Source organism: Meles meles, chromosome 1 (genome assembly GCF_922984935.1).
Source record: "Meles meles chromosome 1, mMelMel3.1 paternal haplotype, whole genome shotgun sequence".
In the NCBI taxonomy this organism is placed as follows: Eukaryota; Metazoa; Chordata; class Mammalia; order Carnivora; family Mustelidae; genus Meles; species Meles meles.
In genome coordinates this window covers 14526860-14598948 of record NC_060066.1, presented here as the reverse complement: position 1 = coordinate 14598948, position 72089 = coordinate 14526860, and the positions used below count along the sequence as shown (strand labels likewise).

The 72089-nt window shown below is 44.7% G+C and overlaps 1 protein-coding gene and 1 long non-coding RNA gene across 3 annotated transcripts; one reads left to right on the top strand and one right to left on the bottom strand.

The window, feature by feature from the left end:
- Positions 1-21680: 21680 nt before the first annotated feature.
- Positions 21681-27166, bottom strand: LRATD2 (LRAT domain containing 2). 2 transcript variants are annotated; one of them, XR_006820239.1, is made up of 3 exons: positions 27036-27166; positions 25256-26498; positions 21681-24491 (listed from the first exon to the last, which is right to left on the bottom strand). XR_006820239.1 is itself a non-coding variant. In XM_046018308.1 (2 exons), exon 2 carries the CDS (start codon positions 26400-26402, stop codon positions 25458-25460), a length of 945 nt encoding a protein of 314 aa, XP_045874264.1. In that variant the 5' UTR covers positions 26403-26498; positions 27036-27166; the 3' UTR covers positions 21681-25457. The 2 variants fall into 2 exon arrangements, 1 of the variants encoding a protein (XP_045874264.1); XM_046018308.1 differs by having other exon boundaries at positions 21681-26498.
- On the top strand, positions 26967-55211 carry LOC123950501. The gene is made up of 4 exons (XR_006820241.1): positions 26967-27101; positions 43245-43499; positions 45644-45753; positions 55105-55211. It is a non-coding gene; the product is annotated as an uncharacterized LOC123950501 (long non-coding RNA).
- Positions 55212-72089: the final 16878 nt, after the last annotated feature.

Below are 72089 nucleotides of genomic sequence, written 5' to 3'. Positions count from 1 at the left end.
CACTGCTCGCTGTGCTCAGTGCCTCTGTACACAGGTCTTTCAATAACCTCTGGGTAAGGAGTGAGACTCCTATAAGCCAAGGAGAAAGAGAGTCCCCCACACCCAACTGATTTTTGCCTAAAATATATTGTGTAAAATTTACAGCTGTTTCAGCTAACCCTCCAGGTTAGAAGTTCTTAATGTTTTGGAGGACGTGCGTAGCCATGGGACTCTCCCTGAAAGACCCGGAAATTCTTCTCAGAAAAAGAAAGCCACAGAAGACATAGAAACAAAATATCAGAAGGTTCATGAACACTCTTTATAGACCTTTGCAGATCAGTGAACTCCAGGCTCCGAGTCCCATCCTTGTGGAAGTAAAGGAGAACCTCCTTGTCAGGTGCCCTCCAAGGATCAGTAAGAACCAGAGCATCAATGAATCCAAAGTGGTTCCTCTTCCAAGGAGTGCAGGAGGAGAGGGCACAGGGTCAGTTGGGTGAATGCTCCTGAAGGGTGGTATGGGATGTCCTCAACTGAGTCCTCCTCCTGCAATTTTCCTGCAACAGAAAGCAATGCTCACAAAAGCTGCACATTTGAGGTAAATTTGCTCGAAGTCCAGCTTGGATTCATGACTGTGATTCATGTTATATGGGTCATCATAATGCTCACGGACCAAGTACCTTTCTCAGCTGATGAACTTTATGAAAAAAAATTTTTTTTTTAATGTTTCACTAACTTCTTGATGGGAAGCTGCTAGGCACCTTATGTTTCATGGCCCCTGATTCCAGAATCCTGTCTCCTCCTCTACCACCCAGGCTGCAGAGGAGACTGATGAGCACATGTTACAAAGACAGTGATCATAAGTTAGGGAGAGCCCCTGCCTGCACCCTCCCTGTCAGACCACAGGCAGGTGTCCAGGAGGGAATAGAGGCAGAGCGCCCGGGGGAGTCAGTCTGCCATCTTTTATGTTAAATGCCATCTGAACTCATTTTACCACTAAACATAATGCCTTTGGTGGAATGAGGGGTGGGAGGTATGGAAACGAGAACAAAGGTATGGAATTTTGTGAGAATCATGAAGGCAAAGAGAGTCTAACTTTTATAGACTGAGAAAGGTGGACTGGGGAAAAAAAAAAAGATAAAAGAAGAAAAACCAACAAACACAACTAACCCAAAGAACCCCCGGAGCACCCATCTCATGGCCCAGTGTTGCCCTGGCACGGGAAGGCTCAGCAAGCCCCTGACGTGAGAGCTTTTACCTCAGGGAGGATGAGGAGGGGTGGCTCTTACACCTCCCTTCCTAACAGCTACCCGCAGGGTGAGGACCATGTACTATTGTGTTGATTTGATAGTAGAGGTCACCTTGCTATCTGCGTAGCTTTCTCTTCTACTTTTTTCTCAAGTGGGAAGCTTAAGACATGTTTGTTGTTTAGATGGAACTGTCTAGAAGCAAATTTGTTCAAATAATGAAGGTAGCAGAGCAATAGAGGAACCCCAGGGGAAGCTGCCCCTCATTATCATGGTGACCTTGCTAGAGGCAGGAGTGGTGTTGAGGTGTGAGTGCGTGAGTGCATGAGTGTGTGCGTGTGTACAACTTCCCAGCAACCCTGCAAGTGTAGGAATTTGGAGTTGTCATTTCATACAGCAGCACACTAAGGCTCCCAAAGACTAGACGGCCTCCGCTTGGACTCCCACTTCACTGAAAATCAACTGCACCTGAATTTTGTTCCTCATGTTATTGGCTCCCAGATACCTCAGGGTTCCACTATTTACTCTGTTTCCAATCACTCGTTCAGCAAATGGATTTGCAGATATTGGCTACCATGTGCTGGGCTCCGGGCTGGGTTGGAGTAGGTTGTAGGGATACCAAAATGAGGAGGACCAACCTCAGGAAGCTCACGGTCTGGTCAACTATGGTCTACTGAAATATCTGGGAATTTGCCTTAGCCACTAAAACTGTGCAAACACTGGGTAATCTGATCGGGCTAAAGCAACGTCACCGTCATCTCTCACCCATTTCTTTTTTTTTTTTTTTTTAAAGATGTTATTTATTTATTTGACAGACAGAGATCACAGGTAGGCAGAGAGGCAGGCACAGAGAGAGGAGGAAGCAGGCTCCCTGCTAAGCAGAGAGCCCGATGCGGGGCTCGATCCCAGGACCCTGAGATCATGACCTGAGCTGAAGGCAGAGGCTTTAACCCACTGAGCCACCCAGGCGCCCCTCTCACCCATTTCTTAAGGAGCTGAGCCAACCTCACTTACAACATTTGCATTCCTTATCTCTTTTCCTCTGGGGCTAACCTCCAGGCTCCAGGTGAAAGTCTGCATCTGTTCTCTGTCACTTTCTGCCAGTTCCCTGGCTCTGTCTGTCTGCTACATGCCCTGCTCCGCTGCAGGCCTTCCCCCTGGCCTGGTCCTGCCTGTCGGTTCCTGGACTCAATCAATTTCTTAATGCCATGACCAGTGACACAGTCCATTTGGGGAGAGGAAGGGAAGGCATGGAACCAGTTCAGAAAGACTCCTCAGGGGGCTGAGGGAGAAGAGTCTGGCTCTGAGGGAGTGCCCCAGGAGAGGGAAGAATAAATTTGTAGAGTGTAGGTAGGATAACCAAGGACTCTGGAGTCTTATAAACTTTTTCTCACCATTCTATCTAGCTATGTGACTTGGAGGAAATAATTAATTATTCTCCGCCTTGGTTTGTGGGGAAGTATAAACTCCTTAGAGGGTGACTTGAAGTAGTGACTGAATTATCAGAGCAAAATAATTGTCATTATAGAGCTTTTGGCACTTAATTCAAGGATTCTTCGATTGCTGTATGAACACTCAGTGAAACGTGGTCCCCATGGTCTTTGTGCCAGAGGAGTTCCCCTGACCCGCCCAGATCCACTCTCCATCCTTCTCTGTGCCCCAGGAAGCTGACCTGGATGAATGCATCGACGGGCTCCCTTGCCATTTGGTTTCTCATAGGCTTTGGCAAGTTATAAAGGGAGGGTGGAGAGTGAGGTGGGTTGTTTATTCTCAGAGTCATACCTGGAGCAGGGGGCCTCCTCCCTCACTGGGTCTTGCTTAAGTCAGGCAGCTTTCTCCATACTGGCCAGACCCTCTCTGTTTCTGTTCCCATATACCACTCTGTCTCTCTTTCCCTTGGACCTGGCGGGAGATAAAGGGACCTTGTTCTTATCAGCCCTGGTACTGCTTCTTTCCTCAGGGTTTCCTTATACCCACAGACGACCTCTGTAGTCTTCTGATTAAACTGTCCTTGAATGTCACTAACCTGAAGATGTCTTCTTTCTGGACCCTGACCAAAGGACTAGTGAAAATGAGTTACCCTGGGGAGGACAGGTCGTGGAGGAATAAAGGGGAATGTTGAGAGGAGATTTGAGCCCCAGAGAAGAGCAAACCCTACGGAAAGAGCTGATAACTGGAATGAGGGACCATCTATCTCAATTCTCCTATCTCCCGAGATCACCCTACCACAGCTTCCTCCCTGTCCAGCACCCCCAGCACCTTCCTCCCCAGGACTCCTGAGAGCGGATCTAGCAACACGCTGGCTCTGGAGCAGGGGTGGGGGCTAGGGGTGACTGATGAGCAGAACAAATGTTCAACTACACTAGTGACCGAGAAAAGGAAATCAAACAACATTAATGGTTCTAAACAAAAGAGGAATGCTTTCTAAATCAGGGAACATTTTTAGATTCACAATTTTAATGCAGAGACTTCTGGTTTCAGCTCGGAGATGTAGAGAACTGGAAAGAACATGGCTCTTGCCATCACAACAACATCCAAAACAGCTGGACAAACTACAAGTTAACAGCTTTTCTTGCACCTCTCGGAGAACACAGGCCACAGGGCTATCCTGGAACCTGGGAGAAGCAGGCATTTGCGAAGGAGGCACAGGATTCTTGCTCATTTACTGACCGGAGGCAGATGCCTGGTAAGAAGATGCCATCAAAACCATGTGTGATTATATGTGTTATTTGAAAAATACATGGAGATATATACATGTATGCATATAAATTGACTCACACAATCGTATGGTGGGCGTGCATTAATTCGAGTTAAGGATAGTGTAAATCATGACATACTTAGTTCATTTCAAAGTGGGTGTTTAATCATTCTCATTTAGTCCCTTGTTACCTTTACTCTTCTTTTATATTTTATTTTTAAATATTTCAAACTTACATAAAATTACAGAGAGTAAGACATATATCCACAGAGCCCTTGCTCCCCAGATGCAACCAATGCTGAGATACGCCACCTCCCACACTGGCCATCCCCCCGCCTCATTTAAGTAAGGCTGACCCAACTCCTTGAGCTCAGCAGACTTGCAGGAGCCCGGGACAGTGCCTGCCCCATCTTACCACCCGTGCCCACCTCACCACACCTGCACAGCTGGACCTCGTATTTTCCCCCAGCTTAGCAATCCATCCTCTTCCTCTCCAAATGGGACTCAGTGTGGTGAGAAATATCGAAGTTCATTTTTGTTTTGCTTGGAGCTGGTGAGCTTTTGTTTTTTTTTTTTTGTAAGAAAAAGGATCTGCTCTCAGCCTCAGCTTTGAAACAGAAATTGGCCTATACCCCAGACGAAAATAGCATATTTCCTGTCACACAAAGACCTTAATGATAGAACCTCTGTTTTTTGGAAGCCCTGATATACACTAACTCATGTAATGCATTGTTCCATTTGTCTTTCCAGCAGCACTGAGAAGTATGTGGGCTGAGCCCTGCCTTCCAGACAGGGGACAGAACTGGAGAGGTCAAGGCTGACCCAGCCTTGTGTATCTGTCAGGCACCAAAACTGCACTTTCATTTTAACAACAAAGGTACGGGTCGCCTCTTATTTTACCATATCTAGATTGATTACTCAAATGCCTTTTTATATCTGTGGCTTTATTCCAGAAAACTGAGGTTGGGAGGTAAATGACCTCCATATTAGTGAGGACAAGTGGACTATCCAATATTTCTTTATACCAAGGCCTTTAATTCCTGGATATGATATTATTTTGAACTTAGAGCAAGGGTACAGCAGAACTTCATTCTATCTATCTTATCTGTCCATCGGACATCAAAGCAGCACCTGAGACAGTGATTTGGGTAAAGGCAGGTTCAATGACTGGAGAGGGCCCTCAAGAGAGAGGGAATGCAGGAAGCAGGATGGGCAGGGGAGGAGGCCAAGCAAGGATGTGGTCTTGGCAGAATCTGGTTGCAGGGTGATCGCATATGGAGTTCTGAAGCACGAAATACACCTGTGAGTCATTGCCACTTTGGGGCCGTGGGGATAGCCTTTGTGGAAAGGTGAACTATTCTCTCACAGTAGCTGCGGAATTTGTGTGGGAACCAAGTAAAGGGAATCTGGAAAGGGAACCACCACCCCAGCAGACATTTGAAGGATTAACTGATGAGGGCCACACGTAGCTATTTGCATTACAATAGAAAGACACAGAAGAATTAAAAGGTTTGAATTGGAACTAAAGAAAACCTGCTGCCTTTTAGATGGTTGGGCACACTGGAAAAGGAGATTAAGTAGGGAGGTGGGAAAGCTGGTCTTTAATGGTTAATTTCCTCTACCACTTGCAAAACCATTCAATTGAAGTGAGAATGAGTTTGGTCCATGGCTGACTACTTCAGAACCTTCTGCTATTCTTTCTGATGATGTCTTCACAGAAGGCCCATTGCCAGCCTTGAGATTGCTGATTTCAAGGCACTTCTAAGACAAAAATAAAAATTCCATTACTTTCTGTGGAAGATGACTGTCTGCTCCTTTTGAGCTGGGCCAGAGGGAGCATTCAGAATACATTGCTGGAAGTAAATAGAATTTTTCAGCTATTTAAATTGCAATTCACCCCCTGAAAACTCCATTTTATCAAAACTCCTGGTTAATACTATTTTCCATGCTCGGGTATTCTCCCCAGATACACATGCAAGAGACGCAGGAGCCCTGGGGAGACTGTTCCAGAGACAAAATCCCTTAACGGGGCCTCAGGTACTAACATCTTCATAGCCAGGTAACAACAAAACCCAGAAAGGACTGACCTTTAACTTAGACAGGTGTGTGGTAAGACAGAAGGCAGGCACTCTACAGGAATCCGAGGACTTAATCTGCCTCTCATTTCCTGTGTCCTCATGAGAAAATTATACAATCTCTCTCAGCCTTTTAAGTTCACATCTCTGAAATGAGTTTTGGAACACCTTCCTCACTTATCTCAATATTAGGTTAATTTATATGAAAGTGCTATACAAAAACCTACAATTAAGCCTATGGTAGACAAAACTCTAAGACAGCCCCCAAGAATCCTACCCCAGTGTATATACCTTATATAATCTCTTCTCCCTGAGTGTGAGTATATCCTGTAAATGTGATAGGCTAGTCCCTCTCGTGATTAGACTATATAACTTCAGTCTCTACCTTAACAGACCGGAGAGAGACTTTTCCTGCTGGCTTTGAAGAAAGTAAGTTTCCAGGGCACGGTTAGGACCTAGGGATGGCCTTGAGATGAGGAGATAGACTGCCTGCCAGTGTAAAAGCAGGGACGTCAATCCTGCAACAAAAATTTAAATTCTCCCAACAACCTAAATGAGGGTGAGAGAAGAGTGTGGCTCCAAAAGAGAACTCAGTCCAAGCCTCGTAAGACCCTGAACAGAAAAGTTACTCTGTGCCAGGATTTCTGACTTACAAAAAACTATGACATAATAAATAGGTGTGGGTTTAGCCTCTAAGTTTGTGGTAATCTGTTATGTAACTGTAGAAAACGGATATACAATTGATTGGTCTGAAATGGTTGATTAAGGAACTCTCAAACCCATTCCTCTAAAAGCAATGAAACACTTGCAAAAATTGTCAAAATTAACTGTTTCTTAACTCTGAAAAATCACCAGTGGCTTACAGCAATCCAAGCAGCATTTATTCAAGAAAAATGGCTGAATCTCAGAAAGGACAGTGAGCCTTGTGGCACTATCACTGGACTCCTGCCCGTCACCCTTTCCCCAGCTCTTCAGTAGCACTGAGAACCAACAGCCTCACAGCTACGGTAGCTGTGAAAAACAGCAGCTTAACAGCTACCGAAGAAGGCAAAATGGGTTTGCAGCTTCCAGGAAGTCCCATTCCTAGAAATTGTCAGCATGGGATCGGTCTGGCAGTTCACGAAAAAAAGCTCACTTTTAAGGATGTCTTTATTTGATCTAATCAGAGCTTGCTCTCTGTGAGAAGCCCCACCCACAGAGTATTTGTCAAATACAATCAGTGGCAATTGTTTAATACCACAGCTGCCCAGAGGTATATTAACAGCTGGAGCTAACAAGGAGCAGACCAAAAATATTAAAAAGAAAAGCAGGGTAATGAGATATCCATAGGCATCTTTGAAAAGCTCCAGCATATTCCTGGGAATCTCGAAGCCCATGTGCATTTTCAGGACTGTGTGTATGCCCCAGAAAGCCCTGAGAATGGCACACCCTCTCACCTCTGGTTATGCTAAGTCTCTTCATGAGCAAGGAGTTAAGTATAAGTTAGCCTTGTAAATTGCCTGACAGAGCACTGAAAACATAACTCTACACACACAAACACACACACACACAAGCACACGCACACACAGCCCTTAAAAAGGTTGGAAGATTATTAGTTCAAATAGTTTTATGGAAATCTCTTGTTCAGCCATTAGCTAGCCGCTAAGCTGAATGAAGAGAAACTTCAGTAGCCACACATGACAAAGAATACAGATTTTATAGAAATAGCCCAAGAAAGTTACTAAACTAGCAAATAGCTGCAATAATAACAAAGCCTGGAGAAGATAATCCTATTTTCAGAGTTGACACATCATACTATTTAAAATGTCCAGTTTTTCAGTAACAACAGCAAAAAAATACAACACATACAATGAAATAGGAAAGTGTGGCTCATACAAAGAAAAAAAATATAGAGAGAAACTGTCCTTGAGAAAGCCCAGATACTGGACTCACTAGGCAAAGACTTAAATCAGCTATCATAAATATATTCAATTTCACTTGGTCATGATGAATTATCTTATTTATTTATGCATGGATTTGATTTGCTTATATCTTGTTAAGGATTTTTGCATTTATGTTCATAAGGGGCATTAGTCTAAATGTTTTTGATATTTGTGAGTCATTTCAAAATAAAAGAAACCCACGTTTTTTTTTTTCACAGAGCCTCTACTCTGCCCCCAACCTCTATGAGCCAAGAAGCAATAGAACATACACTGGCTTAATCACTATGTGACCTTGGACAAGTTGTGTGAACTCTCAGAGCCTTGATATCTTTATCTATAAAATGGGAATAATATTAATACCTGCTTCTTTGGATTGCTGTGGAGATCGAATGAGAAAATATGTATTGTGATAGGACTTATTCTCTCCAAAAAAGATACACTGGAGTTCTAACCCTCATTATCTCAGGATGGAACTTTATTTGGAAATAGAGTCATTGTAGATGTAATTAGTTAAGATGAGGTTCAACTAGAGTAAGGCAGACCCTTCCTCTAATATGACTGGTGTCCTTAGAAGAAGATAACTAAGTGGCAACAGAGACACAGGGAGGGAAATGCCATGTCACAAAAGAAGTGGAGATTGGAGTTATGCCATCACAAGCCAAGGAATGCCTGGGGCTACCAGAAACTACAGAAGAACATCCCTCAGAGAATTTTAAGAGAGTCTGTCCCTGTGAAGATCTTGACTTCTGACCGTCTAGCCCTCAAAACTGTGGAAGAATAGATTTCTATTATTTTAAGGCACCTAGTGTGTGGTATTTTGTTATGGCAGCTCTAGGAAACTAATGCACATGTGAAGCTCTTAGAACAACACCTGGCATATGGTAACTCCATAATTCATGTTATAATTAGTCTAGATGTTTATCCTTCTTGTTTGTATTAATTTTAAAACAATTTTATAAGTTAGGTAATTAGTCTGTTTGGGCTATCATATCAAAATACCACAGTCTGGGTGGCTTTAGCAACAGAAACTTATTTCTCACAGTTCTAGAAGCTAGAAGTCTAAGATCAGGGTGTAGTATGGTCAGGTTCTGGTGAGGACCCTCCTCTTGGCTTCCAGACATCTACCTTCTTACTGTGTGCTCACATCGTAGAGAGAGAAAGCAAGCTCTCTGGTGTCTCTTTCTTTTTTTAACAAATTTAATTCTTTGAGAAAGAGCAAGCTAGAGAGAGAGAAGGTGCACACAAACCAGAGGGAGGGGGTTGGGGGGAAGGGAAGAAGGAGAAGAAGGCTCCCCAATGAGCAGGGCTCCCCCACCCCAACCCTGGGCTCAATCTCAGGAGCCTGGGATCATAACATGAGCCGAAGGTAGACCCTTAACTGACTGAGTCACACACGCATCTCTCTGGTGTCTCTTCTTATAAGGATGCTAATCTCATCATGGGGGCTTTACCCCTGTGACATCATTTAAGCCTAAGTACCCCTCAAAGGCCCACCCTCCAGATACCATCACATTGGGGTTTAGGTCTTCAACATATGAATTTTGGGGAACACAATTCAGTCCATAGCAGTAGGTTTTATTATCTCTGCTTTCTGGGTTTGGAAATGGAGTCTCAGTGAAATTGTAAAACAAGAAAAAATATAAAAGAATAATGGTATTAAAGGAGAAGATTCTTATAGACATGTAACTTCCTTAGGGGCATTTTCACACACAACCATGTAGTTCCATAGCATCAATGCTGTTACAGGCCCTGGACTCAGAGGGCCTAAGTTCAACTCCCCCTTTTGCCACTCATGAACTCTGGGACCTTTTGCCATTCATGAACTCCATGCTCAGAGTCTCAATATCCTTACTTGTATAAGGAATAATTCCTGATGTCATGGAGTATGTCTGAGTATGACAATATATTAAAGAGTGTCCCAGAGTGCCTGGCACAAAGCAGACATCAAATAAAAGTTCAGACTTCAAAGATAAAGATGCAAAGATGGGTGATGTAGCTGTGATTGTTAGAGCAGATGTGGGCAAGCTCAATATCCAACAGTAAGTTCAATAACTACAATTCAGTCCCATAAAGAGATACTATTCAGGCATCAAGCAGAGTAAGAGAGATTTATGTTGACGTCCTAGGTTCTTTTCCTGTGCCTATCTGTTGTGTGACTTTAGGGAAGTGATTTAACCCCTCTGGGCTTCTTAGTTTTCCATTCTAAACTATGAAAATAAAAGAAGTACCTATTTCACAGAGGGTTACACAGTATACAGTCCAGACAAGATACTGATAATCTTCCCAGGCACATAGCAAGCACATGATAAATATTAGCCATTACTATATTATGATTCCATTTATATGGAAGGAAGGAAGGCTAATTGGTTAATATCTGGAAAAAGATATACGAATCTGCTATTAACTTATTTCTGGGGAGTATGAGGGAGAAGGTCTTCCCTCTACTCTTTACCCTTTGGGTACCATTGGAAGCAAACCCGTTCCAAATTATTAACTCTACTCCTTCTGTCTTCCTCATGTAATGAAGAGTAGACTGAATGGTAGCTGGGCACTTTCTTCTCCTGCCAGGCAGGGCTGTTCCTCAGCCAGGAGATTCAAGTACAACAGCTCAAAGACGACATTCTGGTGGGTGTATAACCTCCTTCCCCCCTATGATCCAATAAGGAAGTATTAACTCCTTGCCTCCTGGGGCCCTCTGAGCCTCTGGGATGCTGATTCTCCATGACTCTGGTTTCTTTAGGTTCTTGTAGTCCAAGTTAGTAAATACCTTAACTCACTCTTGGTGCTAGGCACTGAGCTCAGTGCTGCACACTCATTGTATCTACTCTAAGTAAGTCTTCAAGGTACTTATTCTCATTTTTCCTGTAATGGAACACAGATTACTTATATATAACTGGCCCAACAGCACACAGCTCACTGGAGAGTCTCTCTAGCTCCCAAGGCCATGTTCCTTTCATTGTGTCTTTACTTTCATTGGCTCATATCCTTTCTCTAAAAATATTCCTACGTCCTAACTCAATGAGTTATTTTCAAAAAGTCAGTTTTACCAGCTTTGTAGTTCTGGCTTGTCCCAACTGGTTCAGCAGTTTCAAGAGCAGAGCAGAATTATCAACTCTGTGAATAATTAACAAGCAGAGTTTGAACTCTGGCCTAAAACTGACCACTTAACTTAATTATTTGCAGTGAACAAAAAGACAAGGAAAACTTCTGGAGATCGGCACTTTTTCCGTGCCTGAAGAGGTAGGGAAGACGGAAGGATCATTTTCATTCTGTTCCCCCTCTAGGAGATGAAATCCACTGCCCAAGGTCACAGTTGCTGGGGACGGGGACTCTGTTCTTCAGGGAGTAGGCAAGGCTTTGGAAATTAAAAAGTCTCAGATTTAAGTCATAATCGGTTGTGTGACATTGGACAAAGTTACTCCCTCCATCCCTCAACTTCCTTCATCATTTGTAAATGGGGGTGATAGTATTTATAGGCACTTAAGCTAATATTCTGCAGAGATGTTAACATTTTTCACCAGTCATCAACCCATCGGAGTGCTGGAGACCTCAGCTGTGCAGGCGCGTACCTATTAGTCTGTGGGGATATTATGGGGGCCCCAGGAGTGTGTCCAGGAAGGTGGGGGTGCTGTGGTGGTGAGGGGTGGGTTTTGGGGAAGCAGCTACTTACCAACTTCTATGGAAGTGTTTCACCATTTTAACTTTTGCCATGGGCTGTTCCAGTGGCTACAGGATGGATAGGGATCCTTTGCAAGGCGAGTCTGCATTTCTAGGGGAATTTACTCTGTGCTTCATACTCTGACTGAACTTTTTTCTCTCAAATGATTCCACATAATCTTCACAGTGACTCTGGAAGGTGCTACCTCAGGCCCATTCCTTCAATGAGGAAAATGCCTCTCTGAAAGTTACAACGGCGAGTCGGTGGAAGACCAGAGATCTGAATTGACACTGACCCATGGCAGAGCCGTCTCCTACCTGCAAGGGGAGAATGGGGGACGTCCTGGGCAAGGGTGCAAAACTGAAGTTGAGAACATGGGGAGAAAGGACAAGTAAGAGAGCTGGGATGGAGGACACTTCAAGTGAGAAATAACAAACCTGCTAGACACAGAGTCCATGGACAAGAGTGACATTAAAAACAGGTATCCCGCCTGCACTCTGCAAATGGAATAAAACGTTGACAGAAGGTAAATCTGCACCAAGGGTAGACAGAGGTGCTTCTGCACTGTGCTTGTTCAAGCAGCTGAAATTATGTTCAAATAATAAGTTTAAGTAAAAAAAAAAAAAAGTCACAGCCCTTTGCACTTGGGGCTTCATCTTCCTTTAGCTCTTGATCATCTCTCAGTTGGACTGTCCAGGTGCTTGCCTTCATTGACTCAGTTTTTGGGGTTCCAGGGGACACTGAAGAAGATGTAGGTGGAAATCTGAAGAGAAGCTTTTGTCGTTGTGTGACTTGGAAATGCCTGTGAATGAGAGCAAGTGTAACTACTGAACGCATCTGCCGTGCATCCAGAAGCGAATTGGCCGGGAGTCGCATGACCGTGGGTTGGATCTTGTTTGGCCCATTTCACTGATCAGCGATCTTGGGTGGATCATGACTTCATATTAAAGGGAGAATCACAGTGGCAACCTCCCAGCTTCTGCTGGAGATGAAATGAAATGCCATTTGTAAGGTTCCAACCATGGGGTTTGGGATATAGTACGTCCTCAGTAAACATTTTATTTCCTTTTCTCAAAGGAAGAATGGTAATTCAAGGAGAATGGTAACAATATATTAAGAAGAAGATGCAGAGATTTAATTCAATACCTGTGAAACACGGTTTGACAATGAGTAACGTTACCAACACACTAAATTACTGTTGTCATTGCTGGAAGGAGCTGATGAACTCTTGTCCCTAACTCCATCTCACAGTTGAATGTCTCATTCTATCTTTATTGCTCTCAGGTGTTTTCTGATTCTTGAGTCTGATCCTTCCAACAAGACTATTGAAGCATTGTATGTGCCTCTGAACACAGTTCACACCTCCCCCTCATGCCTAGCCCCGGGCTGTGGGAACTACAAACATGTAGTGAACATGGACATTTCCAAAGGAAAGGCTGAGGAAGTCACAGGCATTAAAATGAAAGTGGACTGTAAAGTGGTGAAACTATGAGGCTCTAGATATTTTCTTCCCTTACCAGTGAATCATCAATCTCGAGATTTTTTTTTTTTTAGATTTATTTATTTATTTGACAGAGAGAGATCACAAGTAGGCAGAGAGGCAGGCAGAGAGAGTGAGAGGGAAGCAGGCTCCCTGCTGAACAGAGAGCCCGATGCGGGGCTTGATCCCAGGACCCTGAGATCATGACCTGAGCCAAAGGCAGCGGCTTAAACCACTGAGCCACCCAGGCGCAAAATCTTAGGATTTTGACTGGCCAGAAAACATTAGGGTTCAGATCACTGTGGGGGGCCATGATTTGACATCATCTTGCTACATGGTATCACAGTACCATTAGGAATTGTTCGGTAAAATTTAGTTTCGGATATCAATGTATACCCACATACATACACATATACACATGTATACACATGTACACATAAACATATGGAGGCATTTAGTTGTGATACACAGTTCATTTCTGATTGTAGGTCAGTAGCCAGAGTGTTTGAAAATGGTGCTCTAAAGAAGAAGAAAAACCTTGGTGTATTTAGGGAAAAAAATACAGGCCTGTGAGGCTGTACTTTCTCTGTAAGAGGGAGTGATAAGAAATGAAGTCGGCAGTATAAGCAGAGACCAGATTGTGCAGGCCAGCAGGCCACAGTAAAGAACTTAGATCTCAAGCTAAGCACCATTGGAAACCACTAAAGGTGCCGCACACTCTGATTAACACTTTTATTTTATTTTATTTTTTTTTAAAGATTTTTATTTATTTATTTGACAGAGAGAGATCATAAGTAGGCAGAGAGGCAGGCAGAGAGAGTGAGAGGGAAGCAGGCTCCCTGCCGAGCAGAGAGCCCGATGTGGGACTCGATCCCAGGACCCTGAGATCATGAGCTGAGCCGAAGGCAGCGGCTTAAACCACTGAGCCACCCAGGTGCCCCTGATTAACACTTTTAAAAGAAGGATAATTTTGGATACTTTCTACTGTTACCTTTCTACTGTTTGCTCAAGTTCACAGATTGGACTTGAGAATTCCCCAGGCTGACCCAAGTGCTCTGGAGAGAATTAGAATGCTTGGAATAGAATAAAACTACTAAGTCACTGATTTGAATTCTTGGAGATACCAATGAGAGTAGCTCAGGTCATAAAAAATAAAACTCCCATAGAAACTCAAACAACAATGTGCTATTTTTCACCTATATGTAAGCGAATATTTTCAAACAGCTTTACGGTAATTGGCACAATCTTTTATACAGGGTTATTGGGTCGCTCCTATTAAAATCTAAATTTTGCAGGGGTGCCTGGGTGGCTCAGCCCGTTAAGCGTCCAACTCCTGATTTCAGCTCAGGTCATGATCTCAGGGTCGTGAGACTGAGCCCTGCATGGGGCTCTGCACTGGGCATAGAGCCTGTCTGAGATTCTCTCTCTCTCTCCCTCTTCTGTCACGCTATGCCACAAAAAATTAAAAATAAAAAAATCGAAATTTTGCATAACCATTAATCCAGAAATTTCACTTCAGTGATTATGTCCTTCAGAAATACTCCCATACATGCCAAGAACAAGTATAACAAAAATGTCTGTGGTATCATTTATAGTTAAGAAAAATTGGATATAGTTGAAGTGATCATCAATAAAAAAATGCATAACTAAGAAACAGAAGCTTTTTCCTATGAAATACTAAACAGCTATTTGAAAAGAATGTTCTAGACACTTTCTGTAATAATATGAAAAAGGTTTGGATTTATTAATGAGTTAAAAAAGGAGTGTCACAGTATTATGGGTCACATAATTAAAAAACATGGGGAAAAATACACGCAGCTAACGACATCTGAATGTTCATAGAAAAAATTCTAGAAGGAACACACGGCACATGTAGTATAGATAGCCCTTGGTTACAGGTGAAACAAGGTGAAAGAAGGCAATGGAAAATGTCCTTTCTTTTACTTAATATACGTTGGTATTTGAACTTCTTTTAAGCACATATTATTTTTGAGCTGTAAGAAAGAAGTAATAAAATTATATTAATAAAAAATATTCATAGGCTGGGGCGCCTGGGTGGCTCAGTGGGTTAAGCCGCTGCCTTCAGCTCAGGTCATGATCCCAGGGTCCTGGGATCGAGCCCCGCATCGGGCTCTCTGCTCCACGGGGAGCCTGCTTCCTCCTCTCTCTCTGCCTGCCTCTCTGCCTACTTGTGATCTCTGTCTCTCTCTGTGTCAAATAAATAAATAAAATAAAATAAAAAAATATTCATAGGCTGAAAGGGCAGGCAGAGAGAGACACTAAACAGCAGGGAATAAAATAGTTACACCTTTAAGATGATAGGTTGATATCAATGCCTGGGCTTCACCCCCCAGGTTGTTAGGCTGGGGAGAAAACTAAAGATTCAGATGAAATGATGCATCTGGCTTGTGTGTGTGTGTGTGTGTGTGTGTGTGTGTGTGCGCGCGCACACATGTGCGCACATATATTTATGATTTTTCTCCGAACACCCGGAGCCAGAGAGTTTTAACCATTACAAAACCAAATGTCACATCATCTCTGGCCATCTTGACTCTAGTTATGTGTCTTTGGCTTACCCTGCTCCAATCTGCCGTTCACCTGTGAGATGTTGGTGAGTCACAAACACAGGGTAGAAGCAGAAAAGGGAAAATGGCTAGTCAGGGCAAACGATCCCTGAGCACGTAACTTCCTGCCAGGACTACTTCTGAGTGATTTATGTGTTACCGCCAACTCCAAAACCCTGCATGGTGGGTGACACATGATTCCCACTTTACAAATGAATACACGACGGCCTCGCAAGCCAGGCGAGGGCATCTGGCCCAGTGGCGCAGAATGGGAGCTGCGGGGCTGACAACCCAGGCCCGACTCCAATGCCAGGCAATGCTTTCCCCAGTGCTCCTCGGCTCCCGCAAACACACAGGCGGCAGCCTCAATCCCAACTGTATTGGAGCTGCTTGGCTATGCCTGAAGTCAGCTGGATGATGGTGCTAAAGAGAACAGAACACTTTTAATGCAGTGAAATTATCCTTTCAGAGTTTTCGATCATGTGCCCTCGTTGGCTGAGATCTGTACCAGCACTACGTAAAGGAGAAAAAGGAATTACTAAGCAATTTATAGTAGTTGTTCTCACGTCCCTCCTCCCCCTTCCCAGCCACATACAGAGACAGATGTGTGTTTTGCTCCCAAAATAAAGGGTTGATGAGTTGGAAGCAGGATTATGCTAGTATCTTTCTCTGATAAGACCTCCTCCTATCTGCTTAACTTTGCCTGGGAAGGCTATTCCAGACCCTTCCCCATCCCCACCTCCAGCCCTCAGCGGTGCTACCATGACGCCTGGAGCCTGCCAGTTCTCCATCAACACATTTTCATCACAGGTCTTGCACTTACTGTGTGCCTGTCTGTCTTGCTCAGCAGAATGTGGGTGGACCCCTGGAGCACAGGGACCACCAGGATTCCTCTTTCTAGCCCAGTGGGTAGCACGTTGCCTGTTCAGCATCAATACATACTTAAAGAATGAATGAACACAATTCTAGCCAGACACATAGTTCAGAATGGCAAAGAAAACAGAAGGGCCCTGCAGAGACGTGCCTCTCCAGTTTTGATAAGAACAGCTGAAAGCAGTCCAATTCCTCGCTTGGGAGAGAAAGACATGAAGGCGTGTGTCTTGTGTACAACTATTCCGTGATACTATCATAGTGGATACATTTTTCAAAAGGATAGAGGGCCCAGCACAAAGGGTGAAACCTGTTGTAACTGTGGTTGATAATCATGTGTCAGTGTTGGTTCAGCCCTCGTAACAATGTGCCACAGTGACAGGCATGCTGACCCTGGGGGAGGCTGTGTGGCAGGGAGAGGAGCAATGTGGGAACTCTGTGCTTTCCACTCAATTTTGCTGCGAACTTAAAACTGCTCTAAAACATAAAGTCTATTACTTTAAAAAAAAATAAGTATTAAAATAGATGTCAGCACCAAGAACCGCCACCGTCTGATGCTTTATGACTTTATGAACAACCTTGCTCTTACTGAAATATAAAAAGAAATAGACCCCTTGGGTGCCTGGGTGGCTCAGTGGGTTAAGCTGCTGCCTTCAGCTCAGGTCATGATCTCAGGGTCCTGGGATCGAGTCCCGCATCGGGCTCTCTGCTCAGCAGCGAGCCTGCTTCCCTCTCTCTATCTCTGTCTATTTGTGATCTCTCTCTGTCAAATAAATAAATAAAATCTTAAAAAAAAAATAGACCCCATTAGAATAAAGTAGAATAAATCATGCATATCCACTGAGATACAAGAGAATTCTCTCCAACAGTATGGGCAGGTAGCAAAGAGAAATGTACCCTAATGTGCAAAAAAAAAAGGAAGAAAGAAAATCAGTGTTCAAAAAGCAAAATTAAACAATTAAAAACAGGGGTGGCTGTCTCTCTCCCTGCCTCTCTGCCTAATTGTGATTTCTCTCTGTCAAATAAATAAAAAATTAAAAAAAAAACAATTAAAAACAGAACAACAAAATACTTTTTCCAGAAGAAATATCATTTCCAAAGGAGATACAGATTAATGTACCCTTATCATCACCGTTTACCTCATCCATGGCCCAAATTTGGTTTCTAATATTAAAAATTGTGACAGGGGAGCCTGGGTGGCTCAGTGGGTTAAAGCCTCTGTCCTGGGCTCAGGTCATGATCTCAGGGTCCTGGGATCGAGCCCCGCATCGGGCTCTCTGCTCAGCAGGGAGCCTGCTTCCTCCTCTATCTCTGCCTGCCTCTCTGCCTACTTGTGGTCGCTGTCTGTCAAATAAATAAATAAAATCTTAAAAAAAAAATAAAAAAATAAAAATTGTGACAAAATTTGCCAGTTCAAAAAATTCTTTTGTGTGTATAGTCCTTACTTTAAAAAAATTTTTTTTTACTACATTGCATTAGTCATCACACAGTACATCATTATTTTCTGATGTAGTGTTCCATGATTCATTGTTTGCGTATAACACCCAGTGCTCCATGCAATCCATGCCCTCCTTGATACCCATCACCAGGCTCACTCAACTCCCAATTCCCCTCCCTTCTAAAACCCTCAGTTTGATTTCCAGAGTCCATAGTCTCTCATTCTTTTGTGTGCATAGTTCTAACACTTCACAATAAAAGCACTCCCTGAAATTCAGTCATCTTATTACTTTTTTACATTTACATATTAATTTTTCTACATATTAGGGCTGCGGCCAAAGAATAAGTACCAATTAGTATTAATTGGTTATAATTAAGTATAGCAACTAGCAACTTCTAGAACCATCTTGGTTCTTGCACTTGGAATCTTGCCACGGACTCCTACTAGAGTTGGGGAGTCCACACACAAAAATGTAGATTCAGGGTCCTAGTTGGTAAAGGGACTTGGTCAAGGTCATATATCATATTTGTAGCCACACATTTGTGGCAGAGTCAATACGGCCCCCACACCACACTTAAGTGGTCCGTGATGCACTTGGTGTACATACTCTCAATGAATAGCCCTATGGACTACAGAGTCCCTGGGAGCCCCAGTTTTTAGGTAAGCCACGGTAGTTTAAAGAAGTTGCAATCTTGCCCAATGTCACGCAGCAGGTCAGGGGCTGGAGCAAGATCTACTTAAGGACCCTGTAACCTGAACTCGGCCTAAAGGGGAAAGGGAGTCAAGAAAGTACAGACAGAAGAGGGATATTTGGAGTAGGGATTGTTGCAATGCTCAGCCACGGAAAGGTGGAGGTTAATTAGGGGATGGTCAGCATTCACTCCAAGGCTTGTTACTGTCACTCACAGTAGAGAGTTGCTTTTCCTCTTTCTGCCTTTCTTGCCTCAAGTGTTACTGCCTTTGGAGTTGCTGCAACAAGAAGGAAAATCTACCCCCTTCTCAGATAATGCTGCGGCCAGAAGTTGGAACAGAATAAGGTTCTCTGTATTCTCCCTGGGTATGGAGAAGGAGGGACAGCCAAAGTGTGGGAGAGGCCAGATGACCTCCTCATGGTGGAATCCTAGCCTGGGGCTTTGGAGACCAGCATTCCCGTTCCAGGCCCGAGGCTGTGCCTTATTAGCTACGTGACCAGAGACAAATGGCTTCATTTCTCTGAATCTACATCCTCAACTATAAAACGAAGCTATCAGCAGTTGTCCAGAAAGGCCACAGTGATGATTAACATTGAGCAGGGGGGACAAGGTGATCTCATCAGTGTTAATATTATCTATCACTTCTAATTCCCCTTTGGCTCTCTAGCTCCTAGTACCTTAAAAGTTCTTAGGATATATTTGTTTAATAAAATGTACAAACAAGTTAAAGGGTTCATCTACTAAAGATCAAAGCCCAAGAAACATTTCAAACCCTCTACAACTGAAGTACTAACTAGAGTTATCTCTATCTTACCAGTTTCTTGTAACTAAGAAGTACTCCAGAACTAAAGGGAAGACCTCTCTCTCCCAGACATAAACTTCATTTTGAATAAGGCTTTTGAATACCTGTGATATCCTAGATCTTCTCTAGTCAGTCATAAGAGCTATTAATCCGGGCTCTATGTGCATTGTTTCATTTTGTGCTCACAACAACCATTTGAAGTAGATATTATTTCAGTCCGATTATATCATTATATATTATTTTGCAAGTACAACTGAAATTCAGAGTTCAGTGAATTTGACCTATGTCAAGAACCACACTGTATAGAAGATAAAATAAAGCTTGCAAGGAAGTGTTTAACTTCTCCCAAGGTTAGCAGCTTAAGAGTAAGTGGCGCCCAGAGCAGAGAAACCCAGCGGGTCTAACTGTCTAGATTTACCACTATTCAGTCTTTGTGCCTGGGCCAGACCCTCTACCTCCAGTTTAGTCTAACCACTGAGAATCCTCAGTTATGAGGTTACTCAGTGAACACACTATCAAGGTCATCAAACCTTGAAAGTTAAGTACATTGTTGTATATAAGTTTCCCCCCAAAAAGTAGCAAAGCTCATCTTCTGAGTCACTGATGGCCACCTTGACAAAGCATCAAAGTCTATATTCTAGCAGTGGCCTGTGTTGGCCAATTGAACAAAATAATGCCTTCTGCCATCATGACTCCAAGACCACAGCACGAAGGCTGTCAGAGTTGGGCCGTTTTCCCTCTACTTCCATTCAGCCTGACCTATTCCACTTCCGTCAATCGCCACCAGGTCAAGGCCTGAATTCACACTCTACTTCATAAACTGGTTAGCAATGGAGTTCTGGGAGAGGGCAGGGCAAGGTCACTCATTTGCTCCCCCGTTCTATCCTAAAACCATTGCTGCCTCACCCTCCTCAAACCAGAAGGGACAGCACCTTGAGAGGAAGTGACACTGAGGATAAACTATAGATCTGGTTTTTCTTTGTATGTTAGGCACTGAGAATTTAGGAACCTCCCAGTTAAGTATTTTGTGAATATTAGTTGTATTAGTTACATCCTTTTTGCCACCGTAGGAGTAAAATTGATTTCCCCTGAGAAACAAACTCTGTGGAGGGACTCTCAATGGGTTTGTTTGTAATCTCTGTATGTTCTAGTATCTGGGCTAGAGCTCAGCGTCCTCGGACCCTTCATAAATACCTAGTAGTATCTTGTGATTGCAAGTGCACACCCATCATTCTTGCATCTACTCTGCAGATAAAATGGCTATATTTGTTCAATAAGCAGTTTCCCCAGTTAATTCAGTAAAAGGAAATAAAAGCCCTTCTGCATGTAATCTGGGTCTGTTCATTTTGGAAGTCCTTTTAAACGCTTCCGAACATGTCATTTTCTTGCATTAAGCTCGGTCCACTTTGAAAAAATTGGAACAGCAGCCTACACCAAGATCACCGAAGAATAAATGCACATTCTGTATGAGTCTTCCCTCCCTTTACTTTCTTGTGCAAGGACAACCATGATAAATTAAGGACTCCCATTCTAGGGATAAATGGCCTCCCTGTTGCTGAGTTCCCAAACACCTTCGGCATTCCTGGTTTTTCCTACCTACAAGTCTGTCTAAGAGCATGTTGACAAAGCCTGGGCTTTTGACCCTCAAAGGACTAGGGCAGTGGCTTCAGGAGCTGGTCAAAGGAGTGCTGGTGACCTCCCACACCAGATGCCACATCTGCTCCTCTACCCACTGCTGGCACCTGCCTCCCCTGTTATACCAACAGTGCCATGTGGTCACGTTTGTCCGCTTTCTGTAATTCAATGACCCAGTGAGTACATTCCCTTTGTCTGAAACTGAAATCACCCAAGATGCAAGATCTTAATACCAAAACACCCCAGCGTAGATTCCAACAGAGGAGTGTGGTGATCAGCAATGTTTGCATTGATTCTGAAAATCAATGTGCACTGAAAATTTATGTTTATGAGACATTTTTCATGAACACTGAGAGCCTAGGAGCAATGGGTGATTAATTCTCACAGAGCAAATGCAGGGAGGACTTTGTCACTATATGAATTCTTCAAAATGTTTACCGAGCAATGTAAAGATGAGATGACCCACTAATATTCTCAGAAATTTTTGAACTACATATGGCAGAAAGAGGTATACAAGTGGAAAAAAATATAAATTCAGTTAACACTAAGAGATGGTTTATTGGAAACCCTTAGAGCGTCAAAAGACTTGACAGATTTTATTTTAATAAGACAGTGAACAGGAAGTGGTTCAAAAGATGTCATCAGTCTTTTATTTAACTAAACACTGCCCTTCATTTTGAAGGAAAAGATACAATTTCAAATCGGAACCTCCTTCTCAAGAAGTGGTATGAGAACGTAACATTGATTTAACATACATTCTTCAACAAAAATACAGTTTACACCATTCACTAGAAAATAAAATATACATAGAATTTACCGTGTTAGTCAATGTAATTCTCCATGGGTCACAAAAATTACAGCTAAGAACAAAACATAGTGAACATCTGAATGAACCAGTCAAGTTTATAGTTACCATGATTTAAAAAAAAAAAAAAAAATTCACAAGTGTAACCAAACAAAACCATTTGATGACCGTGATTATAGATTTTATGCTAATTTATTAAAAAATGGTTAGACAATCACATTAATATCAAGAGTCTTCGACACAGTGGATTCCATTTTGTTAAGAAAAAAAAAATAGAAAACGGTTAGTCATTAATTTTTCTTCACTCTCCGTAGCATATGTTGTATAAAATTAAAGTTTTGCTTTCAAAAATATGTTTCCATGTGGTTGTCATGTTGTCTAGTGCCGCTCCTAGGGCCAGAAGCACCAAAGACACGAGAAGGTTAACCACTGAAGTGTCGTTTTTCATAAAAACTAAAAATTTCCTTAAAGGTCTGGTGTCAAGTCTTCTTCTATAGGCATTTCAGTGCTAAAGTCATTTTAAATTACATGTGGAATAAAAGCTACAAAAAGTATGAGTTCTTTCGATACAAAAAGTTGTGTAGCTGATGTTGCGGGCTCCTTTGACATACATAAGCAGTCTCAATAAAATATTTGCTCAAATAAGAAAATAGAATTTGTTTCATTACTTTTAGTAGGTGTTCCAGTCCGCGGGTCTTGCTTATCCCTGCCACAGCTTCTGAAGAACGTTAGAATCAATATTTCTTTCAAAGAACATACATAATTCACAGTACAAAATAGTTCTAAAGTCTTATTCCCAAGGAGAAACAAAAATTATTAAATATATATATATATTTTAAAGTGCCAGATGTAGACGTAGCCTGGACATTGAAAACTCACGTATCCGCAACACTGCCACCTTGAGGAAAGAGCTGCACTGACGGCTTCCCCTTTCTTGCAGCCTCTGTTGTTGGGCTGTCGATTCACATTAGAGCCTCAGAGAGCCCTAAGACAACTTCCAATGGAATCGTTCTTCGTATTACATACTTCACACCTCCGGTAGCCAGTAAAAATACTTGCATGAATTGGGAAAGCAGTCTCTGGAGTGGGTGGATTTCCTCTTGTAGTTGATTTTCAGAAACCTCTTCTCTAGAGGCAGAATACTACATTGGTGTGGATTAAGAGTTCTTCCTTCAAGGGGAGACTTCCCACCAGGAGCAGTTCCTTTGTAACAAGACAGTCACTGGGGCACCTCCGTGTGACCAAGGACATTCACTTTTTAATTGAGGGCAAAGGAGGCCACCAGAGATAGGGGGGCGGAGAGCTAAGCGGGCTAGCCAGCCCAGACCTGCTGGATGGTCATTCTTCTCCCCTCTCGCCGTCTGCACACTGGTCTTTCAACTACCATGTTAAGCAAACAAAACAAAACAAAACAAAACCCAAATCTTTTGGATATCTGAGGCTCTCCTCAATGTCTTTTACCTTGATGGGCTTTTCCATGAAGAGAAGATAAACACGAAGCTGAGAGCTTATTACACATGAAAACTACATCTACATTTCCCACAGGTGACAGACATCTCTCCAAAGTCCCAAACTAGGACTGAGTGTGGTTCATCTTTAGCAAAGGAACAGGACCTGCTTGGTGATCCTTGTGAGAACAGGGAACATAGCTAATGCCCCTAAAACTAAAATTATTTCATACTGAGGTGCTACGACGGTCTAGGCTTTTAAAAATTATGGCATCAACTTCCAAGTTTGAAAAAAGTATACAAGGAAATCCTTCAAGTCTCGCTGCATGAGTTAGAAATCCTCACAGAGAAGGCCCAAGGATGTCCACAGCAATAAAGGACAACTCAGACAGGATTCCATTCCAACTTTAAGAATTCCTTCACAAAAGGACTTGCTTGGTGTCATCTAAAATGACTCCCCAAAGAAAGGAAAACTTCAAGCAACTTTTGGGACGGAATTAGCAATGCCAATCTGCAGCAAAGCAGCACTGTGAAATCAAGGATACACATCAACCAAGTGCTTGCCTGAAGCCAAGAGATGGGCTGTAAAAATTTCTAGAAGCCCTAAAGTACAGGAAGCAAGATCGCGGCAGACCCAATGAGTACAGGGCAGCCTGCTGCAACAGATCTCACAACCACCAACCTGTGCCTCAGGACTGTCACCAGACTCGGTGCTGACTATACTAGGTGGCATTTAATTTGTGATGGCTGTTACCCCTCTTAATTGCAAAATCACTCTGAAGGTGGGGGCGGGGGTGTTCTCCAAGAAACAAAGAGACTGCTGCAATGTAACAAGACTTAGCGTCTTGATTTAAACTGCATGAGGTGTGGCTAGCAAAACAAATACCTGATCACTGAAAAGACCTCAAGCCTAAGATTTTATCACCCCCAGAAAAAAAGTGAGTGAGGGGGATGGGACCGAGAGGACGCCAAAAACAAAGGAAAAAAAAAAAAGGAAAGAAAAGAAAAGAAAATCACAGGCCCACCACCAAGCCTTACAGTTTACAAAAAGGTTACCTTCGCCGTTCAGGAAGGGGGTTAGGTGATGGATGGGAAATTAACTAATTTCTGCCAGGGCAATTCCATCTGGCTGCTTCTGTAGTCAATACTTTATGGGGTGGCATGAGCCAACCCCGTGTGACCTGCGGATGAACACAGCCCAGCAGGTTTAATTAGAGCAGAGACACAAAGGGCCATTCCCTCCTTTGATAACAATGGGGCTCCAAGTGCCTACCAAAGCAGGCCAGAAACAAAGGCGGCAAAACAGAATCATAATTGAATCCTTCCCCTAGCTGGCCCATGACAATGATTTACTTGGAACCTGGGAAGTGATGGCTGGAACAGGAGGGAGCAGGAGACTCCACCAGAAGCCAGCTCCAGAAGATGAATTACCTGGGGGTAGGGGGGCAAGGGGGAGGTAGCAAAGTCTTTGTTTTGTAGCCCAAGTTTACCCAACTATTTATGACACCTCACAGGGGGCTGCTCGGTTGTGGTCTGCTGCTCCCAGACCCGGGCCTGGTCTCTCCAGTCTTACACCCCAGCAATCCCCCACCGTAAATCACCCGGGCCTCCCACATCCCACACACACCCCTGGGGGGGTGGAGGTAGCAGATCTGCGGCTGCCGGTGCTTGGCAGGGCGCAGCCACAAACCCTCCCAGGCCTCAGTACAGGGCCCCCTCCAAGCCCAGGGGAGGAGAGGAAGCAGGGAGGAGGCAATGGCGGGCATTGGTACTCTGAACTTTCCTCCACCCCCGAGAGCCCAAGAAGGATCGATTTTGGACCCAGGTACAGCAAAAATTAAGTGTCAGGCATGTGTCCACCATTTGGCCCATGTCAGAAAGGAAGACAGATCCAGAGGGCAGGCAAGAAGTGCCCCCCGCCCTCCACCGGCCCCAGTGCTCCTACCTGCTCCCTCTTACTCCTCTGTCCAGGGTAATAAGCTCAAGCCACAGCTGGCTGCACACTTCGCCAATTCTCCTTTTTTCCAAATGGCCCAGGAGCCCAGATGGGGCCTGGAAGGTACTGAAGGAGGGAGTGAGAAGAGGCAAGGGGGAGCGGCGTCTGGTCCAAAAGGCTCCCTCTCAAGACTCCGCACTCAGCTCGCCCCTCAGTGCACGGCCGCCTCCCGGGCCTCATCCTCCCGTCCCGGCGCCGGGGGGCGCCCCGGAGGCGGCGTAGTCCGCGCCGCGTCGCTGTCGCCCTCGTCAGGCTCGGCCGGGTGCAGGTGCGTGGCGAGCTCTTGCAGCACCGCCGCGCGCCCGATCTGGTCGTTGCGCCGCTTCTCCATGATCAGGTCCTCCAGGCTCTGGAACTCAAGCGTGTGGCTGCGCTGCGCCGAGAGCTGGATCTGCAGCCGGTAGGGCTGCTTGCCGATGCGCAGCTCGCCGCCAATCTTGAACTCGCGTTTGCCGTAGCGGCACCAGGCGGCGAAGCTCTCCGAGTTGCGCCAGCTCAGCTCGCGCTCCTTGGCGCCCACGTGTGCCAGAGCGTTGCGCACCACCGCGCCGGGGCTCAGCGGCTTGTAACGGTACAGGTCGTTCACCACGCGGCCGCGCCGGCCCTGGCTCGCGTCCGTCAGGAAGCTGTTGCTCACCTCCAGCCGGTGCAAGTGCACCACCTGGAAGTTGCCCACGTAGACAGCCCAGTGCGGGTACTGTGCCTGCGACACGAACTCCACCAGGTCGCCAGGCCTGCACTTGTTGAGCAGGTTCTCGGGTGTGTAGGTGCTCAGCGCCGCGGAGCCTGGAGCGAAGCTCTTCTGGTAGATGCACTCGTCGCGGTAGAACACAGAACACTCCACCTCGTGCAGTCGCGGGTCGTAGGGCTGCGGTGGCGGCAGTGGTGGCCCGTCCCCGCCGTCGGGAACGCCGTCGCCGCCGCCGCCGCCATCCAGCCCCTGGGGCGGCGGCTGCGGCTCCACGTCCTCGTCGTCGTTGGAAAAGATGTAGGAGACCCCAATGCGGGGCCCGTCGTCCCGGTCCACGCCGGTGGGGTCGGCCGTGGGAACTTCCTTATAACTTAGGTGGGTCAGTTTCTCCACCTGGTTACCCATCACGCAGCGGATACACGTTCACACAGCCGAGAGGCGAGAAAGCGAAACCGCCACTAGGGTCATTGGCACGGGTCCCCGGACAGGGGCGGAGACCACCTGTTGGGAGAGGAAAGCAAGGAAGCCATGTAGGAGCCCCTCCATGAAAAGGATTTCCTAAGAGGAGGAAGGGCTGGGAGGCGAGCACCTGGAGCCATGTTTACAGGGAAGCTCGGACGTGGTGAGCCTTCCCTCATTTCTCCACCTCTAGGGTCACGGTCACAGGAGGCAGAGCAACCCTAGCTCTACCCCGCCCCCAGCACTTCACCTCGCCCGGGCAAACGCCCATTGCATCAGCAGTTCCTACCGCTTCCGCCGGCGCCCTACCTGCCAAGCCCAGGCAGGAGGGGGAAAGAAGAGAAACTTTACTCCAATCTCCCTTTTCTTAACCCTCCTTTCACCCCAGGGTCCTAACTTAGCCCCCGAGACGGCTCCGAAGCCTCCATCCTCGGGGAAACCGGCGGAGATCTCGCAGCTCTGCCGGTGCAGGTGAGCCGCCCTACCTGGCTCACCTGCGGCGCCTGCTCCTCCCGTCTCTCCCGCCCCTCCCCCGCGCGCTCGCCCGCCCTTTGGTTCGGGTTACCGGCGAAAACTCACCCGCAGAGAGGTGGAGGCCTTGGGGAATTGGCTCCCTCCCCCCAGCCGCACCTTGAGACTTCTACGGTGAGTTTTGAGGTGTGGGATCCGCAATCCCTCCTCTCCGGGCGCCGGTGGCAGCAGGGCTGGGCAGAGGGGAGCGAAGCATGTCTTGCCCCCGCGGCTACGTAGCGCTCCAAGACTTGAAGGTGGGGAGCAAAGCCTGTTTACACCGCACCCCTCCCTCCTGCTGGGGCTGCTGCTCCCCTTCAACCTGCTCTCGGGGGAGGTGGGGCTCGATAAGGCGGAGAAGGAAGCAGTCTTGCTGCCCGGCGGCGGCAGCTCCCGCTCGGACCCGGCGAGCAACAAGCGCGGGAGCGGGAGGGACGGGATTGTAGATCCGGCTCCAGGCTCTCCCGGCGGGAGCGCAGCCCCTGGCATTTAAAGAGACAGACGCTTGCTCCCAGAGCCCAGGTCTTTCCCACACAGCGCAGAGCCTCCGGGATCCCCGCCCCCGCCCCGCCCACCGGATCCTCGAAGCCCCGCCCAAACCACGCCCCCGCGTCGTAGCTGATTTAAATCCTGCTGGCAAGTAATCAAGGGCGGGCTTCCTGATACTCTGATAGCCCAGGTCTGCGCTCGCATGTGGGAATCCCGCTTGCCTTCTTAGAACAAGGGCTTGCTTTGGGAGGTCCTCCGTGCTTGCTCAGTTCGTGTTTTTCCGAGCTGACGGCTTTAAAGAAACGTTGGGAGGCAAACGCCACCTGCCAGTGTAGAGATGAGAGAGAGAATAAGAGTTTTGGCGTTTGTTTTGTTCCCCCTTCGCCTCCCCACCCCCCCCCCCCCGCCCAGACCTGGAGAGAGACGAATAGTCTAGGTAGTAAACAGACCTTTGCTTCTTTCTTTTCTTTCCTAGAATGTATTTCTTACCAAAGGTCACAGAAAAGAGTTTTTTACTGGGACAGCTGGAGAAGCGTTTCAGTTCAGAGGTGTTTCTGGAATGAGTGCTGTGAACTTTCCGGTGGGGGAAAAAGTTCACAGAAAGGAAACAGTATAAAAGCAGAACAAAGTCTTAGTTGCTGGCTTGCTTCCAAGCCCTGCGCTCTGTTTTATTACGTGTCCGTGGAAGTTAGCACAAAGTAGATTTCATAACCTCTTGTTTCAAGACTTACCAGGTCATCTGGTGGAGGAAGCATTTGTTCTCATTGTTTTTCTTGAGAATAGGGGATGTAGGAATTATCTAATTGACCTTAAATTAAGAACAAATTTGCAGAGGCCTCTGGTGGATGCATTTCCTTGCTGACTTAAAGAAGAAAGTGACAGGAGAGGAGTGTTGCCTATTAACCTCACCACAAGGGGACACTTGCTCCCACCAAGCTGATTTTGCTTTTTCATTTTTTGTATTTGCCTGTGTGTGTTTTTGCTTTTCCCTTTGTTTTGTTCCTTACCTAAGAGGCGGGTTACCATAGTGTTGTCTTTTTAAAAACAGTAGTTTGGAGTGGGGGTGGAGCCTTGTGAATAGACAAGCCCAGGCATTCACTGGAACACCAGACTAATTTGTAGTGGAATTAAGAATGCAACTTAAGACCTCTTCTACCCTGTTTTCCGTCACTGTTTCTTTTAACTGAATTTTTCCAGGTAACACTATTATTTATTCAGTGTGCATACCAACCGGTGGAAACAGGAATATACTAACACTACTGTGATCCTTTTTAGTTTGAGAGAGAGAGAGAGAAAAAAAAAATCAATCTACTTACGTACTTTTGAGCCCGAACAATCAATATTGGCAGGGCTGTGATAGAAGTTAGTCCTTCAGCAAGTCCAAGATCACAGTATAAGTTTGGCCAAAAAAGAGACTTCTGTGTGCCTGCTGTGCAGATGACATTAAAATATTTTCTAAACAGCCTCAGGCGCGTGCTCTGAGGTGCTGCTGTTACTTGAATGCTGTGTGTCACCACCATGTGAGCTCACGGAGGTACCCATTTTACAGGGAGGGGTTAGGCTTACAGAGGGACTGGCGAGTCATTCCATGTCTGTTAGCTTGAGAAACCCTTGTGGGGGGTCAGTAGCACTAGGCCACTTTGCCCCAGCTGGTACTGGGTACGGTGGCTGGGGATGGGAGAAACCACAGAAGGACAGGGAGGTAGGACAGTTTGCTTCCAGCACTCTGGGACAAAGATCTAATGTGGAGGAAACGACACCTACTTGTCTAGGTGCCTGTCCCCTTGTCTTGAGGAGCTGCGTTTGGGTTATGTGATTATGGCTCAACAGCATTTCTTGAATTGAGCAGAAAGTCTCAGAGGAATCGGGTTCTGAGTCATTTTTATATCCCAATGCTTGGTAGGTAATAAGTGCTCAATAAGGCTTGATGAAGGCTCTAGCAGAATACTGGACCATGTTGATAACCTGCCTCCTGCGTAGCTTCTTCCATTAATTCCTGATCAGGGCCCAACCTCCATCCAGTCACCTGGGGCTCTTGATCGGTCAGAGGTTATATAAGTGCTCTCCAACATTCTTAGCTCATCTCAAATAATCGTTTAATGAATTTAAAGTTAATTAGCTGTCAACAATCTGGAGCCTTGGGAAGTCTCAAGGTTAGATTTCCAACTTTACTTGGAAAAGGTAACTATGTAAGCCCATCAGGCCCACATTGTGATGGCAACAAGGAGCTAGAACTAAGCAACCGTTGCCTTGGAGTTGAGATGTACTCCAGCTGGGCCCCATCCCATCCTACCCACCTCAACTACCCTAGTTCCTTGGCTGGCCTGGGGAACCTCTGTGTTGGCCATTCAAGTTCTTTACTCCACATTGTATCACTGATTATATGTAATTCAGCCCTTGGTCAAATACCACCTGGTATTATTCTTTAATTCATGTATTTAAAATGTCTTTTTTAGAGAGAGCTTGATTCAAAACTTATTTCTTAAAGATGTACTAGGTACCTACTTATCTTATATACCACACATTCATTCTACAAATTCAATAGGCAGCATTCTAGGTTTTATAAGTATTCATGCCCCCATGAGGCTCAGTGTAGTGGAGGGGACAGAGAAATAATGAGACGTCTTAGGACGGTATGACATGTCCCAGAGGAAGGGGAAGTAGAGGGTGCCTCGGGGAAGTTTGAAGGCATGTGGGCACAAGTGAATTCCAAAACGCCTGCCATCAGGGGTGTTGGACTCCTGAGGATGACACAACTCTAGATTAATAACGACAACTACCAGTGAGCTCTTGATTCTGTTAGTCTGTTAAGTTCAGCGAGGCCAGGTGGCAAACGGGGTGATCGCACAGTTCCCCTTGACTTTCACACTGGTGTTCACAACCACTTGGTTTTAAGTAGAGACAAACACATTCTTTAAGATTTGGCCAATACTTGAATTTTGGTGGTTTTAGTGGCCTCCAGAGATAAAGACAAGAACACAGTAGACAAAATCCTTTCTCTTATGGCATTTGTATGTTGATAGGAGGAGGCAAGTGGCGAAGAAGTCAATGAAGAAGAATTTCTGGGAGAGACAAGGGCCGGGAAGAAACAAATAGGATAATGGGATTAACTATGGCTGCGGGGGGGGGGGGGGGGGGCGGGGAGGGGTGGTTTGGCCTACTTTGGGTAAGATGGCCAGAGGTGGACTCCTGAGAAAGAGAAACTTAAGCTAGCACTGGGATGAGCTGGCCTTGGCATTCCCTCTACATTCCCAACCAAGATGGGAAAGAATTGGGATGCTCAGGAAAAGGAAAGGTGAATGAGGGCTTTGGGGTGGGAGGTGCAGTCAGAAAGGTAGGAGGCTTTGAGGTCTGAAGGTCCTCAAGCTGGCTGCCCTTGGAAAATGGACTGCAGAGGGATGGGAGAGGAAGCAGGTCTGGTAAAAGGCCATGCTGCAGGAGGGAAGGCATTCTGTACAAATGGAGCCTGGCAGACAAAGGAGGAAGCCCGCCTCTGAAGGCACCAACCCCAAGAGCAGCCTCTCACTGGAGACATGTTCATTGGATTGGGATTCTCAGCCACACTGTCGCTTCATCCCCCCAACCCAGCAGTGACCCAAGTGTCACATCCCACACACCTCCTTGGAGGAGACGTTCAATAAAAGCAAGCTGTGTTGAATGCCAGTTAGTCACTCTCCCAGTCTTCTGTCCAAGGCAGTGGGGAATAATCGAGAATTGACATTTCTACCTGACAGGGCACTAGCCGCAACTCTGCAGGTGCTGTCGTTTGAATGGCTCGCTCCAGGAATGTACAAAACAGGAGCACAAGGGCAGAATTATCTGATTAGGCAGTCTGGAACTATGCCTCGTTCCGGGGTTGGGCCCCAGACTCCCCGTGGCGGCAGATAGCTGAGTGAATTTGCTGGAAAACAGGTTCCTCCGTACCTCCTTATATTGGGAAACTCCCAGACTTACCTGCATCTGTTCCCCACTGCTGGGGATTTTGTTGAAACTGTAGGAGCACGGTGCGCAGTAGCAGAATGGAAACATATGATGTGGGCTGATATCCTGTTTGCCAGGTGCATGACCTTGGAGTCTCTCTTCTCCATTTGGCCCCCTTCCCTAGTCTCTAAAGTGGGGCTGATGATACTCCTTGTCTCACTTGTGAATCCTCCAGTGAGACAGCGTACATGGAAGCATCCTAGAACCCCTGAAGCCTATGGAGATGCCAGGCATTATTCACACAACGTGTAAGAGCCAGACGATGATTTCACTATGGGGAGAAAAAGGCCAGTCATTGGTGTGGGCCCGGTCTTCCTAAATTTCCATACCAATCCTGTTTTTTAGGTTTCCCAGATAAGCCCCCCAAAAGCCTAGGGATAGGCATCCTGCCGACTGTAACAGGATGAACTGGCTTCAAATCCAAATATGGCTGATTCCAAGTCTGCTTTTCCCACCGCACCCAGCAGGCTCAGGAGCACCAGCATATGCGTTCCAGCAGACGTGGGCCAGTCCCTGGACCACGGGGCTGGTGTGTCTTCTGGATGTCGAGTGACCAGCTCGTCCTGGTTGGCCTGGGAGTACCCTGATTTTAGCCTGCCCTGGGCCATCTGGGACAGTTGGCTGCCCTCCACGGGCTCTTCCGCATCCTGGTCATTGCCCTCCCTGGAGTGTTGCTGGGGGTGGGGCGTGGAGAGGAGAGGGAAGCGAGGTGAGGCAAGTGTTTTAACCCAGACTCCCTCTCCAGCTTGGTGACATACACAGGGCAACTACATGCGCAGGGCCATCCAGTAAAAAAGACAACAAATAACCTGCTCTGGGCACATCTTCTTTTTTCTGTCTCTTTTTTTAATCCGATGCTTCCCAGGAGGTGAGCACTGGGCCTCTCTCTCCTCTGAGAGCTGGTGGCCTGCAACTCCCCTCCCCACCTTCTCAGCCTGGCTGTCTTGGGCTTTAAAACCTGCATAAAGAGTTTTGCACTTTTAACTGAATTATTCCTTGACCTTCAGATTAAGGAAGGAATCACAGAGGCTGCTGAACGGCATCCTTCCCCCCCCCCCCCCGCCCCATTTATTTATTTGACAGAACAAGCAGGGGGAGTGGCAGAGGAAGGATAAGGAGAAGCAGGCTCTCTGCTGACCAGGGAGCCCAATGCCCCCAGGACCCTGGGATTATGATGGGAGCTGAAGGCAGAGGCTTAACTGACTAAGCCACCCAGGCACCCCTGCTACCTGGGATCCTTTTCCTCGGCTTCTGTATTTGACTTGCTTTTTCCCTCAGATAACCAGAGCAGGTTGTCTCAGGCAGGCTGGGCCAGAGCTAGGCTGCCCTGTGGCTAGGCATGGAGAGGAGATGCCCTGAGAAGGGGTCTGGGGCTAGAACACCCACATAAAACCATTAGCTCTCCATCCCTTCAGCCTGTGGCTAGCTTGTGAGGAGCCTTTTAATCCTTTTCTAGAAGAGGGTTCACCAGTGGGAAAACACTGAGGCCTGTCCCTTCCAGATTCTTGCTGTTTCGGGAGGCCTGTGACAACATACTGTTGATGTTGAACGGGAGAGTTTGATTTGTGCTCCGGAGTCTGAGCTGGTAGCTGGGCTCCTGCATGAGCCTCATGAAAGATGCATTTCACCAGGCGGTTCCAGGGGAGAGACTGGCTTAAATTACAGTTCTATAAATCCAAATATTGGCATATCTGCAAATCCAAATGTAGAGATTTCAAAAAAAGTCTAAATTCTAAGAATCTTATTTTGTACTTCTCGTGCAAAAAAGGGGAGGTTGAGATATTTAGAGAGGAGACAGGGCTGTCAATAATGAGAAAAGCTTCAGCACAGCAAACCCAACCTCCTTTTCTTTCCTTGGGCATTCTTCATGCTTCCAAGGAAGGAAAGCCAACATGAGGGAGGAAGACAGCATTTGTTCAGCATGCTTTCTGCAGGACAGATTGGGGGGGCGGCTATCCGTCAGGGATTTGGGGCATCAGATTTAACAAATCTGGTTGGTCAATTTCTCTCTGCTTTCCCCAAGCCACTTTTAGGCCTGGGGCCCAGGGAACACCATGGGGTCACTTACCCCACTCGAGGCTCTGCACAACCCAGCAGCCTCTAGCAATCCCAAGAGACTATGAGCCAAACTACGTCGCTGCTTGGCTCAAAGCCCCTTTGTGGCTCCCCACTCATTTGGGGGAAGGGCCCAAATCCCTCAAATGGCCTCCAAAGCCCAGGTCTGTCTTCCACGTTACCTCTCTGACACCCCCTCACTCATACCTCCAGACAAGGGGCCCCTTGCTGCTCCTCCCCCATGGGGGCCTGCTGTTCCTCCCCCATGGGGGCCATGCTTCTCTCTCACAGCCTTAACATTTGCTATTCCTTCTGCCTGGAACACTTTTCCACTGGATAACTTCAGGGTGTGCTATGTCTTGACTCAGATGATAGCTTCCTGGTGAGCCTTCCTTGGCAACACTATTTAAAATTCCAAATGTCAGGGCGCCTGGGTGGCTCAGTGGATTAGGCCGCTGCCTTCGGCTCAGGTCATGATCTCAGGGTCCTGGGATCAAGCCCCGCATCGGGCTCTCTGCTCTGCAGGGAGCCTGCTTCCTCCTCTCTCTCTGCCTGCCTCTCTGCCTACTTGTGATCTCTCTCTGTCAAATAAATAAATAATAATAAAAAAAATAATAAAATTCCAAATGTCCTCCCATATATACTCCTTATTCTTCTTTGCTGTTCAGTTTCTCTATCATTTATTCAACTCACTGACTACCTTTTAGGATTCTATATTATTTCATTTATTACCTTTCCTAATTAGAATATAAGCCCTACAAAGTCAGGGATTCTTGTTTGGTTCATGGAGGTATCCCTCGCTCCTAGAACAGTGTTTGACACATGTTAGGATTATTCTTAATGTAGAGATGAGAAAATTACTTTAAAAATGTACCACATGCCTGTGGTATGCCAGGAACTATCCTAGACAATTGAATTTCAGAGGGGTTAAGAAGTGGAGGCTGAGGGGCGCCTGGGTGGCTCAGTGGGTTAAAGCCTCTGCCTTCAGCTCGGGTCATTATCCCGGGGTCCTGGGATCGAGCCCCACATTGGGCTCTCTGCTCGGCGGGGAGCCTGCTTCCTCCTCTCTCTCTGCCTGCCTCTCTGCCTACTTGTGATCTCTTTCTGTCAAATAAATAAATAAAATCTTTAAAAAAAAAAAAAAAAGAATGGAGGCCGGGTTAACACAGCTAAATTCACCAAGAAATTATAGCTCTGCCGTGTTCAATATGGTAGCTACTAATTTTGTGTGGCTGTTGAGCACCTGAAATGTAGCCAGTCTGCAATGAAATGTTATAAATGTAAAATGCACAACTATTTTACAATATGGTACAAAAGCAAAGTATCTTACTAATTGTTTCCAAGTGATTGCACTTGAAAATTGTAATATCTTAGATCTCCTGGGTTAAAACATAATTTTAGAGATCCAGGACACCCACCATTAACATTACCTCACATGTTCTACTCCCTACCAACGAAGTGACCTCCTGAGAGATGTTTGGGGACTCATAGAAGACATGCTTATAAACAGTTCGAATTGACCTGATAATTATATTTCTTTTTGTCAGTCAGCAAGAGAGGTGGGGGCCTGGCTTTCTGCTTCAGACTCCGTGCTTAAGTCCCATCACTTTCCGTGGGTTGGCAGAGGTGGGTTTCTGAGTCTTTGAGCTTGAGGATTATACCTCAGATGATGAAGAATTCATGAAAGTGGTAGTAAACAACTGAGAGAGTAGCAGCTAACATGTGCTTCTGTGAAGTGCTTCCTATAAATAACACCATTCTAAGAGTTTTATGTGTATTTGCTCATCTAAGCCTCACCCGTGAGCTGGGCTTTATTATCAGTATCCATAAGCATCTTGCCCACGACAACACAAATCGTAATTTGCAGAGTCAAGAATCAGACACAAGATAGTGCCATGGAGTAGGGGTGACCTCCCGCCACCCAGCTGAACCAGACAGAACCAATATGGCTGAGTTCCTTAGTCTTCATGTGCCACATTCCTTCCATCTTTGCATTCATTCATGAATCTGAGTCCTCGCTACCCTTCTGGCCTCATGCTCTCCCAGTTTCCCAGTTGCGTACTCTGTATGGCCCAGCCGCGTCAGTCCTTGGTTTCCTGTCCACATCAAGCATGTGATTACCTCAGACCTTGATATGTCCATTCGCTGGGCCTGGAGTGTTCTGGAATTCCACTCTTCACAAAGCTAAATCCTCCGTATTATTTCTGCCTCCAATTAAGTCAAGTCCTTAGAGGCGGGTTTGCTAACGAGCTTATTACCCACCTCACCCTTCCTCAGCCCATTTGTTTCCTATGAAACATTTATTACAATAGTGATTGCATTTGCTTCTTTCATCATTGCCCATGTCTCAAGGAGGGCAGACTGACGTGTCACTGTTAGTCCCCTTTGTCCTTTATAGTGTCCTACACATGGTAGAAGCTTAACAGTTATTCATGGAGTAAACAAGCCCTTCTTTGGATTAGCCTGATATTCTCATTTTTGTGACTCAGGAGAAGCATTTCTTCAAAAAGTGATTTTGAGTTTCAAGTATGTGTTCTGTTCTCAAAACTAAGGTGTAGAGTGGAACCAGAAAGAAGCTTGTGGAGTAAAGTGCGTCGAGGAGGGGGAACAGAAAAGGAAAAAAAAAAAAAAAAAAGGAAGTCAGTAAGGACCTATTAAAGGGAACAGATATCAAGAAAGGATTTTGCTGAAGTTCATGGCCTTGGGGGTTGATGGCCTCTTGAGTGAATGAGTTATCTGATGAGACTGCGGGAGCAAAGGATGGGATGGACTTCTCCCTCTACACGGGGAGGACTTAACCGTGGGCTAGCCCTGCCCTGGACTCTGTGGCTGGGGGTGAATGTGCACCACTGCTCATAGCACTCAGCGGCTGTGTCTGCCGGTCCTGTACCAGGCATCCTTACTGAATGCCCACTTTGTGCCATCCACAGTTCTCACTTGCTGTGCAAAAGGACCAAAACCTGATCCCTGCCCTCTGGATGCTCAGGGCTCCATCCCACCAACTAGCGTCTACTGAACAGCTTAGGAGATGGTCAGTAAGCGTTTTTTAAGTAATGGATTAAGGAATGCATAGAATTAAGCCTTTGCCTTAAGAATCCTAAAAGCAGTTGGGGATGCCAGACAAGGGATATTTAGATACTGAGCCAAAAAGATAAGTATATAAGTTATGTTTACCAAGCTTTTGCAAATTGGAGAAACTATAATCACTCTGTACATAGCTCTTGTAGGGGAGGAAACAATTTTTCTCTGTCTTAGGTTCATTGGCTGGAGTCCTCAAATTAGAGTAGCAAATGACAAATTTACAAGAGAAAAACAAACAAAAGCTTATTCATGCGTGTATCACACACATAGAGGAGCCCTTGGTGATGAGTAGATCAAAAGTGTGGTTGCAACTTGGGCTTTTTTGTATTTTACCAAAGTACAGTAATTTTGTAGAGAAGTGACAAGACAAAGGGCTTTGAACTTCTAGGGAAAGCAAATTGTGGGAAGGCAAATATATGGGGAAACTAATGGTAAACTAATGGAAATTTTCTCTATGCCATCTTATCTCCAACGGTACAGGAAGTGTGGAAGGGGGGCACCTTAACAAGGGGTATTTATTTATGTTCTGTCTTCAGGCAGAGGGGGAAGGACAGAGAGCTTTTCTTGGATCTGCTTCTTCGCAGTTGCCTTCAACTCAAATTAATCCATGTGCCAAAGCAATGCCTTTTGGGGTAGCATATTATGCTGCTCTTCACTGTGAACCAGCAGAAAGATAAAGTCTTGTCTCTTGAGATAGCAGGAGAATTCATTCTGTGCCAGGTACCTTGTTATTTGTAAACATTACCTGGTTGGCCCTTCCCATAACCTCACACGGCAGGTTCTGTTATGACTCTAATACACATTTTAGAGCTGAGGAAAGTGAACCATGTAAAGTGGCAAATCAGCCAACCAACAGGATATGGACCCAGCCCCACTGGACAGAGGTCCCTGGTGCTCTGGTCACTGATTTTCTCACTGATGTGACCAACAACAGGAAGGAGATTCTGGGTAAGGCAAAGTGCAGCCATTAACTGTTTCTTTCTCCTCTCCCTCCTCCTCTATGTGGGCTTCCACCAGAACATCTAGCTCAAGGGTGTCGGACCAGTCTTAGACTTCAGCACACCCATACTGATTTCAGAGACAGACAGGTAGAAAATGGCCCCATAGGGGAAAGGAACCTAAACTTTCTGTATCTAGATATCCCAGGGAGAGGGAGAAAGAAACAACCTGGGGACCCTGACTAATTTGACAAATGAATGTATTACTGAGGGAAAGTCTGAGTCATTAGACATTTGGGGACATGCCAACTATGGATTTCGGTGTGCTGTACTGAATCATTACATCCCTGCAGGTACTTAAACACGATACCAACAAAACCTGAGCATGAAGAAGTCTGCCATTTTTGGCAAGGTCAAAAAGATTCCTGTTTCCACCTGGCAAATTTCCTTCACCTAGTGATTTACAAATTCCTGCCCGAAAGAGTCAAGGACTTGATCAACATTTACCAATAATGTCCTCAGCTGCTTTCCTTCCATTGGCCACAAACCCCAGGGGCTCTTGCTTCCTGGGTCATTATGTAAATGAGTTACAGGCAGAATCTAACAACCCTTAACTAAGGAACACTCCACCTTAACCATCTCTCCTTAGCTGGCTTTCTGCTTAAGTTTAAATAAAACCTGCCTTGTTTTATTCCTTGTATTTGAAAATCTTTCTAAACTGTGTTAGTTCACCTACCTGCCTAAGTTTCTGCAGTGCAGCCGAATGAAAATAATTACATTTTTGCTTGATGATCAGACATCTTGCAGTGCCTTGGGGCACTGTTCTTGCCTAGTGGTTAGGATTAAAATTTCACTTATGTTGCAGACTTTGGTGAGAAATTGGGTGCCAACTTTTCTAAGTTGAAAAGAAATTAATTCAGTTTTGTTGAGAGAAACGCACCCTCTTGCCTTCCCAATGCCTAGAAGAGTGTCAGGAGCATTTTCTTAAAAATGCAGATGGAGTCAATGATTGCCTGGTATGAATTTATTTATTGCAGTTTTTCCCCCTCTAATGATGATTGTATCTGCTCTTTACTGATTGCTAGTGATCTTTCTAAGTGTTGTGCTAAGCCCTCTGCATGCTTTATACCCTTGTTCACATGTGGTAGGTGGGCTTTATTCTACAAAGGAACAAGAGGAGCCTCAGAGGGGCTGAGTGAATTGGCAGAGGTTCCCAAACTAGGAAGGGACAGAACAGAATTCACATTATGTGAGGGGTTTTATGGATGGCAGCGTCCCTACACAGGTGGGGCTAGATATACTGGACCTGCCTCAAAACCACAAGAAAATGGAAACTATAGGAAGTGGAACGGAGGTGGTACAGACACTCATACACCTCCTGGTCCTAGACTCCTCATTTGTGAGGGAATCAGTACAGCGTAGTAGTGTTGAGAAGTGATTTTCCAAATTTTCTGTGGGGCAGGACTGGGCTGTTTTGTTTCCTGGTTTTGTTTATAATTTCTAACTGCTTGTGTGCAATACCTTTATAAAAGAACATTGATATAAATTACTGGATGAAATAAAAATAATAAAATGTTGTACAAACCTTAACTTTTGCTACTAGATTTAGCAGATATAAAATAACTGTCAAATAGTTACATTTCTAGGAGCTCACTCCTGATTTTTGTTCTTCCTTCTCTTTGGACAAGTAACAAGAGTAGGCAAGCCAACAGAGACACTCCCTTTCCACTTTATCGTGCTGGGCTGGACTGCCCTCCGTTCAAGTGTGGTCTTTGACCTGGCCTCATGGGCCTCACCTGGGCCTCACCTGGGAGCCGAGCTTGTGGGAAAGGCAGGATCTCAGGCCCTTACTTTGAACTGTCAGAATCTATAGCTGAGCAAGGTCACCAGAAGCTTCTTGTGTGTGTTAGCGTGTCGGAAGCACTATCTTAGAACACAGGCTCTGAAGTCTGACCGCCTGTTGAATCAAGCTCTTACCTCTTACTTCTGTGTGACCCTGAACATTTCACTTAACCTTTCTGTGCTTCAGGTCCCTAGTTTGAACAGCGCCCCCCTCTTCTGTGAACTACCCATGGGCACTACAGGGTCATACACCTGGAGGGGTAACGCCAGATGATTACACTCAGGGACCCTAGCCCTGAGCCCCTTGGAGCCCTGCTCTGTAGCTATTGTTGCTGTTGTTAATGACTTTTTTGTTTTTGTTTTTGTTTTTGACTAAGCCATCCTATTTTCTTTGAGGTCTAAGTATCCAGCCCAAGGATGTTTACTTTGATGGGCACCTATCTCTTCGCTGTGGAGGGGTCCCCTTCCCCTGCATGACCCACATTATTTAAATGACTGAGGCCATTTAAAATCCACTTGGACAGATTCCTCACCTGACTCGGGACCATCTGTTCATACTAACTGTCTGGAACAGAGTGAGTCTGTGAGGGGCCGTCTAGGCTGGTAAGTTCTGGCCCCCCAGGATGTTCAGGGCTGATCTCCCTGTGGGTTGGTGGATCTTTCTGGGCCATGGAGCCACGGCAGTTCAGCTGGGAGAGAGGATACTTGCTCTGCTGTAGGTGGTGGGGTTTTTGTGGCAGCCATGACTCTGGCTGCTCTCTTTCTCTTCTTCTGTTATCTCTAGAAGAAAACCAGCGTGTCCACTGGTGAGACTAACAGTCCCATGAGCTGGGCCCAGGGAAAGGCAGCAAACAGAGTGAACAGTCAGCCAAGGAGCGTTTGCCCGAGATTTACGTGGAAACCTGCTCACAGAGGCAGGGCTGCTGGATTTATAACAAGGGTGGGATAATTTGTTCTTGTGTGCAAAGATAAGGGTAAACAAATTTCATGCTGTGATGTGAGCTCCTATCTGCAGAAGTCAGGAAAGATTCCCTGCCCTGCTGCCGAATGGAACGCTTGACAAATTACCCTCCGAGGCTTATTTCTCCGGAGTCTTCATCGAGAGGTCATGCAAGGCCTGAGTGTGAAAGGTGGAAGGACATGCTGTTGCAGAGGAGGGTGACTCTTGTGTTCCTGTGCATCTGGAAGCCCAGAAATGAAAGTGCCCACAGTGCTGGCTATAGGATTTGGGGAAAAAAAAAAACAAAACAAAACTGAGAGACGCTTGGGTGCCATTGAGTAGCTCTGTGGGATCTGTAGGCATGGTTGAGGAAATATGGCTGGAAATGGGTATTCCCATTTTGCCCCATGCTTGTCCTTGGTCCAGCAGAGACACACATCCTGCCCTTTATCCTGTCATCAGCAGGTAGATAAGTATTCTGTGTTCCCAGTGTGCCTCATCACACCTCCACAGAAGGAAGCTTTCCCTGGGGTGTGGGAATTAGCTAGGTTTCTCTGCCACCCCTTCCACTTCTCAAGGACAGAGGGACTGTCCTGATCATTTTGTATCCCCCATGCAGGAGCTACTCTATATATTTGAATAATGTTTATAGAAATAGGAAAGCAAGCTAGAGCTCAGAGGGTAAACCTCTAAGAAATGTGGGAACACCACTTAAAATTGGGCAAATGATTATTCTGTAGTACACACTATTTGGCGTTTTGCATATATTTGTTTTATAACCCTAATTATTCTATATGTAAGTACTATTATTACACCTTACAGGTCTTCCAGCAAGGGCTCCAGAATGAGGAAAACACAGGTCTCCTGTAGTGAACCCAGGAGTAGAACTTAGTACTGTTAGACATCCAACCTCTCTTTGCCCAAGCTGATCCCAGAGTCCTGATTCCAGGGTGTATTGCTATCCATGTTCCTTTAGGGATTTCCCTGGCCCTAGGCCTGGGTCCCATTTTTCCCATCTGTAAATAGGGGCAGAAACAGATTAAGATCCCATCAGTTGCTTGTTAGCTAGTGTCAGGAATGCAGGAGGAGGGTATGTGCCATGTGAGTCCCCAGTGAATTGGATATTGCTACACAGTCTTGGGTGTGAGAAAAGTGAAAAGGGAGCCAGTCAGTACAGGTTCTTCTGGCAGCAATTCATCCCAGGGGCCAGAAGTCCAGTCTAGGGCCGATGAGTGACCAGGCGCGAGTAACAGAGAACAGTGATCCCCAAAAGATGGGCGTGGTCCTGTTTGTGTGTTTGCAGAGTAAGGCACACAAGTATTCACACTTATGCATACATGGATACAGTCATCAAGAGAGTGTCTGCCTGTAGCCAGAGACACAGGACACACAGGATAAGATTTTTCTATGCTGCAGGTGGTATCATCCAAACTCTCCGGCTTCCCCATATAGGACTCCGAAGGTCATGAAGGTCTCTTATTTATCTCCCTCTGCCCATGATTTCCATATTCTTGTGCAGACAGTGTGTATAATATATTACCTTCTGTGGAAAACAGAGAGGATAATGTACGTGTGCGTACTTGCGCATATGTACACACACATATATACCACTATATGTCTATATATATTATATATCGTTTTTTTCCCATGATTTTTCCATATATAGACTATTTCCGAAAGTTTATCCAAAAAGCTGGTAAGCATAGTTGTCTCTGGGAAGGGATCTAAGTGCCAGCAGTACCAAAGAGAATAACTTTGCATAATCTCCTCTTTCATAATATTTGAATCTTTTAATCGTGGATATAGATTCCTTGTTCAAAACAGTAAACTCAAACAAACAAACAACTCTGGTCAAGGGTCTATCTTGCACCCAGCTGTTTCTGAATTGGTTCCTCTGAGCAGATGATTGTTTCTGAGTGTGATTAACTCTCTGAGTATTTAGGATATGGTTAAAGGTCATTTAGGGTTCATCCGAAAGGACACTGAAGGAAGGATCCTGGAAGTGAGGAGGACGGAGATGCCCTGGGGGTAGCAGTTCCTCTGGCCTCAGTCTGGAAAGGCCAGACCACCGGGGACTGACTAGTGCCAGTCATTCTAGCAAATCGGTTAAACTACAAGGAGGACTCTCCATCTTGACACCTCGCTGAAAGGGGTGTATTTAGAAGTATTGGGAGATTTGAACTGGACTTGGGGAATTTATTTTTTATATTTGAAAGTAATTTGGGTGCATATACCAGACCTTTGCTGCTGGACTGAGCTGTGGCAACAGGACTGAGATGCAGACTTTGTAAAGAGAGTCAGCTGACTTTATTTAAAGCTGGCTTGAGCCAGGTTATGGGCAGACATTTTGCAGGTCTCATTTCATCTTAAACAATCCTATAAAGTATGATCGTATTTTACCTGTGGACCAAATGAAGACCACAGCATGCTAGGGTTAATCAGATGTGGCCCCAGATGTCACAGCTGATACAGCAAGATCACGAGATGACACCAAATTCTCTTTGAATCAAACCCTAGGCTTTGCCCTAAAGAAAAGGTGGGGAGCTTCTTGTCTTACTATGTTGGCAAACATTTATCATAAAGTAGTGGCTCTGAAACACTGACTACCTCAGAATCACAGGAAGGTGTTGTTCAAACACTTATGGATAGCCCCGCCCCCAGAGCTTGGGATTGGTAGGTAGGTTTGGGGTGGGGCCTGGGAATTTGCATCTCTGACAAGTTGTCAGGTAATGCTGATTGCTTCTGGTTTGGTGACTCCTCTTTGAGAACGCTGTCTTTATTAAGAGACTAGAGTCGGATCCATAGAGCTTAACTGGTGATTTTAGGATCCAATGTGATGGGAACAGGGCAATTTCATGCTGTTTATATTTCTTGTAATTTTTTTTTTTGAGTTTTTCTTTGGGTTTTAAAGAAATACTTTTCGAAAACATCTACCTGTCTTATCTATTTTAGGTGAAAGAGGAAAATTCCTTTGTGTTTACAAGTGAGCCAGAGAGAAAGGGGAAGCAGTGCATCTTGCATCCTATGGTATGAATGCAGAGGTGACCACAGGACTCCCCAGGGGAAGACCACGTCACTGATCAGGACTCTTCCCATCACCAGTTTCAGATATCTAACCCATTTCTCTGAAGATCTAACTGAGCTATGTGAAACAGCTCACTTTAAGCAGGTGTTTTAAGACCATTTTTTTTTCTTCAACAAAATCAGGTATGGCATCTCTGTGATTCTTTTTTATTCTCTCTCTCTCTCTCTCTTCTCTTTTTAAACCACAGTCTCAAAAGTGCTGCCGTGGCTCCAGTGATCACATCTGTATTCTAATAAGGAAGGTGGAAAGTGGAAGAGATGTGGTCTGCCTCCTCAATTGTCATATCCTTTTTTTTTTTTTTTTAAGATTTTATTTATTTATTTGACAGAGATCACAAGTAGGCAGAGAGGCAGGCAGAGACAGAAGGAAGCGGGCTCCCTGCTGAGCAGAGAGCCTGATGTGGGCCTCGATTCTAGGATCCTGGGATCATGACCTGAGCTGAAGGTAGAGGCTTTAACCCCCTGAGCCACCCAGGCGCCCCTGTCATATCCTTCTTAAAGGCTTCAGCTGTGTCACATAACCACATCTAGCTGCAAGGGAAATGGACACAGCATTTAGAGGTGATACATTGCCTCCCTACACAAAATCAAGATTTTTCAGTCAAGGGAAGAGGAGTGATTTGATATTAAGAATGCACTGAACAATCTCGCACAGCAGATTGGGGGAAATCTGGGAGACGGGTGGCTTCAGGAGAAAGGCAAAAATGAGTGGTTTCAAGAAAGTTAGAGAGGTAGCTTTTGCTAAATAACAAACCATTCCAAAACTGAGTGTCTTTTAAAGTTTTAGTTTAAACAAACATCTGTGTGCTTATGAGTCTGTGGATTGGCAACTCATGTGTGAGATTCACACATGTTCCATGTGGTGTCCGCTGGGTTTAGTGTTGCATCTGTGACCTTAGCCACCTGGCTGGGACAGCTGGGATCTTTGAGATATGTGGGTTCTTCTTTCTACATGGTTTCGTGTCCTACTGTCACCTTCTTTACATGGTATCAGGAAGGTCCCAGGGACCCACAAGTTATTTATTGTGGAACAACAAACCACGCTAAAACTTGCTGAAATAGACCACCCTTCCATTTGCTCATAACTCTTTGTACCGTCATTTTGGGCTGGGCTCAACCTGATGGTTCTTCTGCTCGTTTCTGATATCCCTCATGGGGCATAACTGGGGCCAGATGATTCATGATGGTTGTGGATAGAAGGAGACATGATTTGAATCTACCCCATGTACCTTAAACCAAGGACTTGAATGTCCACGGGGTTCTCCCTATCATGTCATGTCTGCTTTTCTCTGCATGTCTTCTTCATTGCTTTAGATAAAAGCTTTCCCTGGAGCCACACCTGCCCTCAGCTCCAGAAATCACTTTTTCAGTTTCCCAGTGAAGGGAAAAAGGTCTTTTCCCTTCAGTTCTATTCTGTATGCTGCTGGAAAGAACTCTGATCGGTCTGCTTTTGGTGAGATGCCTGTCCTGCGGCTAAGTAGTTAGGATATGATTATTGACTAGAAGTGCATGTTTGGATCAGGGTTGCAAAAGGAGCAATGTTGGAGACACTACCCTAAAAATAAAATGGTGTCTCTTCTAGAATAATGGAGATATAGTGGCTGGAAAAGAAGATGTATGGGCACAGACAACATTAGGGACCTTTTTATTTTTTCGCTTGTTTTAATGATTTTATTTATTTATTTGAGAGAGAGAGAGTGAGCAAGCATGAGCAGAGGAGGAACAGAGGGAGAAGGAGAAGCAGACTCCCCTCTGATCAGACAGTCTGATATGGGAAGATGGACGGCTCCATCCAGATCCCGGGACTCCAGGATCATGACCTGAGCCAAAGGCAGATGCTTAACCATCTAAGCTACCCAGGAGCCCCATTAGGGACATTTGAACAGAAAACCTCACAGACTCCTGTGGATGTTTTTTGTTTTGTTTTGTTAGGTGGCTGAGAGGGTCGGTTCTTTAAGAATTTAAACTAAACTTAAATTCAGTTTCTATTGCTTTCCCAAAACTCTTAACCAATTTACACATTTCCCCTATTTTATTTGAAAAAACACAGACTAACATCCACTGCTGGCCCCAGTGGAAAGGTTTCTAACTGGGCATTCTTTGTGTCAAATATACAATAGCAATTACATTGTCTTGTCACTCACCTACGCCTGAGATTGTGTTTGGATGACAATGCAGAAAAGTGAAAGAAGAAAGACCTCGGTCCCTAATTGGCACATTGATCACATCAATGAGGATCTTTTTTTTTTTTTCTCCAATTCCATTAGGAATTCAAGAGTCTGCTAATGGCATTTCACATGATGGCCTGTGAATATATGGGAATGAAAATCGCTGGGATCGCCTCTGCGATGTATGGTTTCTGATGGGGGCATTCCAGGTGAGTGTCATGAAAGGTCGCCAGCATGAGTGGAGGACAAGGGCCCACTCTTGCCTTTTTAATTGGAGTGAGGGAAAGTAAAGAGAAGCAGCCACAGAAAGTGTATGGGGTGGAGGAATGCTGGTCTTTGGGGAATGCAATCCAGTTTCCACAAATAGCAGAGATTCCTGAAAGGCTTTGAGGAGGCTCTGCCGGGTAGCCATGGCGATGCTGATGCTCAGCTTCCTGCCTCCCTGCTGCTGGAGAGAGTGAGTTTGCTCCCCCCTTCCCAGGGGCCTCAGCTGGTGCAGCCAGGGCTTATTTCAGAAACTCTCCCAGACACAACGGCTACTCGGAAGCACTCCGTTAATTGGTGGAACTGGCTCCTGAATGTCTCCGTGCCCTGCAGCATTTCACAGACTCCCCTTCTGCCCAGCAAACATTTGCCAGTAATTGTAGTGTCACCACTTTCAGTTAACAGGTTCTGGTTTGCCTTCAAGGGGTTGTTGAGTTCTCTGTTGGATTCTTTGCTAGCAGTTGGGGTGTGTTTATAAGTAGGGCCGCTGAGGAGTCTTGGCTGTGACTTTGGAGTATGAAAACCATCTGGCCTCACATATACCCAGTTCAAAATCTGTTCTGTCCTGTCTGTACTCCTCCACGGTCTCTCATACCCACGAGTCCTATGTAGACGTTTGTGGGAGATGCCTGGGCTGAAACTGGATTTCTCAGGCACTGCAATGGAAAAGCCAAAGTGAGAAGAGTAGTGTTTTAATCAGGTAAATTGTGCTAAGGTCCATGGGAAGCCCCAAGGAGACCACCTGCCTTTCTAAAATAGCCATGAGCTACAGAGCAGTAGCTTGGACTGCAAAATAATAGCTTGGACTACAGAGCAGGGAATCGGGTCAGACTATTTAGGGCGTACTTGGGGTGTAGGGGTGGGGATGGGAGCTGGGGGGTTAGGCAAAGCAACGGAAAGTTTCATGTAACTGCAAGCCACAGTAGTATCTTAGGGACCCACAAGGAGGAAAGTGAGGTCTGAGATGAGTTTGTAGATAGAAAGTGGGAAGGACTGCATTCCTACTTTAGCTAGGATCCATCTAGTCTCATATTTTATATGTTGAGTGACCAGCGAGGATGCAGATTTTAAAAAAAAGTAGTAGACTTTTTAGAGCACTTCTAGATTTACGGGGACAGACATTGAGCAGAAATTACAGAGTGTTCCCATGTTTCCCTTTTCCTCTCCACTCCAGGTTTTCTCTTTTATTTCTCTTCCTTTAGGGTAGTACATTCATTAAAATTGATGAACTAATACTGATTCCTTATTATTAAGGTCCATAGATTAAATTAGGGTTCATTCCTTAGACATTCTATGAGTTTTGGCCAACCCATAATGCCATGTATGCACATGACAGGGTCAGAGAGAGTAGTTTCACTATCCTAAAAATGTCCTGTACTCTATCTGTTCAGCCCTCCCTGAACTCCTGGATTCCATTGAGCTTTTACTGTCCCCACAGTTTTCTCAATGTGATATCATTGCAATCGTACAACACATAGGTTTTTCAGATTGGCTTCTTTTATTAGCAATTTTCACTGAAGTTTCTTCCATGTCTTTTCATGGCTTGACAGCTCATTTCTTATTATCACTGAATAATATTCCATTATTTGGATATTATTTGGATAGTTTGTTGGATGTAGATTTTAAAAGTGGTCTTCTACAGAAAGCGTGTTTAAAAATCACTGGTTTAGAAACAAACAAACCAACACTGCGTTAGAGTTGACGGCTTTCTTTTATGAGGTAGCCAAGATGTTGGATAGGCCACCTGCAGGGACAGCACCCATGTGAACAGATGGGAGGGCGGGTCAGAGTGATTGGTTCATGGAAAACCTCAATTCCCTACATACACATAAAAGACAATATTTAAAATGGCTGGTACTGAGAGAAAGAACATTGGACCAGGAATGAGAGAATGTGGTCCAGTATGAGTTGAGCATAGAGTGACGATTTGTTTATTCACTCCTCATTTATTCATTCATTCGTTCAGTACTGATTTACTGAACACCTCATTGGAAGACAGCACACTTGGTCCTGGGAATAGAATAATGAACAAAACAGATGCACCGATGGAATGGAACTTTCAGGAGAGTCAGGCACTTGCCAAAGAGATCACACCAAGGAATGTACAGTAACATGCAGAATGAAGTGTTTGAAGGAAAACAACATGACTGCTGTTGGAGAACCATGGCTAGTTTCCTGTAGGAAGGGGCACTGGACCTGAGATCTTAGGAATAACTAGTTGACTTGGGTAAGGGAAAAGGCTGTTACTCTTGTGACCAGCCCCACTGGCATCCTGCTTATCAAACCCTTCCGTTCCATTGTCCTCTCTTTAAGGCAAATTCAGGATGGAAATTCAGCCCTCTGTGGGATGACTGGGACATACAGTGGGTGTAACCCTCTGACACCAATCCAAAGAGCCATCTAAATATGTCCACGCTGTGTAAGGGGGCCAAAGACAATGAAGCTTTATTTCTTGCTTGCTGTATCCGCCATCTCTTTTTTCCGTACAAAATATATTTTGAGCAGTCATGATATTCCAAACATGGGAGGTATAAAATTAAATAAAAGATGGTATCTCCCTTCGTGGATGAGGCTGATGAGTCAACACGTAATTGCATAACACACGCCGATGGGAGCACTCCCAGGATGTTCTGAGGGCATCCGCGTGCGTTCTCCTGGAATGTGTATTGAGTGCCTGCTGTATGCGGGCATTGTGTTGGGCCAGAGATGGAGAGATAAAGGGGGTACAGGATCTGCCTGTAAGGACCTCACTTTCCAGGGCCGGAGATGATCTGTCAACATAATTCAGTACGCTGAGTCCCAAGATAGGCGCAAGAGGTTCCAGAACTACTTGGAAGAAGGCACTGTCAAGAATTGTCGCTTAAAATCTTTTTTGCTTTAGGCAGAGGAAGTAGACTTCTTCCTAATTTATGGTAAAATGATTTATGGAAATGTATATACGTAACTATTTTAGCTAAAAAAAAAAATTCTTTTCACTTAATCTGAGGCCTGAGATGATAAATTCCTCATGCTGCAGAGGGAGGCTCAGTGTTGCAGAATTAAATAAAGATGATGCAGCTTCCTGAGGTGGGAGACAGAAACTTGCATGCTGAGGTCTGCCCTGCTCAGACGCAAGTGGCATCTTTAGTTCTGGCTATGAATTCAACAAGGGTCTAGTGAATGAATTCAGTGTTGGGGGTGGTCAAATGTGGCCCTGATTTTCCTTTTGGAATAAACCATCAACCGTCATCTGTTCTAGTCTATTGGTCCCAACGGGATCCTCCCTTAATTCAACCAGGGCCATTAGAGAAAGGTTGATGGGGTTGTAGAATACGATTCCCAGCCAGGATTTCAATGTGTCTGGTGGTCCCTCCCAGCCTCCCTGCACCGGTAGGTGTTTTCTGCCCCAATATCATAGAGAGAATCCAGGGGCAGGGACAGCAAGCCCAGTGAGGATGTCTGTTTTTTGCCCACTTTCTTTTGGGAAAGCTCTGACTGATAGTGAGGCTGACGGGGTGCAAACCGTCTGCCCTGTGTCATTCTTCCCACCGCATGTTCCCGTGAGGAGGTGCAAGGCTTTGTCCCCAGGATGTCCAGTGTGCCTGCATTGTCCAGAACTATTCACTGCTGTTCCTACAGCAGTTAAGAATGTGGGCTGGTTTGAAATCCAGTTCTGCCACTGGATAGCTATGAGGCCTTGGACACATGGCTTTACTTAGTGAGAAGACCCATCTGTAAAATGGGTATAATCGTGGTGCCTATCTCAGGATCCTGACAGGAAATAGAGGCTGCTGCACTTAGGTTAGGGTCATTCAAACAGGTCTTATTTACAAAAAAAAGGAAGCTATAAATGTACAGAAGTGGTTCAGGAAGCCACACAAGGTAGTGAGGTAGCTCAGGTTCATAGCAGAGCTGTGGTTACATGTAAGCCAGTAGGAAAGAGGGAAGAGACAAGGGACAGGAACTCAAAGGGGGAAGAGGGGCTTAGCAAAGACCTCTTTGAGAAAAGCCAAGACATTAGTCTACCAGAGGTGGCCTCATAGAGAGAGGACCTGACCTTCCTTTCCTTCCTTTCTCCCCAACCCTGCTCTCCTGAGGCTGCCTGTTGGCCCAACCCAAGGAGAAGCCAGAGGGCAAGAAAGCAGGTATTACAAGCTATAGAGACCATCCCTCCTAGGGCCAAGGCAGCAATGTAGAAGAGGGCGGGGACAGTGGTGGAGGGCAAAGGGAAGATACCCAGCACGGACTTCACAGCCTGGTCGAGCTGATTACAGAGTGCAGTGACCTAAGGCTTGTGGACCTCAAGGGCATAGTTCCTGGTGCAGAGTATTTAGGGAAAGCCAACTGTGACTCTTAGTATTTCTGTGTTCTAGATCAGACGTGAAAGAGTTGGCAGTGTTTTAGGGCTAAGCAGATGGAGCAGGGCCCAACAGGGGTTATACACATGGTCCTCACCCATGCCCAAGTAATGATGAGTTTGTGCTTCCTTTGGTAGAAGAAGAAATCCGACTTGTTTCTCTGGTCCCGAGGAATGCTCAGGTTACTTCTTTGAACCCATCCCACCTCCTGCAACTCCTGTCATCTTTTCTTTGCCATTTGGGGTTGCATGTGAATATGCTATTATAAAGGAAATGTGATTCAAGCTACTGATCACTAAGGTAATGGTTCTCAAAAGAATAAGGATTATTTGGGTTATTGGAGTGTTAGGAAGAGAGGACTCAATTTGCCACGAGGCAGTATGTGTGGGATGTAGAGTGTATGAAGATGACAGGAGCTCTCATCAAAGAGATTCGTAGGGATAGGTCCATCCCCAGTCTTGGTGTTAATGGACCTTCCACACGGTCCTTCTGCCTTAGCTTTTGATGTGAGCATGAACCAGTCATGGTGCCTAGATTTCTGTAAATTTTGTGTCTTACCTCATAGGAGCATTCCACATATTGACAGACAAGCAAAAAACTGGTGAGTCCTTTGGCATGGGGAAGGGAGCCTGTCTTCCTACTGCCCAGTGCCAAAATTCCTTAATCAAGGTGGGGTTGGCACCGTAGTTCCCCCTTCTTACTGATGGTGTGAACCTAAATGAGCCATGTCACCTCTCCAAGCCTTAGTTTCCCCATTTGTTAAGGTGGGGGTAATAATGCTTTTCTTGTGAGGTTATTTTGAGTAAGTAAAAAGAAATCACACATGCAAAGGACCTGTAGGCATTCAGGGCATGGCTCTCTCCCTTGAAATCTATTTTCTGTTCTGTTCTATTTTTAATTGGTTTTTAAGTTTTTAATTTTTAATTTTATGTTTCATCTTAAACAGTCATAAATGCTCCAAAAATAGGGAGCCAGAGATACTTCACAAAGATTCTCTAACACCAACAGGAAATAGAACAATTTCCCAATCCTCCTTCGATCGAGTGCCGTGGATGGACACGTCTCAGGTTCCCACCTCCTTCCACCTGCGCCTACTGAGCCTCCATCGGGAAGGCTGCCCTTCCACACTCCACACCATCAGCTCTTCTCTCTAGTTTCCCTGTGTCTCCCTTCCCTGGAACTGTGTTCACACCCCATTCAAGACCTCACACCCCGATACGCTCTGTTCGGCCCACAGGCTCCCTGCTAGGCTCTGCTGTCCATGCGGTGGCATCGGAGATGCAATCCCAGCAAACAGGCATCAGGCTCCTGGGTCCCGGACATGCTCTCTTGCTGAATCCTCACAACTGCCCTATGACACACTGTTACCAACACTTTATGGATGAAGAAACTGAAGCACCACAAATTTCAGCATTTTTTACCAGAGGTCTCAAAGGTCCAAGTAGCAGAACCAGAATCCGAACCTGGTCTGACTCGGGGGTCTCCGTTCTTCTCTGCAGGAGCTGCGTTGGCCCTGGATAGAATCCCTGCCTCCTCACAGGTGTTCTGAAAGTGCTTGTGGAGTTAACTGGAACACACACCCAAAGCTATACTTAGGAAGTTTTAACTTCATGGACTATATACTCTCTAATGTGAAGGAAATGCTGATGTAATGAGTTTGCACCCATGAGGCATAGAAGAAACATAGGCTTCACATTTTTTGTTTTAAGAATTTATTTATTTATTTGAGAAAGAGAGAGCATGAGGGTGGGGAGGAACCGAGGGAGAGGGACAAGCAGGTTCTGCGCTGAGCACAGAGCCCAACAGGGGGCTCAATGCCAGGACCCTGAGATCCTCACCTGAGCCGAAATCAAGAGTCACAAGTCGGTTGCTAACAGACTGAGCTGCCCAGGCACCCCAAGTTTAATGCTTTAAAGTCATTCCACATATATATATATATATATATATATATATATATATATATATATAAGAATTTGTGTAGGATCCTTTTTCCGTTCAGATACTTACCTAGCATGATGTGAACACACACAACCACACAGTCTACAGGTTCCACACACTTCGCGTTCCTAGGCAGGCACAAGCCGGGAGGGCTTGGGGAGAAAGATTGCAACATGTCTTTCCGTGTCCTGGTAAGAAATTCCAACAGCTCTCATTTAAACATGCCCTTCGGTGGGAAGCCGCTCACCATGCAGCGGGGGGGGGGGGGGGGGGGGGGGGGGGGGGGGGGGGGGGGGAGGAGTGAGATAAGTGTTATCTTGGCCAGTGGACTTGACTGTAGTTTAACCCCAAGGTCACTGGGAGGCCAGAGCTAAAGAAGGGAGGGAACGTTGGCCTCTGAGCCCGCTGAGCCTCCCACGTTCACTCCCCCTGTTGGCTTTCCCAAGGAGTGCTGTGTCAGCCTGTACCAGCTTTTCTCAGGGCTGCCATGCTTCTCCCCACAGGAAGGGAACCAACCCTGCACCGCATTCCTGAAAGCTCAGGCACCTCCCTGAATGGCCCTCACTTCTCTTTGCCCAAGCAGCCCATCTCCAGTTCACACAAAAGACTCTTTCAGAAACTGGTTACCTAGATTTGAACTTTTCAACGAGGCCTTTTTTTTTTTCCTCCTTTTTCCTCTAAGCTCTGCAGCTCAAATACCAGATTCTGCTGTTGCTAAGATTAAGGATTTTCTCCTTCAGCTCAGTTTCCATTGACTAGGAAAGACCAGGAGTTGGATTACTGTTCTCTTGCCAAAAGCAGACAGGGTGCTTGAGCTTCTGGGGCTAACACTGGGATCCGGCATTATTCAGGCCTGTGCTAATAGTCCTTAGTTACTCCTCAAGCTCTCACAAAAGTCACACGCATTTGTGTCGGTAACTAAGGCCTACGGAAACCACTCAGCCTTAAGTGCACACAGGAGAACCATGGAGTCGGAGTAAAAGGTAATTTAACATGAATATTTATATACTGTACATACTGCGTGCCATGATTCACTCAGCGTATTTTCAGTTTATGCATTTGCTTCCCATTTGCAGTCTTTATTTATTACAAAGTTAAGGCCGTTAGCGAAATAACACATCAGAGTGGGTTTTCTCCCCCGCCTTTAAAAAATTTTCCTGCTTTCTAATCTATTTCTGGGAAAGTGTGCCAATATAGCAACAAAACCGGTCACTGCTGCCAAACCTCAAAGAGATTCACGGAGTATTGTACTGAGTGGAGTCTTTGCCAGGCCCATACCACTGAGGGCTGTGCCCGGCTACCACGTGAGCCCTGTGTTTACTGAGCCGGGGCAGCTCCTATCCATCACTTTTAGTGACAGGAATCACCCGCTGCTCTTTCAAGGTAGGGATGCAGGTGCCAAGACTGCGGGAGTGTTCACTGGGGGATGGGATCTGGAGCTAAAGAAGCTTGGCTTTAGGGCTCAGCACGTCCCCTTACTAGCTCTGGGATGCTTAGCAAATGACTTTCTACATCCTTTCTACAAACGCTCGGAGTCTCCATTTTGTCTTCTTGCAAGACGAGCCTAATACACTCAGCTTGACACGTGGCAAGCTCAAAATACACATGGGATCCTAACAGTAACCCAGAGGTGATGAGGAAAAGCACAGCGTAGGGAGGTTTAAGTCCCTTCCTTAATGTACACACCTACTGCATTTGGACCTAGTTGTCTGATCCCTGTTTGCTTCATTCCAAAGCTTATAGTCTGTTCATAAACAGAAACCCACTTCAATATCTCTTGCCACTTTCTACCAGAAATATGTACTTGAAATCAGGAAAATTTGAACTTTTGGGGACCACGACCTGGATACAAATGTTAAGAATAGGTTAAAGAAAGAAAAAAAAAAAAAAGACACAGGTTGTCCTCGTGCCAGTGCTAGATGAAATGTGCTTTTTAGAAATGTCATCCTAATATTTTGATTTGCGCCTGAGCTCCGTTTCTATGGGAGCTCCGATTCCCAACACTCCTCAACTTCGCAGCTGCCACCACGGTCTTGATGACTGGTTTACAGGGAGATGCATCTCTCAATCCCAGGGGAAGATCTTGCCCAGCTCTGGATGTCATTTTCCAAGAGAAGCTGAGATATGTTGGGCAAGTCCCGAGGAGGGCCAGCGGGATGATGAGGGCTATAAGAACATGCTAGGAGAACAGTTGCTACATCTCAGAGGAAGAGGCCTAATGTGTGGCAACTAGATTACCTTTGAGGCTTCAGACGGACGGTCTCACACAACAGGTGCAAGGCACAAGGAAATAGTTTTGGGTTCAACTGGAAAGAGAGTTTTGAGCCTGAAAACTGTTCAGCAATAGAATGAGCTCTGCTAAAGGGAAGACTTTTTCATCTCTGTGGCTGTGCCTGATGGACTAAGGAGCAATTAGTAGCCATGTTCCAAGGGTTTATACATGGACAGAAAGATAACTAAGGTCCCCTCCAGCTCACAGATTCCATCCTCATGAAATGTCGGGTGCTTACAGATGTGCAAAAAGCTTTCCTACACCTGTTTTCTTTCACTGATTCATGTGCTGTTAGTAAGAGCTGTCATGCTCTCACTATTTGGCCCTAGGTACCAAATACGCAACAGTTAACAAATGTTGCTCTCAAGGACCTTATAGTCTTGTAGGAGAAATAGACAAGACAGACATTTGTAACAGAGCATGGTAAGGGCTGGGAGAGGAAGCACAGCGAAGACCATAAAATAATCCTTGGGGATGAGAGAAGGCTTCCTGGAGGAAGGGACATCTAAGATGTGACCCAGTTGGAATCAGCTATGTGAATAATGGAGGAGAATAGCAGGCAAGGCATTAGGCTGAACCATAGCCTGGAAGCCTAAAAGAGGAATGCAGGATGGGAAGCTGTAAGCAGTTCTGTTTGGCTGGAACAGAGTCCGTGCAGAAGAAAACAGGGACACAAAGAGATGAGACTAGAAAAGGAAGTTGTGGTAGATGGTGAAGATGACCACATCATCTTTTCCTCCTATCAACAGGGTACATCTCTTTTCTCGTCTCAACCTTGAATCTGAATCACCTATGGAACTTGCTTCAGCCAATGAGAAATTAGCAACTATAAGAGGAAGATCAAGAAGAGGCTCCGGGGCGCCTGGGTGGCTCAGTGGGTTAAGCTGCTGCCTTCGGCTCAGGTCATGATCTCAGGGTCCTGGGATCGAGTCCCGCATCGGGCTCTCTGCTCAGCAGGGAGCCTGCTTCCCTCTCTCTCTCTCTGCCTGCCTCTCTGTCTACTTGTGATCTCTCTCTGTCAAATAAATAAATAAAATCTTTAAAAAAAAAAAAAAAGAAGAGGCTCCGAAAATGCTTTCCCAGAAAATCTGCTTGCTGCTCTTGGAGACTGACCCAATTTTATAAGTCTATGATAACATGTTGGGTGATGAAAGACACTTGCCCCGTGTCTTCTTGATCATCCCTGGCCTGTAGTCAACTCTCTTCAGAAGCAGAACTGCCTAGCTGACCTGCTGTTGACCACAGGTACGTGAGTGAGCCCAGCAAAGCTCATTAGAAGAACTTGCCCAGCTGAGCCCAGCCTAAATTGCTGACTCATAAAATCATGAGCTAAATAAATGGCTATTATTTTATTCAGATAAATTTTGAGTGTTTTTTTTTTCTTTTTCCTTCTTCAGTAAAAGCTAAGTGACATGGCAGTCATAGAGATTTATAAATCATGTTAAGGAATTTGGACTGGAACCTGAGAGTGCCATGGAGACTTCAAAGGGTTTAAGCGATGGAACTGGTACTATCAGATTTGTGTTTCAGAAAAATCTCTGTTGGATCCAGCCAATGAGATCATGTGTGGCTAAGTATTTGCATATTATAAAGCAGCATGCAAATACAGTTGATGAGTAAAAATAGTGCATATCAATGGCTTAGAGACACATGGCACATAATTTCAAGGCAAGCCCTTCGAATCAAACTCCCTGAAAAATATCCAGTAATGGCATGTCTGGCTATAAACAATTTATCTCCCGAGTACCTTGCTGCTGATATCCAGCTCTGGGCCTAGGAAGAGAGCTGGCCAAAGCAAAGGGGCATGGGGGAGGGGCAGAGTGTGCCAAGAACATGGAAAATCCACTTTTCTCAAAGATGACTTGATCAGCAATTCAGGCTAATTTGGTCTTTGTAACAAATACCCGAGTTCTGGGGCCTCAAAGAAGCCTTTTATTTTTTATTATTTTTTTTTATTTGTTTATTTACAGCATAACAGTGTTCATTGTTTTGGCATCACATCCAGTGCTCCATGCAGTACGTGCCCTCCCTATTACCCACCACCTGGTTCCTCAACCGCCCACCCCCCCCACCCCCCTGCCGCCCCTTCATAACCCTCTGGTTGTTTTTCAGAGTCCATAGTCTCTCATGGTTCATCTCCCCTTCCAGTTTCCCTCAACTCCCTCTCCTCTCCATCTCCCCATGTCCTCCATGTTATTTGTTATGCTCCACAAATAAGTGAGACCATATGATACTTGACTCTCTCTGCTTGACTTATTTCACTCAGCATAATTTCTTCCAGTCCCGTCCATGTTGCTACAAAAGTTGGGTATTCGTCCTTTCTGATGGAGGCATAATACTCCATTGTGTATATGGACCACATCTTCCTTATCCATTCATCCGTTGAAGGGCATCTTGGTTCTTTCCACAGTTTGGCGACTGTAGCCATTGCTGCAATAAACATTGGGGTACAAATGGCCCTTCTTTTCACTACATCTGTATCTTTGGGGTAAATACCCAGCAGTGCAATTGCAGGGTCATAGGGAAGCTCTATTTTTAATTTCTTCAGGAATCTCCACACTGTTCTCCAAAGTGGCTGTACTAACTTGCATTCCCACCAACAGTGTAAGAGGGTTCCCCTTTCTCCACATCCTCTCCAGCACACGTTGTTTCCTGTCTTGCTAATTTTGGCCATTCTAACTGGTGTTAGGTGGTATCTCAATGTTGTTTTAATTTGAATCTCCCTGATGGCTAGTGATGATGAACATTTTTTCATGTGTCTGATAGCCATTTGTATGTCTTCATTGGAGAAGTGTCTGTTCATATCTTCTGCCCATTTTTTGATATGATTATCTGTTTTGTGTGTGTTGAGTTTGAGAAGTTCTTTATAGATCCTGGATATCAACCTTTTGTCTGTACTGTCATTTGCAAATATCTTCTCCCATTCCATGTGTTGCCTTCAAAGAAGCCTTTTAGAAGATTATCATAAGGACATGATCAAAGAATTGCACAAAGATGAGTTTGTTCTTTGCAACATTATTTACACTGTGAAAAAGTTAACAAAAATGTCCAGTAAGAGGGAAATAATGATGTAAATTATTATACAACTGTTTGATAGTGGTTGAAAACAATGCATTTACTAGAGTGATACTTTGAACGATTGTGGCACAGAAAATGTTCACAATATAAAAAATATGTATATAGAGTATGTGGCAGTTTTCTACTAATACCCATTCTACCCTTTTACTTTTAATAAGAAACTCCTGATTTTTAGTGGAAAATATGGCCCAGCTAGAAACCTCGTTTCTCAGCCAACCTGGCTTCTGAGTGTGACCATACATATAGCTGAGTTCTGGACAGTGGCATGTGACCAGAAGGGATGTGTGCCATTTCCAGACTGTTCCCTAGGTATTTATAGATGAGTGTTCCCTTTGCCTGTACTTAAGGTTGAGTTGCAGACTGATGGGAGCTCAGAGATGTACCTTGGACCCAGCACCTGTCTAGGAAGTAGTTCTCTCCCGTGTTGAGGAAACTCCTGCCCATTGTGAATGCCTCACCAAAGCTCAAGTGACCCATGCATAAGCTGCTCTGTGTTTGAGGGACACTCATTTGAAGGTCACTGATCAGGTGCTCAGGTGGGCAACTTGAGAAAGTCACACACTCAGCAGGACAGTCCTGGTGAGCTGTACCTTCTCATTCTAAGTCTGGCAGCACCTTATCTCTTAGATAAACTGTGATGGTGTGGGGACTGCAAGTGACACGAGGAGACAAAGGAAGGACTGTCACAAGAGTGCAGGTGGGTATATATAAAGTGTGAATGAACTTGGACTATTCATTTTGGGTCATTTCTCCTTTGATCTATTTTCGTTGACTCTGAATTCTGCTCCCTTTCTGTCACGGGTTGAATGTTTCCCCCTCAGCGCATTCTTACACTGAAATCCTAACACGCAGTGCCTCAAAAGGAGACCTTACATGCAGAAGGATCTTTGCAGATGTAAACAAGTTAAGACGAGGGCACAAGGGAAATAAGTCAATCAGAGAAACGCAATTATCACATGGTTGCACTCCGATGTGGAACACAAGGAATAGTGCAGAGGACTATAGGGATCCAGGGGGGGATACAGAATGGGAAGAAATCAGAGAGGGAGATAAACCATATGAGACTCTTGACTCTGGGGAAACAAACTGAGTGTTGTGGAAAGGGAGGTGGGGTGGGGGTTCGGATAGCTGGATGATGGGCATTAAAGAGGGCACGTGATATGATGAGCACTGGGTGATATACTCAACTAATGAATCATTGAACATTATATCAAAAACGAATGATGTACTACACCTTGGCCAATTGAATTTTAATTAAAAAAAAAGATGAGGTCCCTGGAGTGGTCTCAAATCTAACATGACTGGTGTCCTTATAAGATGACACATGGACACACATGGGGAGATGGCGACGGGACAGTGGAGGTTGAAGTGTTATTACTGCAAGCCAAGATTCCCAATAAACCGTGAGAAGCTAGGGAGAGTCAGGGAAGGATCCCTGACACGAGCCTTCAGAGACAGCATGTTTCTGATAACACCTTGATTTTGGACCTGAGGCTCCAGATCTAGGAGATAATGATTTTTTTCTTAAGCCACCCTGTTTGAGCAACATGGTAAGGCAGCCCTAGGAAACTAACACACTCTTTCTGGGCCACCTAATTCCCTGCAGAAATGGCCAAAGCGGGCAGAGCAGTCCAAGCAGCAAGACACCGGTAGGGTTCTGACCCCTTACCCAGGGCCCTGGGAATGACTGGCTGACCAGCCTGAGGCCTTGACTTAGAGGATTTCCCTCAGCATTAAAGCCAGAATGGATCAGACATGAACACTTGCAAGATTTATTACCTAACCTGATTCCTACCGGGGTTATGGGGGGGGGGGGGGAACAGATCAGGGGTTTATGGGAGATCTTCCAAGCCCAAACTCTTGTCATATTCTCCCCGTTCCCTTTTATGGTTTCATTTTTTTCTGGCACAAAACTCCTCCCAGATTTGTATTCAGGTGGAACAAACTAGACACATGGGAACACCAGCACCAATAAAATCACAAATTACTTCATTTGTGTGCACTTTTCTCCTTTAAATATCATCACCACAAGGCGGAAGTCCTATTGCCAGGGTGACCAGGAACAGAAAATGAGCAGGCTGGCTTTGTCAGACACTCTCTACTTTGACTCACTCCCGCTGTGTTCTCAGCTACCCTCCCAACTGCCGTTAAAAGATCACAAACCATTCTATAGTTCTGCATTTTTCTCATCTTGTTTTGCTTCTCACTTTGGGTAAGATTTTACTCCTTACCCTACCGGATTTGCGAATTTAGCTCTTTCATTTCTTCCAGCTGAACTCGATGACCTTCTCCACCTGTTTCATTTGGTCTCCCTCCGATCGACCCCCGACTTTACCATTTCCGTTTCTGTGTTTCTGGTGCCTGGCAACTCAGTTCTGTGACCTGTCTGGAGTGTGAATTCCAACTTGGTTATAAATTAGCTCCCTGACCCTGCGATACATTCTTGAATAATTCCAGGCAGCAGGTTGCCATTCTGTAATATGAGACGTTGTACTTTGAGAGAATTAAATAAAGTAACGTATAGGAAGGCAGATGCATGTAGGCCTCCTTATTAGTTATCTAACGCTGTGTAACGTAGGACCCAGCAGCAATACTCATTTATTATCCCTCACCCCTTCTGAACGCAGGACTTCAGGAGCACCTTGGCTGGACTGTTTTTGCCTTGGGGGATTCTCAGGAGGTTCAATTAGGTGTTAGCAGAACCTGTCCCCATTTAAAGGCTTGGCTGTAGCTGGAGAATCAGGTGCGTCCATGGGGCCTGCAGAAGTTCTCCCTGGTCCCTGGGAGTGAGTGCGACAGTCTGGACGCAGCCTTGACCTGGGCAGCTGTGGGTGGCCCAGCCAGGCTCGGTGAGTTCCTCTGCCTGGGCCTGGCCAGGGCTGTCTCTGGCCCATCGGCCTTTAGCCCACGCTGCTGCTGGAGGAAACCGTTCACAGGCACCCTGCTGGGCCCTTCAGCCCCCACCTGCTCCTGAGCAAGCAACACGGTACCGCAGGGTAAACTCATCTTTTAAGGCCATGGACAACTTGAGCTGGTTGCGTGTTGGTTTGAAACCTGGGGAGATTCCCAGGTAAAATTAGAAACCAGACTCTGCATAGGGAGGCCAGTGTGGAGAAAGAGGCCGGCCACTCCAGATAGGTCGGTGGCAGCTACCAGGAAGCTTGTCCTGGGCCCCACAAGCCCAGGCATGGACCAGCCAGAATCTTAGCAGTAACGGGGTTCGGTGTCAGACCAGCCAGCACCTCCCTCCCTCCGGCTGCACCCCTGAGCCTCTCCTACTGTGGCAGCGCTGGACTCAATGTACATCCCCAGGCCGGCAGAGGGGGTGGGGAGCCTCCGATTGCTCCAGGGTCAACCGGAAGTCCTGTCCCTTCCATAACCTCCTTCCACAGCCTGCCTGGGAAGCAGGCCGCTGGCAGCCAGCAGGATCCGCTTCATCTCCACAGGGCTTTCGCTCCGAGCTCCGGACTCTGGCTCCAGGCTGCTGCCTCGTGGACGCAGACAACCCCTGGCACGAAGTGCAGTCTTTTGGCAGAATCTGCACTCTGGCCCTCCAGCACCTGCCAGACCATGCAGCTGGATAAACGCCACCCACCTCCAACCCTGCCCCCCACGCCCGGAGAACCTTCCTGCCCTGGAAGATTAGCTGGCTTTTCCCAAGCATGACTCTGAACTTGGGCACGGAAAGCACCTGGAAACAGTCCCTGCAGGAGGCGTGTCCTGCCGGGATCACCACAACAGGTAGGTCTTGCTTGTACTTGACACGCTCTGCTCAGAGCCAAGCCTCGGTGGGAACAGCCCCTGGGCTGCTGCCTCCCGGCAGTCCTCACCAACATCCCCTTCCCCGACCCTGCGCACATTCTATATGTATCTGTATTTGTGGCAAAAGGAAAAAAAAATGTTATTTCTAGAATTTACCGCATCTTTCTCTGGTGCCACCTTACCTGTGGAGGGCGTGGTATGATGCTCTGAGCACTTCTGTCCCCCCAATATTCATGTATTCATATCCAAACCCTCAAGTGTCAAGTCTGATGGCCTTGGGGAGACGATGATGTCGGGAGGCTGGAATTGTCGGGAATGGATCAGGGGTCTTATGAAAGAGACCGCAGAGAGCCCCCTTGCCCCGTCTGTTATGTGGGGTCCCAACCAGAAGACGCTGTGAACCAGGAGGTGGTCCTCCCCGGACCCTGAAAGTGCTGGAGCCTCCGTCTTGGACCTCGTGGCCTCCAGAACCGTGGGAAATACATGTAGACCCCCTTGGTCTGTGGTGTTCTGTTCTAGCAGCCCCAACAGAGGAAGAACACAGGTGGTGGCCTAGAGTTGCCAAACTAACCTTTAGTGACTGAAAAGTTCTACCTCTTCCTTTCTGAAGTAGTTTCTTCAGCTTCTTTAAGGTAAATAAGCCACTTACTAGAAACTCAAGCTCCCCCAGGTCTGATGTTTTCCCTCTTTAGGATGCCTCTTCTTTCCTCTCTCCCTGAGCAACCCACACCGCTCACTGTCCCTGGGGCTGTTTTCTGCACACAGCTCTCATCCCGACCCCCAACCCCCGTGCTAGTCTTGGTTTGGCCTCATCTTGCTTCTTTGACTTTTGAAAGAAGACCTTTGTCTTTGTCAAGGTAACTCAAAATACAATTTTTGCTGAAAATACCGTCATATGTTGTATTTAGATTTACAGGCCTGTTGCCAAAGGCTCATTCCTCCAATAATGTAAGTAATATCTGACAATGGGCATTTTTTGGAAAAGTAATAAAGTTACCCAATGAATAACTACATAAAACAGAAGAATATATTCCCTCATTTATTTTATTTTATTTTGATTTATTTTTATTTTGTTTTTAAGGTTTTATTTATCTGGGATCATGACCTGAGCTGAAGGCAGTCACTTAACCAACTGAGTCACCCAGGCACCCTATTAATTTTATTTTTTAAATTATCATGGAGGAAAATTGACAGTTTTGGGATATATAGTCTTTCAAATTTGAACACACTTGTGATTTATGGCCCTGCCTCCATAAATCACCAGTCAGGTTACGAAACAGTTATGGTGCCCCCAAAACTACCTTGTGATAGCAGCCCTCACCCCTACCCCTGGCAAACCACGGATTACTAGCTTTTTGTCACTTCAAGAATATTACGTAAATGGAATCTTTTGAGAACAGTCTTTTCTCTGATTCTGTTGAGGTCCATCCACGTTGTTCTGTACATCAGTGGTTTGTTTCTTCTTCACGTTGTGTGGTATTTCATTATATTAGCATACAACGGTCTGTGTATCCCCCTGACCACCGAAGGACGTTTGGGTTGTTCCCAGGCATTGGCAACTGGAAATAGAGCTGCTGTAAACAAACAGGTACAGGGTTTTTGAATGAATACAAGTTTTCATTTTTCAAGGAGAAATGCCCAGGAGTGGAATTTCTGAGGACTTCTAGGACACACGTATGTTTCTAAGAAATTGTCAAACTGTTTTCCAGAGCAGCTGTCCCATTTTAACTTTCCCACCAGCAAAATACAAGAGTTTCAGTTGTTGCACAGCCCCTAACACTTAGTACTACTAGTATCTTTTTTCTTTTCTTTTCTTTTTTTTTTGCCATTCTAATAGATAGGCATTAGCATCTTATGCTTTTAATTTACATTTCTCTAATGGCTCATCATGTTGAACATCTTTTTTTTTTTTTAATTTTTTTTTCTTTTTTACAGATTGAGAGAGAGAGAGAGAGAGAGAGAGAGAGAGATTACAAGTAGGCAGAGCAGCAGCCAGAGAGGGGAGGAAGCAGGCTCCCTGCCAAGCAGAGAGCCCGATATGGGGCTCGATCCCAGGACCCTGAGATCATGACCTGAGCTGAAGGCAGAGGCTTAACCCACTGAGCCACCCAGGCGCCCCGAACATCTTTTTTTTACTTGCATATCTGCCATAGCAGTATCCTCGGTTCTTCAGCCCGTTTTTAAAATCAGGTTTTTGTTTTCTTTCTTTTGAGTTGAGAGAGTTCTATCTATACATATACATGTCCCTTGTCAGATATCTAATTAGTTTCTTCTAGTCTGTTGCTTGTCTCTTCAATCACTGAACAATGTTTTTTGCAGAGCAGAAGTTCTTAATTTTAATGACGTTCAGTTTATAATTTTTTTTTTATGAGTCACGCGTTGGGTGTCATTTGTGTCTGAAATCTGTCATTTGAAGTGTCCCCCCATAGACAAGGCATCATTTCTCTCTGGCTGGTTTTAAATATTTTTTTTCTTTGTTAGTTTCTCAAAGTTTGATTAGGATGTGCCTGGATTTTTGAGGGCTTATCTTGTATGGGTTTTGTTTCATTTTCTTAAATCTGTAGGTTTAAGTCTCTTGCCAGACTGAGGAAATTTTTGGTCATTATTTTCTCATTTTTTTTCAGCACCATCTTTCTTCTCCTACCTTTTTAGGACTCCAGTGACATTTTTTTTTTTTTTTAAATAGCCCCACAGGTCCCTGTGACTGTGTTAAATTGTGTCCAATCCCCTTTCCCTTTGTTGTTTGGATTGGATGACTTCTATTGATGTGTTATTAGGTTCATTGATGATTTTCTCTGTCATCGTCAGAACCCATCTAGTGAGCTTATTGATAGAGTTTTTGGTTACTGTGCTTTTTGTTTCTAAAATTTCCATTTGATTCTTTTGATATTTTATTTATTTGCTGAGATTGTCTATTTTTTTCAGTTGTTTCAAGAATGATTGCTATTGTTTGTAGTATTTTAAAAATAACGGCTTTAAAGTCTTTGTCAGAAAATTATGCTATCTGGAAAACAGTTTGGAGTTTCTTCAAAAAGTTAAAAATAGAGCTACCCTATGACCCAAAGGGTATTTACCCCAAACATACAGATGTAGTGAAAAGAAGGGCCATCTGTACCCCAGTGTTCATAGCAGCAATGTCCACAATTGCCAAACTGTGGAAAGAGCCAAGATGCCCTTCAACAGATGAATGAATAAAGAAGATGTGGTCCATATATACAATGGAATAGTACTCAGTCATCAGAAAGGATGAATACCCAACTTTTGTGTCAACATAGATGGAACTGGAGGGGATTATGCTGAGTGAAATATGTCAAGCAGAGAAAGACAGTTATCATATGGTTTCACTCATATGTGAAATATAGAAATAGCATGGAGGACATTGGGAGAAGGAAGGGACACCTGGAGGGAGGGAAATCAGAAGGGGAGATGAACCGTGAGAGACTGTGGACTCTGAGAAACAAACTGAGGATTTTAGAGGGGAAGGGAGTTGGGGGATGGGTGAGCCTGGTGATGGGTATTAAAGAGGGCACAGATTACATGGAGCACTGGGTGTTATACGCAAACAAGGAATCATGGAACACTGCATCAAAAACTAATGATGTACTGTATGGTGACTATCATAACATAATAAAAATGATAAAAAAATGAAAGATAAAATTATGATACCTGTGTGTATTAGTGTACCAGGGTTGCCATAACAATCACACAGACTAGGGGATTAGACAGCAGGCATCTATTTCCTTAAGGTTCTGGAGGCTGGAAGTCCAAGACCAAGGTTCTGGCAGGTTTGGTGTCTTCCAATGTGTCTCTCCCTGGGTTGTGCTTGGCTGAGTTCTCACTGTGTCTTGCATGCTTTTTCTTCTGTGCACATGTGTCCCTGGGGTCTCCATGTGTCTGAGTTCCCTCTTCTTGTAAGGACACTAGTCAGATTGGATTAGAACCCCACCCCCCACCCCGTCAAATGGCTTCATTTTAATTTAATCACATTTTAAAAAGGACGCTATCTCCAAATTCAGTCTCATTCTGAGGTCCTAGGGGTTAAGGCGTCAGTGGATAAGTTTTGGGGGAACATAATTGATCCCATAACACAGTCATCTTGCAGTTGTTGTCGATTGATTATCTTTTCCTATGTGGATGGGGAGTTTCTGTTGCATCAGGCAATCGTCCTGGTTAAGTTCAGGCTACAAGTTCCATCCTTTCTTCTGTGGGCTATCATTCCAATGTCGGTTCAGGTTTAAAGCCTCTGCAGGTCTGGTTAGATCATGTGGGTGGCACACAGGAATCAGGCTGAGATGTGGGCAGTGGCTGGTATGTCCAGTTCTGGAATTCTTTGGTATGCTAATTAGGATCACACCCATGCATATACAGCTTGGGGGAATGCATAGGAGTTTATAAGTAACTTCATGGGGTCACTTTCTTGATCTCCTTCCTTTTTGCAATCTACTGATATTTGCTCCCTGGGTGTCTCCTTTTGCTCCTTTAGCTAGAAAACTGGGTCTTGAGTTAATCCTCCCTGACACGCATTTCTGTGACTATGTCCATGTCTGGGGCCAACTTCTGGGAGGACGGAGAGAGAGAGACAGTAGAAAAGGTTTTATCCCACCTCCTTGTAATCGTGGTTCCGCAGAGAGGAAGGGGCCCTCAACACCTTCCCCATTCAGGGGGCTTCCATGGGGGACCACTGCCACCACTACCAGGGCATTGCATGGGGACCAGGGTATGAAACAGAAGGAAAAAAAAAGATGAGGGAAATTTATATACTTTCTTTGCACTTCTTGAGGCCAAATTAAGGGCTTCTTCTGGAGCTCTCTCTGCTGATCCTTGCTGGTTTCAGGCTACATTGTACTCAGGTGGGGAAATACCTAAGGGAAGAAAAAAATGAATAAATCACCTCTGATTGGTGGTAGTTCAAATTCTGATATTGTTTCCCAATCTTCCTGCTACTGTTCACTTCTCAGAGCCTCTGAATAGGTTTATGGTGTATTCTGTCCCTGTTTTGTAGCTGTGTTCAGTGAAAGAGACTGAATGCATTGTGCTTACCCCACCTTACCCAGGATGGAGACTCCTGAAACAGCAGTGTTACAACTGAATAAGAAAAAGATGGAAGCATGTCTTTTGAAGGCTAATGCTTCACGCAAACAGATGCAGCTAGGGGAAGATGAGGATATGGCTAGAAGTTTACGGGGAAAATAGGAATGTGAAGGAGGTGTCTAAAAATCTGTGAAGGCTTTGAAATTGAGAATTACCGTGTGATTTTGAATAAAAATGCATAGTTTTTATTTTCCGGATGCTGACGTGTAACTAATACCATCTTTATGCTTATATGCAAGGATGAATTTTCAGCTAACAGGAATAAATGAGTAGGAAGAACATACATGGGGATTATAAGTGAAACCAGAAGGGGATGTAGTTTAAAATAATATGCTTGCCGGGGCACCTGGGTGGCTCAGTGGGTTAAAGCGTCTGCCTTTGGCTCAGGTCATGATCCCAGCGTCCTGGGATCGAGCCCCACATCGGGCTCTCTGCTCCGCGGGGAGCCTGCTTCCTCCTCTCTCTCTCTGCCTGTCTCTCTGCCTAGTTGTGATTTCTCTCTGTCAAATAAATAAAAAATTAAAAAAAAATAATTTGCTTGCCTTAACCATAAGAGACTCTTAATCTCACAAAATAAACGGAGGGTTGCCGGGGGAGGGGGGCGGGTTAGGGAAAGGAGGGTGGGGTTTTGGACATTGGGGAGGGTATGTGCTATGGTGAGCGCTGTGACAGACCCTGGGGCTAATAATACATTATATGATTATAAAAATTTTTAAAAAAATTATAAAAAAATAAAATAATATCTTTCTCTTAATTTGTTTGAGTTTAGTGATGAATACAATGAAGGACAGAAGAAAGAGGAAAGCAGGTGGTGCTCATGTCTCTAGCGGGAAAAACAGAGGTCTCAGGAAAAGCATGCATCATGGTATTCCTTGTTGACCACGTGGGGGTGCTGTTGGTAGGACACAGCTGTAGTGGGGTAGTCTCCAAACAGGGATGGATACATTCCAGGGACATGGAAAAATATCCGTGAAGAGAATATTAGAACTTCAAGTTCCGGTTAGATTTTATCTTAAGAAAGTAGAAATATGCTAGGCTTTACTAATATTTAATATATGGACTGATACTGGTTCCATCACCAGATAGGTAAGTTAGTTGATTGGTCTGCAAGGACACTCAGAGGTTGGTGGTGGCCAACCCTTCCAGTCATTTGCTATGAATGCATGGTGCTGTATTGCAGTTCACATGTTCTTCATTTTTTTTAATGTTATTTTTTTTAAGATTATTTATTTATTTATTTGACAGACAGAGATCACAAGTAGGCAGAGAGGCAGGCAGAGAGAGAGGGGGGAAGCAGGCTCCCTGCTGAGCAGAGAGCCTGATGTGGGGCTTGATTCCAGGACCCTGGGATCACGACCTCAGCTGAAGGCAGAGAGGCTTGACCCACTGAGACACCCAGCTGTCCCCAGTTCACATGTTCTTGATGAAATATATTTATACACCGTTTTACTGATTTTAATATACTAGCCCTCTTAAAACATGTAAGTGACTTAAAATATTTCCTGCAAAAAAACTGCATGTCAAAATTATACTAACAAGGGCGCCTGGCTAGCTCAGTCCATAGAACATGTGTCATTTAATCTTGGGGTTGTGAGTTCAAGCCCTACAATGGTTGTAGGGCCTACTTAAAACAGTGATACTGATAACTCAAGCCCAAGATAACAACAAGAAAAATGGAAGACCAGATAATCTTGCTCTTCTCTTTTGGACTCTTTTTCAGACACATCATGGGATTAAAAATAATACCTATTGGTAATAGATAATCTGACAGTGATTTTATGATGAAATATACCCACCTAATCAATCCCTTTGAGGTAAAGGTGATGTTTTTGAGAATAAAGGAGAAAAGAACACTTTTTTTTTTTTTTACAAAAAAGATTTTATTTATTTATTTGTCTGAGAGAGAGAGAGAACACAAGTAGGGTGAGTGGCAGGTGGAGGGGGAAGCAGACTCCCCACGGAGCAAGGAACCCAATGCAGGACTCGATTCCAGGACCCTGGGATCATGACCTGAGCCCAAGTCAGATGCTTAACAGACTGAGCCACCCAGGCATCCCTGAAAATAACAGCTTTTTGAAAGAAATTCATGCTTTGGAGAAAGAATTTTGAAAATATGTTTAAAAATATTTCCATCATTATGTGATTTTTGTTCCTGAGATGAAGATGGGTGTATTTTACCTATAAAACTCTCATATTTTGATATTAATAAGGCTTTAAAGCTGAATTTTCTTGTCTGTTCAAAAATCTTCCAAATGAAGATTTTCTGTAGGTTTTAAGACCTCATTTGTTAAAAAAAAAAAAAGCACTCTCTCTATAAATAGATATTAAATACTTTCCATTAATCTTTTAAAAAAGAGGCTGGCATATTATATGAAATGGAAATTTATTAATTCATTGATCAAATATCAACATTAAACTTAGAATTATTTGTGAATGGGACCAAAAGCAGGGACCAGGACTTAATAATAATTCAAGCTAATATGGTTACTTATATATGAATACGCTTTTTCCATAAGTACTTTCTTTGTGAAGTATATTTTTTCAATTAGGCAGTTAGTATAATCAAGAAATGAAATAGATTTTGAACCAGGCCATGAAATCACTGTACCACAAAATGTTGTGTCCAGATTTTCAAAAGCAGCAGAGCATATTTAATTGTATTTCTCTTGCTAAAATTAGCATTAGCAATATTTTAGGTAAGGCATAAAAGTTTAGGAAATAAAATTTGTTTCGTGTTTTTTTAATTTTCTTTAAATTTCATTTTTGTGTGTTTTATAATAGACACAATCATAATAATTATATTTGGCATTTTATACATTTTTCTGTATACCAGGTACTGTTTTAAATGCTTTACATATATTAATCAGTTTAACTCTCACAACACCCCATATATATCCCAGTGTCCCCATTTAAAGGACCAGGAAGCTGGAGCACAGATAAGAAATTAGCATAAGACCAATTACTTAATAAGAGAGAGAATCAAGATTTATTAGTGCAGTAATGCATATATTTAATTTATAGATAAATTACTACATCTCTAAACCAATAGAAAGACCAACAGAGTACGGATTAAAGATCAGAGACTGTTTCTCTAAAACTAATAGGCATGGTGGCAGCATTAGAAGGTGCTCACAGGGACTCAACCCAACATTCAGTGTAGTTTATAAACATTTATAAAGCACCTGCATGATCCCGTTTAATTCCCACAATAACTTTGAAGTAGTCATGTTAATCTCTAGAACACAAGCATAATAAAAAATAACATTTAACGGAGTCTCAGAAACTTGAGTATAAAGTCTCCCATTACCACTCACCACATCTTAACAGTTCTCTTAACTTTTTTGAATTTAATTTTTCTCATTTTTCGAAGTGGGTAAAATAATCTATGTCAGATTAACAGGCATATCATAGGGTAATGTAGCGTAGTGGTGAGGAATACAGGTTCAGGAGCTGGACTCTCTGGGTTTGAATCCCTGCTCTCCCACTTAGTAGAAGCGACTATCTTTGTTAAGTTCTAAATTTTCTCTCTGCCTTAGTTTCCTCATCTGAAAAATGAATCTAATAATATTACCTACCTCACAGAGTTTTTATGTGAATTAATTTATGTAATGCTATTTAGATCTGGTACCCAACAAGTACTCAATAAATCATGGCAGTTGTAATAAATATAAAGTGCTTAGCATACAGTAGGTGTTCAACAAATTACAACTGTTTGTAATCCTTATACTCATGGAGAGCCCTATTCCAGATTATACGATTACGAAGTATCCAGTCTCCCCCTTCTGGATTCTATGCTCTAAACAGCTAGAGTTGACATGCATGGATACTTCTCCTCTGAGGGATGTAGGCAGAATGTGTTCCTGGGGAGAAAACACTTAGCCCGAGCTCATCAGGAAAGACAGCACTAGGATCTAGGCAGACTTGAAGAGACTGGAGACTTGGAAGAGGGAATTTGAGGGAGAAAGAATGATGCAAAAGCCAAGAAACCAGAAGAGAGACATGTTCAAGGGAGAGTGCATAAAATTTTTGTTTTGATTGGAGCAGAGCTACAGTTTAGAAAGATTAACCTGGTGGTGCTATTTGGGTAGAATTAGAATAGGAAAAGATCTGAAAAGTGAGGAGAAAAAGACATAAACAAAAGACATAAAAAAGACTCTATGTTCTCATCCAGACCTGAGTGGTAAGGACTGGAACAAGGCAACCACTGAGGGAATGGAAAAGAGGACAGGGAAAGATGCCCTCCAGAAGCAAAGTCAGTAGGGTCTGGAAACTGATTAAATGATAGATGAGCAAATGGAAGTCAGTAGACAGAATGACACTACTATTCTCATATCAGTTGGTTGGGTTCAATAATGACATTGAAATATTAGGAAAGTAATATTTAGAGGGGCAATGATAGCTATGACTTTTTACTTTGAATTTGAATTAATGGAGAAACGTATTAAGTAAAAATGTCTTGGGGCATTTGGAAAACTCAGATTGCTCAGGTCCAGAGATAGAGTGGGAAGTCATCTGCACAGAGGACATAATTGAAGGAGTCTCTGTTATCCAAAGACCATTTATATTGGAAACAGACCATTTAAATAAATCCACATTGGACAAGACAAATATTTAACGATAAACAGTGAAAAATAGTTAAATTGGGACCTCCAAAGAAACAGATAGTTACAATTATATGTATCTTATATTTAAAACAATTTGTACTATAATTCCAGCTGGTTACCAATTCTTAGAATGAACAAATAATTAATTGCTTATTTGTTGTTGTTGCCGCACACCCAGTAAACTTGTGCACTAGTCAGTTATGAGCATCTTCAGTTTTACTTTTTAAAAAACGTATCAATGCATGTTTATCCCTTAATCTTTTTTTAAATAAATCATTGATATATTGGCTAGAGTTTTGACTGTTCCCTCATGCACAGATCTCACATGTAGTAAAGAATCCAATCTTGCTTCTTTAGCATGGACTGAAAATCTAGACTCTTTTTGGCAAGCACTCTGAACGCAATATCCTTTTAGATTTTTATGATCGTTTCCTCTAAACGTTTAAAATAGTTTAAAAAATGGAAAATGCACATAACATAAAATTTGCCACCTTACCCATTTTTAAGTGTACAATTCAGCAGCGTTAACTCTGTTCACACTGTTGTGCAACCAATTTCCAAACTCTTTCACCTTCTAAAATTGAAACTATGTACCCGTTAAATAACAACTTCCCATGTCCCTTTCCCCCTCGCTCCTGGAAACTTCTTGTTTATACCCAGATGTCGAATTGGCAGAATATGCAGAAATTCTATTTCCAGTTTTGTGAGGAACTGCCGTACTCCTCCATGGTGGCTGCACCATGTTCCTTTCCTACCGCCGTCAGTGCACAAGTGTTCCTGTTTCTCCACACCCTTGCCAACACCTCTGTTCTTTTTCCTTGTTTTCTTTCTATAGCAGCTGTTTTAGTTGGTGTGAGGTGATATCTTATTGTGGTTTTGATTTGCCTTTCCCAGGGAGCACCTTTTCATGTGCTTATTGGCCATCCCTATGTCTTGGAGAAATGTCTAGTTCATCTAAATTTGGAGAAGTGTCTATTCAAGTTTTTTGTCCATTTTTGAGTCAGGTTGTTTGGTTTTTGTTGTTATTGCATTTTTGAAGTTGGCTATATAATCTGGATGTTAACACCTTATTAGATATGTGATTTGCGAACATTTTCTCTCTTTTCATAGTTTGTCTTTTCACTGTTGTGTCCTTCAATGCATAGAAATTCAATCTCTGTGTGTCCCAATATATCTGTTTACCTGTGTTGACGAAGATT

What these genes read in the sequence shown, in the direction of transcription:
- LRATD2 (XM_046018308.1), bottom strand. Translation starts at nt 26,402, where the DNA reads ATGGGTAACCAGGTGGAGAAACTGACCCACCTAAGTTATAAGGAAGTT.